This window comes from Neophocaena asiaeorientalis, unplaced genomic scaffold (genome assembly GCF_003031525.2).
Source record: "Neophocaena asiaeorientalis asiaeorientalis breed wild unplaced genomic scaffold, Neophocaena_asiaeorientalis_V1.1 scaffold250, whole genome shotgun sequence".
In the NCBI taxonomy this organism is placed as follows: domain Eukaryota; kingdom Metazoa; phylum Chordata; class Mammalia; order Artiodactyla; family Phocoenidae; genus Neophocaena; species Neophocaena asiaeorientalis.
Window position 1 is genome coordinate 783,808 of NW_020172476.1, and position 72,089 is coordinate 855,896.

The following is a 72,089-nucleotide window of genomic DNA, read 5'->3' on the forward strand; positions in this document are numbered from 1 at the left end:
TACAAATTTAATTACCTGTTTGTCAAGTTTGTGAAAAGAAATAAGGTTTTATTAAATCTTGCTGAAAAAGCCTGACCCAGGTATTTTCAAAACCTGTGTGTGTGTGTGTGTGTGTGTGTGTGTGAGAGAGAGAGAGAGACAGAGAGAGACAGAGAGACAGAGAGAGGGAGAGAGAGAGACTTAAGGTTATACATGACAGAAAATTATACTTTTGCTCTTAGACCTTTTCATTCATTCCAGAATTTGTGTTATAAAAATAAACCTGTATCAGTCAGGGTTCAATCACAGAAAGGGAACTACTATAATTAGCATGGAATGAGGGATTTATTTTAGGATAAGAAGATCTATAATTACTGAAGAAACTGCAGTAATAGGGGTCAGAACCTGGGGGAGCAGAGAAAAGTCATTGAACAGCCATCCTTGAGCACTGACACAAGTGGACAAGGGCACCTCAGCAGCCACTTGTAATCAGCTGCCAGAGTGCTTCTCAGGAGAGAGCTGGTGTAGGTGTCCTTGGACGATGTTGCCTCTTTGTTTGGTAGTGGGCCTGGGTTTGCTGTTGTCCAGAAAAGCCCTGGTTGGAAAGAAGAACTGAACACAGAGTAAAGGGGGGTGAGGATAAGTTGGAATTAGTCAGCCCTCTTCATCAGTCTCCCGTTACTTGTAATACATCAGATACACCTGAGGGCTCTGCTGGTCTTCCAGTTTGGACAAATATCCCAACAATTTCTCATTTGGATAACTCTACCTGAAACCATTCAGAAAAGATGGTTCTGGAAAACTTATTTCCAGCTTAGCCAAGTGGACACAATACAAAACTATCATAAAACATCATATAATAATTTGCTTCCTCAACTGTTCTCCGGTTTTCTTTTTTTTTTTTTTCTTTTTACTCTTCCTTAAAAATTAAAAAAAATACCCCATTTATTCAACACTTCCTAAATATGTCAATATGCTGGGTGCTAAGATACAATGGTAAGTCATATGTAGAGATAGTCTCTGACATCCTGTAACTTAGTGTATGGTTTCATAGCTTGCTTATTTGAGTCAAATCTACAGAGTGGGATGCCCTGCATGTGACAAATCTACCAAGAGAATGGAGCCAAGAGTCACATGTTCAAATACCTTCAGGGCCCAAGCATGTAATTAAACTATGCCAAGACTCTTGGCATAATGTAAGAAGAAGTAGAAGGTTTTGTAGGAACTCAAGAGTCTCCCTAAGCCTTCCAAGTATAAAACATAGCTTCTAAATCTGCTAAAGTATAGAATAAATTGCTTTTACTTTTGTGTGCTAAAGAAAAAGATAGATGCAAAAATCAGCAAATAAGATATGATTTCTTTGGACAGCATGATTGAGATTATCCATGAAGGTGTTACCGAGTCCAAGCTCATTCTGCTTGCCGCGCCACAGGCCAATGAATTGGAGATGAGGTGTTGAGGCAGGGAATACGACTTTATTTGGAAAGCTGGCAGACTGAGAAGATGGCAGACTAGTGTCTCTGAAAAACCATTTTGCCTGCTCTGGATGCCAGTTTCTTTTATAGAGTCAGAGAGAAAGTAAAGTAAAAGGACCATCAGTCTTGCAAAACATCTCCTAGAGTGACCAACCTAGGTGAGGGGATATGTTAGTTTCATTTTTCTTGCAGTCATTCACAGGTGGGCAGGTTTCCCTGAGGCAGGCTATTATGTATGATTATAATAACAAAAGCAATAAAAAGCAAAGGTTAAAGTCAAAGAAACAGATCCAACATGGAGTCTGATTTAGCTCTTCCCTGTTACAAAGGGAGTTTAAAAGTGCTGCAAAGAATAAATTGTGGCACTAGATTCATGATTGCTACGAGCCCACCAAAAGAGTATTTCTACAAAGTGGGAAGCCTTCCCTATGTACTTCAAAGATATTTGAGCATAAGTTAAATCAATTTAGCAAATTTAGGGTGGGAAGGTACAGCAGCACACTTACTTTATTATCCTTATTTGACTGAAAAAATCATTAACTGTCCCCATTACCAAAAGTGGTATTTCCTCTACCATATGTTGAAGCATGAAATTGAGATGTGAATCTCTCTCTTTGCTCTCTCTTGTACATTTACTTTCATTCTGCCTAGTGATCAGATCATCCCAAGGCTAAACAAGGGGCAATGTCATAGCTTTTAAATTCATAGGCCAGCTGACAGAAACAAAAATAATTTCAAAAAGCTTCGTTCATGGATTTGCATTTTTGCTATATCTTTGACAGTTATCCAGGGCCCTGAGAGTAATAACAAAGGGGAAAGAAAAGAAATTTAAAAGGTTCCAGTTTTTTGTATACTATGACAGGTTACTGAGTTAGGAAAATCTATTAGGATCCAAACAGGGAAGAATGGTGCCTCTTACTTATTCTATGGGGTCTTGACTAGATCTGATTCATATTCTAGTGGATTGGCCTTTTGTGGCCTGCTGAAAAGCCAAGAAAGCTTTGACAGCAAGAATGACTGTATCACAGATGACCCTTCCTCTGATTTCCATCTCTGTTCTCCCTTGGGACTGTCTTAATTATGAGAACATCAAATGCACTAGCTTCAGGTTCTTGTTTCTTCTTGATTCCATGGTGCATGCTTTGACTGCTTCATCCCTTCTACCTGGAGTCTCAAAGTTATCCAGAGAACACTCTTTGTTCCTTTTCTCACACTGATAGTCTTGAGAAATCTACTGGTTTTATCAAATGCTTGTGAAGGAAACCTTGATACTGATGTCATTTGTCCATCAGAATCCAAAACAATCTGCCAACAACTTAAATACACGCAGGCATACACACGCACACACACACACCATACACATCAGGGTGAGCATTTCTGAAGAGCTGTGGTTAATTTATATTTACAGATGAAATTAAGCTTGGACTCATGACTGGACTCTCTTCTCTGTTTTGAGAAAACATCCTTAAAAATTAATTTGGTTTGAGATAAATGTTATTTTTATAATTTTTAGGAGGTAATGAATTTTGTTACTGTTAAGAAATGCTACCTAGCCAATTTTTTAAAACTCAAGTCATGCATACAAACATAAAAATGAAAATTTACAAAATCCTGTCATTAATAACCATCATTATGACATTTGGTGAATGAGGTCTCAAACACTTGTCTATGCCTATAAACATGCACACAAAAGGTACAATGAGGTATCTATATTTTTAAAAGTTAGCACTCACAGTTTACTTTTACTTAACTTTAAACAAATGCAAAGAAACCACATGGAATAGAAGATGTATGCCTTACTGAGTCCAGAAAAATCTTTCTTTACAAGGCATATAATTTTTAGAAAACTCTTCCAAAGATAAGGGAAAATATCTTGACTTCTTTATGTAGTCGGATACCTTATAGTTTAACTTTATAGTGTCTATTGACTCTGTAGTATTGGAAGATGATACCCATATTCTTCCTATTGATCTATTATATTTTATTATGTCATTTTATACTGACTATGTCATTATCAAGTTTATTAGACAAAATTGTTTGAAAATTTGTTTAACTTGGTACATAAATCATTTCAATGTCTTTCTCTGTTTTTTTACCACAATTCCCATTTTCTAATCTCATTATATTTAATATATTTTCATCATTGTCTATATTTCATCACCTGGTAATTTTTCAGAAGACAAACGCATGGGTTTGCTTGTCTTAGTCCCCAAGATCTTACAAACTTGAAAGTATTTTTCTATTGCCCTTAGAATTTAAAACCAAATTGGCTGTATATAAAACCCTTGAATTATACTCTCTTTCCTTTGAAATTCCATCTATTATTGTATCTTCTGGCTTCAGAGAAACATGAGGAACACTCCAATCCATGCTGTCCAACCAAAATAATTTACAAAAGTTTTTTTTTTTTTCTGCTTATACATTTAAATGATATTTTCCTTCAGATTTTATTAATTTTACCAGGGTATATCTTGGTGTGATTGTTTCTACAAATTTCTATTAGGACACAATTGCCACATTTAACTTAATATATAGGTCTTTAAGTTAGAAACATTTTATTTTATATTTAACAGTTTTTGTTTTTCTCTTTTAGATATTATTTTCTCTTTCTTAGTAACAATGTTTATGTGAATGGAAAATCTCCTTTGTCCTCATGTAGCATCCTCCTGATCTTATCATTTGTATATCACTGTTCTTTTCAATTTTGTGTAATATATTGTCTTTAGGCTGTTATACATATTCAATTGATCCTTGAGTTTTGCTATTTCACTTTGCATTTCCTTTCACTGGCTTCTATTCTCTTCCTGAACTTTTATAATTGTTTAGCTCTTTTTGAACATAGCTCATGCTGTCTACAATTTTTGAGACTATGGATAATATTATGGGATGTGTGCTTTTCACTCATTTTTTGCTTATGCTTTTTCTCACTTAACTAAAGCTCCAGATTTTGTTCATGCAGATTTTATTTTATTCATGGGACTCATGTTGGTTCCTTTACACTTCTTAATACTCTTGTAAAGGACCAACTGCCTTCTAAGTAATAATACAGGGAGTGGCAAGCATGAGTGAGAAATCTTTACTTGGATTTGTTGTCTCAAACACCCTCTCATCCAATATGTTACTTTCTTCACTCCAGGGAAGAGAACATATTTCTCCTTGGTTTTTCCTGCTCAAGAGTTCAGTGTCATTATAACAAAGCCTTTCATGTTTCAGAATCTATGGATTTCAATGTGGTCCTTACAGCCTCCTCTTCCTTAGCACTTCACTTTATCTCCTGTAGTCACATTCAGCTAAAACACTTGGCCATAGACATAGGTTTTCATCTCTTCTCTGTCATCTCACTCCTCACCTGACATTTTGTAGTATTGAGCTGAGGGACATTTCTCACCTTCATAGAGGCTTCTCCGTGGCATTAGATCACCTGCTTTAAATCAAAGCATCATTGAATATGCCTTTCAGGATGGTGACACTTACTTTGCAGGAAATATGCATGCTGCTGGCCATCTGAGGTGGCCATGTGTAAACTCTCAGCATGCTCCTTTATCACAGACATTACAGTATTTGGCAGATGTACTTCAAGGTTACTGGCTTAGGGCTATGGCATTTCCCTTGCTTTGTCAATTTATCTCTTTCTATCTCTCAGACTTTTCCTTATTTATTATTTATTGTGGTATTCAAAGACACCAGTGGAGTAAAAAGTCATTACTTGATCATTAACATAAAATTACCCTAAATATTTTCAAATAGAAGACTATAATTTAAATACATATAAACTGATGAAACAAAGGCTTCTAATTCAAGTTAATTCAATCCACCTTTACTGGAACACACTGTGTTTCAGCTACTGGAGAAAGAAAACTATATTAAGGAATGAAATAAAGGGAAGGGCAGTTTTACAAAAGGCCAAGATGGTCAGTTGACAGGGATAGTGACGCTGGAAAAGGCAGAAAAGTTGCAGAAAAGAAATTAATATGATGGCACATACTGGCAAAACCAGTAGTATCTATTGCTTACTATATTATATTTATTGCCATGTATATCTCCAGGGAACACTGTGCTTGATAGGACCCAGCTAACATATGGCTTATAGGTTATGAAGTAACAAGACAACAACCTGGGAAGTGTGAATAGGAGAGATGATAACCTTTTGTCTGAGACTGTCCTACAGGATAATTACCAGCTATTTCCAAGCCTTTGCATATACTTAGGGGTCCAGTGCAAACTTGGAGGCTGATTATGAACAATTCCCTCTCATAAGGGTGAAGTCATCTACATCATCACAGAATGGAGTAAGCCATCAATGGTTGCAGGTAATAAAAAATAATCAACAATGGTCAAGTACTTCTAATATACAAGGCCTTGTTCAAAGCACTTAACTCATGTAATTCTCACAGCAGTCTTGTGAGAGGTCAACCCTTCTGTGGTCATCATTTTACAAATGAGGGAACTGAGAAAAGAGAGCATAATTAACTGTCAAAAGGATATTGAGTAAGAAAACAGCGAAGTTGAGATTGAAACCCAATTCTGACTAACCCCAAAGCCTTTCAATTCAGTCACCCTGTTAAGCAATTTCATCACATGTTTCCATGCTCTAGAGAAACCATCCCTTAAGCCCAGCTAGTTCCCTTTGTGGTGGGTACACGCACTTTTCAGAAAATGTAAAGTAATACATAAATAACTTTCATTCTCAACTACACCCTTAGAATACCTAGAAAGTAAATATCTGTTGCAGTATTTATATGTGGGGTGAGCTTGCAAGTCATTCGATAATTCCACATTCTGCTCTCGTTCCTTTGTTCTACATTTTGTCGTATATTGTGTGCACAATCTTTTATGTCACATCTCTTGATTCAGTTTGTCTCTGAGGCCCCTCAATGAGGTCTGCTACTGAAAGACCCCTTTCCAGGAGCAGCAAGAAGCTGAGCTGTACACAGGTATTCAAATTAAGTAAGCCTTTCTTTATAAGCCTCCAAATACCAACATAATATTATTACACTATTTTTCCTGCAATTGTATGACTAGCCAAAATTTTATCAGCCAGAAAAAGTGAGAATTTCATTACATCTTTTGCTCAAAAGTAACAGCATAAAGTTAATGCTGTGTTGAATGTTGGAAATTTGGGGAATGTAAGAGAATGTTGATAAGCTCCATAAGTAGAAAATTATAAACTCCATATGTAGGAAGTTATTTATTTATGAGGGAAAAAGAAAACATCTAGTTTGGAAGGACTTGAAAGTTTTGACAGGAAATGTTAGGAGGTAGAATTTTGTACATGACTAAAACAGGCTACGTGATTAAAAAGGGCAAGAAGGGCTCAGGAGCTCTGCAAGAATCACAATATTCTTAGAGTAGACCAGTGACCACAACGTGAGAAAGAGAGAAACAATCTTCTATTTTTTATTATTTGTATAATTAACATATGAATTGACATATTTGTATACACCTCTATGGCTTTTATCATGTATAGATTTGCATAAACACTGCTCTGATCAGATTATGGAACGGTTCTATCACCCCAAGAGATGCATTCTTGAAGCCCCTTTGTAATCAGACCTTTTCCCTCCTCCTAACTCCTGTGAATCATTGAGCTACTCTTTGTCATTATGGTTTTGTCTTTTGGGAACATCAGATAAATGAAATCATACAGTATGTGACCTTTTGAGACTGGATTTTTTTCACAACCATAATGCCTTTGAGATCCAACTAAGTTGCCTGTGTCAGTAGTTTCAATCCAGTTTATGGCAGAGCAATATTCTTTTGTATGGATGTATTGTACAACATTTTTATTATCTATTCTGTCAAAAAAAATTGGGGCTGTTTCAACTTGTTCTTTATATATGTATATATATATATATATATATAATGAACAGAATATATGTATTATGAACAGAGATGCTCAAACATATATTTTCACTTCTCTAGGGTAAATACCTTGAAGTGTTACAATGGCTCAGTTAAATGGTAAATAAATTTATGCTTAACTTTGTAAGAAATTATGAAACTAAAGTAACAATATTTTTCAAATAAAACCACCATGAGGGCCAAAAGTAGAGTGCAAAATATTAGACACCAGCACTTCTCTTGACCCAGATACCCATATGTCAGACTCTTGCCAATGGGAGACATCTGGTTGAGTGAATCTACAGGGTCACAATTTTGGGAGGTTCAGGTAATTTCTGCTTGGCTTATTCTTAGCAGAATATCTTTCAACTAAGTACAGTACTCCCTTACAGTTTGAAGAATTTGTCATTTTGACATAGCAACAAGTAGAAAAAGAGGTTCATTCCCAGCTTCATCATTTTGGAAAAGCAATAAATTATAACAGTAGCTTCAAGCACAGTATCTCCAAACATTGTCCAAATTTTGACTCTAACACTAAGCCTCTTACTTTTATTGGCAGCAACATTGGTTCTCATTCTAGAGCAATGTCCAGGCACATTTAGAGTACTGTAACATTTATCAAGGGAGCACATTGGAGATCCAGCTCTGGGGCATGGTAAAGAAAACACCTTGACATGTTCATGGACATATCAGTGAGGAGGAAACTGCATTTCCTGCTAATCTGGTTAGATTTTGTACTTTAGGATATTGGTAAGAAGCCACATAATTGAATTGCTCTTCAAGATGTAAATAATGAGTTGACATTAGGTGATAAGCATTAATGTAAATTTTGCTATATTTTGCATTTGCTCACAGTTTGGGGAGAATTATATTGCCAATAGAAAGAATGAGATACATACCTCTCACTATAACATGGAAAACTTCATCTTTTGTGTTATGAAGAAATAATTGTTAATAAGTGGGTGGATTATTGTTATTAATAATAGTCAATCCTTAAGGAGTGAAGACCACATATAGAATACACACACAAATGCATTTCGTTCTTTTGACAATCCATGACAGAGAATGCTTCTATCTTCATTTACAGCTTTTTCACAGTTTTTACATCCACTGATATAAAATCGGGAAAACAAGGCCCACAGAGATTATATAATTTGCTGAATATTGTAGAGCTAGCAAGTTGTCATATAGGAAGTTAAACCCAAACACCTTGATTCCAGAATCCAGATGTTGAACAATGATGTTATGTGACTTAAAATATGTCACTTTTTACAGACTAATCATTGTGGTAGGCAGACTCCAGATTGGCCTCCAATGATCTCTATGCCCTGTAGAGTTCCCACTGATGTTAAATCAGGACAGTCCTTTGTGATTAATAGAGTATGGCAATACTGAGAATCCATTATTTCCAAGCTAGATCACAGAAGGCATTCTGTTTTCTATTTTGGTCACCTAGATCAATTGCTCTGAGGAAAGCCAGGTACCATGTTGTGAAGACACCCAAAAACTGTGAAGAGAGTTCCCCATGAAGAGGAAACAACTTGCAACACCAACTCACCCACCTTTTGAGTGAACTACCTTGGAAAGGGATCCTCCAGCCCCAGACAAGCCTTCAGGTACCTACAGCTCCGGCTTCAGCCTCAGAAAAGATCTGGAGTCAGAACTGTCCAACCAAATTGCTCATGAATTCTTGACTCACAGAAGTTGTGATAGGTAAATAATTACTGTTGTAAGTCATACATTTTGGACTAGTTTGTTAACTGGCAATAGATAACTAATATAATGACATATTTATTGTTCATTAATTCAAAACAATTTTGTTGACAATAAGTAAAAGTGTACCAAAATTTTGTTCAATTATTTTACCTTCTTCCCTACCAGATTCTAAGACAAAGTAGGATTACAGACATTCTATGTTCATGTATAGCAATACTCAATATTGGCAAAGTGTCAATTCTTCCCAACTTTCTCCATAGTTTCAATGCAATCTCAATAAAAATCCCAGGAATTTATTTTATGGACATTGACAAACTTATTCTAAAGTTTACATGAAAAAGAAAATAATCCAGAATAACCAACACAGTATTAAAGAACAACAACAAAGTTGGAAGACTGATGCTACCCTATTTCAAGACTTACTATAAATATAAGCTTACAGTAATCAGGACAGTATAGTATTGGTGAAAGAATAAACAAATAGATCAATGGAATGGAATACACAGCCCAGAAATATATAGAGTCAACATATCTTTGACAAAGGACCAAAGGCAATACAATGGAGCACAGACTGTTTCTTCAACAAATATCCAACTGGGCATCCACATATAAAAAATTGAATCAAGACCCAGACTTAACAGCCTTCACAAAAATTAACTTAAATTGGATCACAGAACTGAATGTAAAATGCCAACTGATGAAACTCCTGGAAGATAAAATAGGAAAAGATCTAGAGGACCTTGAGTATGATGATGATTTTTTAGATATAACACCAAAGATACAATCCATGAAAAAAATAATTGATAAGCTAGACATCACTAAAATGAAAAACTTCTTCTCTGTGAAAGACAATATCAAGAGAATTAGAGGACAAGCCACATACTGGAAGAAAATACTTGCAAAACACACTTCTGATAAAGGACTGCTAACCAAAATATATAAAGAACACTGAAAACTCAACAGTAAAAAAACAAACAACTAGACTAAAAAATGGGCCAAAGACATTAACCGACACCTCACCAAAGAAGATATACAAATGAGAAATAAGCATATGAAAATATACTCCACATCATATTTGCTTTAAGGAAATACAAATTAAAACAACAATGAAATACTACTATACACCAATTAGAATGCCCGAAATCTAGAATACTGACTTCAAGTGCTGGTGAGGATGTGACACAACTGGAGCTCTCATTCAATGTTGGTAGGCATGCAAAATGGTAAAGACTTTCTTGAAGATGTTTGGCAGTTTCTTACAAAATTAAACATACTCTTACCTTACAGTCCAGCAATTGTGGTCCTTCGTATTTATCCAGAGGAGCTGAAAACATCTTTACACAAAAATCTGCCCATGAATGTTTATAACAGTCTTATTCATGACTGACAAAACTAAGAAGCAACCAATATTTCCTTTAGTGGGTGAATGGATACATAAACTGTGGTACATCCAAATGAACTATTACTCAGATTTAAAAACAAAAGAGCTATCAAGCCATTAAAGACACATAGGAAATTTAAATGTATATTAGTAAGTGAAAGAAGTAAATATGAAAAGGCTGAATACTGTATGATTCCACCTATATGACATTCTGATAAGGTTAAACTATGGAGACAATAAAAAGACCAGTAGTTGTTAGGGACAGGGGAGGTGGAAAGTTGAATAGCCAAAACATAGTATTTTCAGAGCAGTGAAAATGTTCTGTAGGATCTTGTAATGATAGATGTATTTGTTCAAGCCCATAAAATGTGCAAGGCCAAAGTGAACCATAAGGAAAATTATGGACTTGGGATAATTATAATTTGTTAATGTAGGTTCATCCTTGGTAAAAAAAAAAAAAAGCCATTCTGGTAAATGATATTGATAATGAGGGAGGCTATATATGTGTGATGCAGGGAGAATCAGGAAACCTTTGTACCTTCCCCTCAGTCTTGTTGCAAACCTGGAACTGCTCTTAAAAAATCAAATCTTTAAAATAAAAATTTACTTACAAAAAAGAAAAGACTACAACCCAGAACAAATCTTACATCATAAAGAATATAATTTAATTTTTCTCATATCACAAAATTACTAAAATTTCAATGCAAAGAGTTAAAAAAAATAGAAGCTCAAGCACTTTATGAAGAGTAAGTGAACATTCAGTCAGTCAGCAGAACTATATGTGTACCAAACCAGTGGGGAGGGTAGTATAAATATTTGAGTTTTGTATGTTAGAGAAACACAAGAATAACTGGAGGAGGAATCTCTGCCCTCTAAACTGAGGACAGTTGGCAGGTTCATATTCCCTTCTGTGTTTCCTTTGAATGTTATTCTTGTCTTTCCAATAAGATTTTGAACACACTCTACTATTAACTTTTTAGATCTAAGTTGGAGATTTTGTCTTCTTCTAGAATCTAACATAATATCTGGAACATAATAGAAATTCAATAAATATTGTTGAAAAATAGTGAGTGAACAAATGAGTGGAAAAAATGAATGCTTTCTTATAGAAAGGTTAAAAAAAAATTAACCCTCTATAGCAGATTGTGTTTATCAAGAAAACAATTGCAACAATTTTTCTAGTCTCACAAGCTCTTCTATAACCATGCCATGCCCCTCACAAGAGGCAGGGCTTGGATACCTTCCCCTTGGACAAGGGCAGGTCTTTGTGACTGCCTTGACTAATAAACTATAGAGAACATAATAAATGTGACTTCTGGAGTTATGTCATGAAAAGAGTTACAATATCTTCCTTTCTCTTGGAACACTAATCCTTGAAATCCAGCCACCATGCTGTGAGGAAGCTCAGACTACTTGGAAAGATCATGCATAAATGTTCAACGACCATTTAGGGTTGTCTTTTCATCTTGTTTATGGCTTCCTTTGTTGTGCAAAAGCTTTTAAGTTTACTTAGGTCCCATTTGTTTATTTTTGTTTTTATTTTCATTACTCTAGAAGATGAATCAAAAAAGATCTTGCTGTGATGTATGTCAAAGAGTGTTCTTTCTATGTTTTCCTTTAAGAGTTTTATAGTGTCCAGTCTTACATTTAGGTCTTTAATCAATTTTCAGTTTATTTTTGTGTATGGTGTTAGGAAGTGTTCTAATTTCATTCTTTTACATGTAGCTGTCCAGTTTTCCCAGCACCACTTATTGAAGAGGATGTCTTTTCTCCATTGTATGTTCTTGCCTCCTTTGTCAAAGATTAGGTGACCATAGGTGATATCTCTGGGCTTTCTATCCTGTACCATTGTTCTATCATTTTTTTTTGTCCCAATACCATACTGCCTTGATTACTGTAGCTTTGCAGTATAGTCTAGAGTCAGGGAGCCTGATTCCTCCAGCTCTGTTTTTCTTTCTCAAGATTACTTTGGCTATTCAGGGTCTTTTGTATTTCCATACAAATTGTAAAATCTTTTGCTCTAATTCTGTGAAAAATGTCATTGGTAATTTGATAGGGATTGCATTGAATATGTAGAGTGCTTTGGGTAGTATAGTCATTTTCACAATAGTGATTCTTCCAATCCAAGAACACAGTATATCTCTCCATCTGTTTGTGTCATCTTTGATTTCTTTCATCAGTATTTTATAGTTTTCTGAGTACAGGTCTTTTGAGTCCTTAGGTAAGTTTATTCCTAGGTTTTTATTCTTTTTGTTGTGATGATAAATGGGATTGTTTCCTTAATTTCTCTTTCTGATATTTTGTTGTTAGTGTATAAGAATGCAAGAGATTTCTGTACATTAATTTTGTATCCTTCAACTTTACCAAATCCATTGATTAGCTCTAGGAGTTTTCAAGAAGACAACCCTCAGAATGGGAGAAAATATTTGTAAATGAAGCAATGGACAAAGGATTAATCTCCAAAATATAAAAACAGCTCATGCAGCTTAATATCAAAAACACAGAAAACCCAATCAAAAAATGGGCGGAAGACCTAAATAGACATTTCTCCAAAGAAGACATACGGATGACCAAGAGGCACATGAAAAGATGCTCAACATCACTAATTATTAGAGAAATTCAAGTCAAAACTACAGTAAGGTATCACCTCACACCAGTCAGAATGGCCATCATCAAAAAAATCTACAAAAAATGAATGCTGGAGAGGGTGTGGAGAAAAGAGAATTCCCTGCACTGTTGGTGGGAATGTAAATTGATACAGCCACTATGGAAGACAGTGTGGAGTTTCCTTAAAAAGCTAAAAATAGAACTACCATATGACCCAGCAATACCACTACTGGGCATTTACCCTGAGAAAACTATAATTCAAAAAGACACATGTACCCCAATGTTCATTGCAGCACTATTTGCAATAGCCAGGACAGGAAAACAACCTAGGAGTCCATCAATAGATGAATGGATAAAGAAGATGTGGTACATATATACAATGGAATATTACTCAGCCATGAAAAGGAACAGAATTGAGTCATTTGTAGAGATGTGGATGCACCTAGAGTCTGTCATACAGAGTGAGGTAGGCCAGAGAGAGAAAAACAAATATCATATATTAATGCATGTATGTGGAATCTAGAAAAATGGTACAGATGAACCTAGCTCCAGGGCAGGAATAGAGATGTATATGTAGAGAACAAACGTGTGGACACAGGGAGCGAAAGGGAGGGTGGGATGAATTGGAAGATTAGGTTTGACATAATTACACTATCATGTATAAAATAGATAGCTACTGGGAACCTGTGGTATAACACAGGGAGCTCAGCTAGGTGCTCTGTGATGACCTAGATGGGTGGGATCGGGGTAGGGGGTGTGGGAGGGAGGTCCAAGGGAAAGGAGTATATGTATACATATAGCTGATTCACTTCGTTGTATAGCAGAAAATAACACAACATTATAAAGCAATTATACTCCAGCAAAGAAAAGAAATATTAAAAGATTAAAATAAAAATGAAGTGCATTTTAAAATAAAAACAAAAAACAAGCAACAACAACAACAACAAAAAAACACCCACTTAGGTCCTAAAGACCAATCACCACTAGCTGCCAGACATTAGAATAAGAAAGTCCGCATGCAAGAGAACACCAGCACTAGCTGTTTTTTGACAGCCACTGCATAAGATATCCTGAGAGAAAACAACCTAATTGAATGTAAATCCCCCAAATTTTAAGAAATAATAATGAACTCGAGAAGCTGACATAATCTCATTACCTGTTGAGGTTTTTTTGTTTTCTTTGTTTTTGCATACAACACTTGCCTCTACACTAGGGCTTTGAATAACTCTTGCTATTATTTTATTATATGATCATCTAAGTTGTGTCTTATTCTTCTATGGAGCTAATATGGTATCTGGATCATAGCAGAAGTTTAATAAATATTTGATGGATATAACTAAGGACTGACTATATGAATTAATAAAAATGAATATTTCTTTATGTTAAGATTGAAAAGTTTTTAAAAAAAAAAAAAAAGATTGAAAAGTTTTTGACAGGTTGTATTTTTTAAAAATTTACTGTAGCAAATTTTGAGGTAGTTTATTATGCAGTAATAAGTAACTGGAGCATCCTCCTATTAGTCCCAATTTGTAGTATCTCTTGAATCCCTTTAGTAAGAAATATTTTTTAAATTGCCTTTACCATAAATTCTTTCATGAAAAAGCAAGGAGAAATCAACCCTAAAGTATTTGGAGTTTGACATTGTCACTTCTTGACATTGTCACTTCTTAGTTGTGAAAATTTGGACTCTACCTAACCTCTGAAAGCCATAATTTCATGGTATAGAAAACTTTAAAAATTACTGAAGTACAGTTTACCCCAAAATATCACTGTGTACCCCAAGTTAAGTTTATTAGATAGATAGACAGATAGATGACATAGAGATATATAATTATTTGCCAACATTTAAACTTAAGAGATTTCACCTAGATATCTAGGTGTCTGGTTTCTTTTACATGAAATGAGTAGAATTTTTTCTTAATTTGGCACAGGCTTGTTACTGTTTAAAGTTTCTTATATCCACCCCCTTAAATTTATACCTTCCTGTCTATGTGGGCAATTGAGTTTATAACCACGTTTCCAAATCATTGAAGCCATGTTAGACATTATTTTTATTCCACTGGGAAAGTTCTCTCAACAGCTGCTACAAAAAAGAGTTATTTTTCTTTAAGTTGGTTTCCTCAGATTTGATAAAAATTACCAAACGTGGCTTTAAATTAATTAATTTTGTTATTCATTTAGTAAAAACTTTTTTCGAATATTATGTTAGGTACTCTACTGAGTATTAAGACATCACTTTGCAAATATTAGTTTGCTTCCGAAACACAAAGTCATTTTTTTAGTAGTTCATGAATGGGACAGAATTCTCATGACAAGACTGTTGTTTCTTTTTACTTAAAACTGAAAAATGCACTCCAGTGGTAGAAATAAGAATTGAGCCAGGTCCAGTAGAATGTTCTGCAATGATGGAAATAGTCTATATTTGTGTGGTTCAGTATGGCAGCTTTCAGCCACATGTGGCTACTGCAATTAAGGACATAAATTTTAAGTTAAGTTCAATTAAGTTCAATTTAATTTTGAATACTCACATGGCCAGACGCTATAGAATTGGACAGCACAGATCTACACTTTATTGACTTTTCTATGGACTTACATAAAAAAGCAAACCACAATGATGCTATTGCCAGTCTCAAGTGTTCTTTTAGGATCCGGACAAAATACCAGAGACAGACATCGATTAAAACAGATAATACGATCATAGACAAAAAATATTGGGCATTGGGTGATCATCAGTGGAAAATAAGACAATGAAATCAATCATTCATTGAGTAAAACCATCTTGCCTGACTTAATAGAGATGTTAAAAAGACCTTTTGCCAAGCAAGGGCTCGCTGCCCTATATAGAAGCCAGTACCGTTGCACAGGCTTTTGACAAAAGAAAAACTCGACTGCAAGGTCCACCAGCAAGCAGAGAGGAGGCAGGACTCAAATCTCTCTCTCTGATTTGGGGCTGGGCCAAGCCTTTCTGAGTTAGAGACGGACGGGTTTGTATGTGGAAGCCCTGGCAAGACAGATTTGGAATGGAAGGACTTTAAACCAGGCCATTTATGGTAAGGTATGAAAAAAGGCTTTAACACTGGATCTTTCTGCATAATGTACCCCTCGCATCTGAAGAAGTTTTGGCTTTCGAGTTCCAGTCGTGTCTTGATCTTTGGTTTTGTTGAGGGGAGACATTCTGGTTCTGGCAATACCGCGTCAAAATTTCCTCTTGTGCGCATGCTCCAGAAACGCGCCTTGCAGTTTTGGCTCACGGTCCTTACAAGAAAATTTTGACATTCTGTTATTAAGACAGGGCCAGTTTGAACTAATCTATGATGGAACTAGTCTAAGGCCGTTTTGACCTCATCTCCTTTAGCCTTACTTTCTAGATGAGAAATCTGAGTCCTGGCCGACCTGACTTGACCACTATTACACTAGTCTGTAGAAAAACCTGGACAGAAATTCACGCCTCCTGGTTCTTGATCACTTCTCGCCATGGATGTTTTCTGCAGCTTGTAAGCATAACCCAAATGCTTTGGCCAAGCTAAAATTTATCTATTTATTAATTTATTCAAACTGTGCACATAATACTTTTAAGTAGCATAATGATACTTTGGGTATCATAATTATTTGGAACATTTCACAAAAATTTTAAAAAATGATGTGGGTGTCTGATCATTAATAAGCAAATGGTATTCTATACATACTTTTCTTTTTGGCTAGAAAAATAATCTGAGAGAAATAGAGATATGGACAACTCTGTCATATTCCAACTTCTCAGGTAAATGCAACTTTCAAACACACTTCAACAGAATCCCAGTGATGCTGTTACCGTGGAGACAGCAAGCATTGGGAGAAGGCTTTAAGAGGAGAGTGCAGGAAGAGACACTCAGAGCCCTGTTTTACATGCAGAGCCATCATTTGACTCTATTTCATGCAGCACTGCGGCAATTTCTGATCATACAAGTGCAAAATGGTAACAGTCTTGACAACAGCTCTGTACAAAAGGTCAGCCAGCTTTTGACTGTGCTTCTTGTCTTTTTCTTTTCTTTTTTTTTAAGAAGATGTTGGGGGTAGGAGTTAATTAATTAATTTTTGCTGTGTTGGGTCTTCGTTTCTGTGAGAGGGCTTTCTCTAGTTGTGGCAAGCGGGGGCCACTCTTCATCGCGGTGCGCAGGCCTCTCGCCATCGCGGCCTCTCTTGTTGCGGAGCACAGGCTCCAGACGCGCAGGCTCAGTAGTTGTGGCTCACGGGCCTAGTTGCTCTGGGGCATGTGGGATCCTCCCAGACCAGGGCTCGAACCCGTGTCCCCTGCATTAGCAGGCAGATTCTCAACCACTGCGCCACCAGGGAAGCCCCTCTTTTTCTTTTCTTAATCAGAGGCTGTATAAGAGTAGGAGAGGTTTCCCTTTAGGTAGCCACAGAAAATACTTTAGGCACAAGGGTGTGTTGAATTTAATCAGTTCTGATACTGGTAGTTTCCAGTGTTAACCCTGAAACCCTATTACAATCATGAATGACATAATAAAACCATGGACATGTTTTGTATTTGTTAGTTTCCTCAAGGAAATTGGGAAAGAAGGAACTCAGGTAATTAATCTTTTTGTATTTGTAATGAACTTTATCTGTAAACACAATTCAGTCAATAAATATTTGTTAAGTACATTTTGTAAAATATAGGCAGAGCACCATTAGAGGAATTATGGAAGATATAAAGACGTATCCCACTTTGCTCTGAATTTTTTTTTGAAAATATCAACTTATGCATCTGACTACTCCAGACTGTGAGTCCTGATTGGAAATGATGACACTGATGTCTTCATCTTTGTAAATGCAAGGCTTGGCACAATGTCTGACACAGGGAAATCAGTCAGCGAATGTTTATCAAATGAAAGATCACTGAGATACAGTTCCTATTTTCAAGGTATTTACTATCTTGGTAAGCAATCTGTAACTGTGATTTTATCCCACTTGATGATTTTTTTTTTTTTTTTTTTTTTTTTTGTACTCCCAACCACTGCGCCACCAGGGAAGCCCCCCCACTTGATGATTTTTAAGTGTGAATGATTTATGTGTGAACGGATGAGTGAAATCACCATTCAACTTATTCACGGATCCATTCATTTATTTAGTGCCTAAACTTGAAAGCTGTGTGTTCAACAAACTTTTTTTGGTGTCCCTGATGTTCAACCAAAGTTGGCAGTGTAAAACCTCTCTTGTAAAGAAAATGCAAATAAATGGCAGCTCTAAGAGAAGAAATGAGACAAAGCCTAGGTTTTGAAATGCGCAGCACCAAGAAAATGGCACTTGGCTCATTTTTATTTCTTGCCCTGAGAAAGAATAGGCAGCTTAAATTTAGGTCTCCCAGGGCAACCAGGATATGAATTAACTCAGTACCACCTACTCAAGCTAATCTCTGCCATCAGAATCACGATGGCTTCTATGTAAGTATAATGCAATAAAAAGAAGATGGCTGCGGGGCATGGTTATAATCTGCTTTATAATTTGAAAACCTCATTTTAAAAGGTAAATTTAACTCCTGACTTGACTATTGCAGAAACTGACATCTTCTGGGAATAGGAAAAAAACCTCATCCTCACAGAGTAGTATTTCTTCATCTTGATTCTAAAAGAAACACACCTGCAAAGGAGACACTATTTTGGTTACAAAAGATCTTTAAACTTCTAATCTAATTTGTTGGTACACATCATGCATTTTAAAATAATAAGGACTATGCACACTCTGCATTTTGAGACCATATAATCTCCTTTCAAAAGTACAAAAGTTATGGAAGACACTGTCTTGAGTCAAACAAAATGCATTTCCATATAATTATAGTTCATCAATTAAAATATCAATGCTGGAAATTTTATTTATTGATTTATGTGTATTCGTTTGCAGTAAATTTTATTTGTTTACTTTTATTTATGACTCTGAAGAATTTCATAGACACTGGTGTTTAAATTTATTTTTAATTTATTAGAAAGACTGGAAGACATTTTCCTTTGAGTGATTGTAGATTGACAGGTTTATTTTGTTTTTTTTTTTGTTTTGGTAAAGCAGATGCCTGACTTCAGCTTTGATTGCAGAGGCATCCGTTTCAAAGAGGTATCCCCCTCAAAGACTACTATCTGGGATTAAACACATTGCCTGCCATAAGAACAGATAAGGAGCCAGACCACCTCCCCACACTGAAGCTGCTTTGTTTCAGAGATCTAGGTTAACTGGTTGGTTTCAATAACTGATCATTTGGGCTACTTGGTTTTTTATTTCTCTTTCTCCGCTTTAAATTCCTGCTCTTCTGTTTTAAATTCACCAATAAGGAGTGAGCCCAAAAATCCCTAGCTCCCACCCTACAAGCCCCAATAAAAGCAAGAACCCCAGGTCCTGGTATTCTTTCTCCCTTTACCTGTTGTGTGGCCTCAGGTGTGCTGTGTAATTTCCAGGTCTCTTAAGTAATAAACCTTTATTTTTTCAAAGTTTCCTGATGGTTATTGCAGAAGGGTGTCTTGCAGTCATAATAAGAACCACAAGCGCTGATTCAACCACAGTGTTGGTTATTGATATTCTGAGACCAGCACAAAAAAGTGATACATTCTAAATGAAGCTGGAGTTTCAAATTCCCATTATCCACTTTTGTTTACTCCTTTACCTCCGTGCCTCCCCTTGGATTTGAAATTATGTACATATATAGATATTTATGTAAAAACAAAAGATATAGGGCTTCCCTGGTGGCGCAGTGGTTGAGAGTCCGCCTGCCGATGCAGGGAACGCGGGTTCGTGCCCCGTCCCGGGAAGATACTTGTGTTTTTATAGGGTATGTTTTATACAAATTTGTTTTTTATAAATACAGATTCATTTGTATGACTATACTACATCTTGTTATACTTTTCCCAATTCATGGGAAAATGTATTTTCCCCATTTTTTACTATTACACAGTGTATTTATGGTCAGAATGTCTCAAGCTATGTGCTGTGCTATATTTTTTATTGACAGAGTATAAGGTGGCATACCTTTCTTTTTTCCTTCCTTTCCTTTCCTTTATGTATTTTTTCTCTTTTACATAAAATTGCTATCAGTGAAGGTTTTAGACTAAACACAGCAGAAGCTGACTCTGGCTGATTAAGCAGAAAGTTTTTTTAAAAAGGATATTGGGAAGCCTGGAAAATCTTCCTGAGTCAAGTCTGTGCTTCTGGGAACAATGTCCCAACCTGCATTGCAGAACCGGCTTTACAGAGGATCCATGATCACTGCATCTGCTTTCTTGACTGTTAGAGGGAATCCTACTGTGCCACTTGTACCAGTGGACCTTCTCCATGCGTCTCCTGTGTGTCTCTCCAGGCTGCCAAGATTTCCGTGGAAATGTGGCCTCTTCTGCCACCTGGGCCTGGAGCGGGTGAGAGAGTGAGAGCAAGAGAGAGAAAGAAAATGGAAAAATGGAAGCCCCACCCAGAGCCCATGTGCTTGCATTGCTCACTTCTCAATGGAAGTTCAGTACCGGTGATTTTGATTGTTGGTTTTGAGGCCACAAACCTGTCCTCTACATGCAAGAGGGCTGGAAGTTTGAGCTCTGACTTCTGTGTTAGTTCTATGTTAAGAAACATAAGTTGAAATATCCCTCAATGGGAAAAACTATTCAAACTTGACTGGTAGCCATGAATATGAGAGATGTTCACTCTACTGCCTAACTGACCTATAAAGAGCTAAGTCACCAGTAAATAATAGTGCAGGTTTCCTCATGACTTTGCTGAACTTTGATAGTGGAAAATATTTTGACTTTTGCCAATAGTGATGAAGAAAAGGGTTATTATTTTTTTAAACTTTGGTTAAAAACATTAGACATTATTTCGTATATTTACATGGCAATAATATAACTTTTTCTGTGAATCTTTCTGCCTTTAGCTTTTACCCATTTTTCTAAATAATAGTTTTTGTTTGTTTTGTTTTTAATGGCAGGTGTTCTTTATATAGTCTGGGTATAATTTTGTTATCAGTTATATATGTTGTAATCAATTTCTCCCAGGATACTGTCTGATTTAACTTTGTTTATAATAGCTTTTGTTAGACTTAAAATTTTGACGTTAAATTTATGATGCTTTTAATAATTTTTATTTTTGTGATTTTAAGATGTCTTTAATCAAGGTGATATATTGGCTCTGATATTTTTTAATCTAATAATTCAAAAAAGTCATTTTGATTTACATATTTGTTTTTAATTCAATTGGAATTAATGTTATTGTTAGTGTGAAGTAAGAAAATTAGTTTTTCCGCGTGGTTAACCATTTGTCCTAACGTCATATAATTAAATATTTCACCCTTTCATAACAGATTGGAAATGCCCACAATTCTTTTTCATTTTTCTTTTAGATTTTACTGAAAATCACTAGATGGTCCTTCCATCTCTTTTCAGTTGCCCAATTTAGCAATCCTTCAAGTTTCAACATGAACTGTACCTCCTTTGGGGAAACTTCCCTAAATATCCAAGCCAAACTGCTCTTTTCTACCTTTAGATTGTTTTAGAGTTTGACCCAGTATTGATTACCTCTTTCCATGCTATGGGAATATAAACACAAAGCATCTAACGTAGAGGGGGATGCCCAGTAAAACTTCTTGGAGGAGGTATCATTGAGGTGAAAATTCAAGGACATGGAAAACACACTTCAGGCAAAAGGAACAGCATTCTCAGACACTTACTATGTTTGTATATTTATCCTTTTAATTTTATGTAAAAGTTCTTGAGTGAAAGAGAAAAAAATCTATAATTTCAAATATCTCCATAGCATTACCCTTAACAACTATTTAATGAATTTTTGCTAATTGATGTTCTAATTAAAGCAGTCATTCCACACAACATTTTAAAGGTCATAATTCATCAGAGTACAATATCCAAAGAAAAATGTACTTAAATCCCTTTATACCAACTGGGTAATTGGACTCTGGCTAAACACAAAGCAGAACTTACCTTATTAACGAAAAAAGCGTTTTGCATATTTGTTAATTGAGAGACTTCTAAATGGCTACATCCTCAGATTAAAAAAGGAAGCAGTGTATATATGTCTCTATTACGTTACTTAATATTTACAAAACTTTTTTTCTTTTAGCTCTGAAAGTACCTGTTAAAATCATCTTCCCAGGAAACATCGTAGTGCAGGATACTGCAAAATTAAAATAGTTTAAATCATTTGCGTCCCATACTCTTGAACCAGCATACCAGTCTTGACAGGAGATGCCAAATGGACATTTCACTAAACCTTACCTCTTTCAGTTGTAGAATGTATTTATTATGAAAGCTGCACCAGTAATTGGATGGGAAGAAGGTAAGACAGTGGCTAGTGAGAGAAATAGAAAAAAATTTAAAGGGAGAATTCACAATTAGAACTATTTAAATTTATGCTTCTAATGGAAGATACAGCTACCATAAAAAGTGGAAATATGACAACGTTCTTATACTGAATCTCTAAGGAAGAAAGATTACCTTTCTTCTTATAACTTAATGTTGAAAAAGTATATTTAGCTTGGAAAGCATCAGAATTAACTTAAATGATAAAAATGTGTTCCACCACCAAGAAGAAAGAAAATGTACCCTCTCAGCCAATATAATTCATTCATTAGCCAGGAGAAAGGGGTGTGAAGATACCTACAGTCTACCTTAAATCTACTTTTCCTAAGCAGACACTGTAACAAGGTCACATTCATTATTGTGGGAATATTATAAGTCTGATTTTCACACATATTTTTTTTCTTAAAAAAAAAAAGCTATAGATTTTTAAAGTTAGGTATGTTCTTAAGACATGTGTAATTTTGGAACTCAAAATTATTGAATTCATTACAAAAATATAACAAATCACTTTCAGTCATTTTAAAGGTACATAAATGTGCCCACGATTATGGGTGTTTGCATGGTGGTTATTACAATGGTTTTTATCCTTTAAAAATTGTCCTTGGGGAAACAGCTTCTGAAAATGCAACATCTCATTTTCATAAGAGAATGAAGGGACAGAGTGCACACAACTACTTTTACAGCAAACCATCACCATTAGAACAAAGGAACATTGACTAACACTATAAATCAAGAGCAGTAGTGGAACAGGAACCACAGTCTGGAAGGTTAAAAGCAATTAGTAAATAACAAAGGTGGCTTGAGGCTATGAGGCTCACTTTTTGGCTCAGCTGGGTAATATCTGTCACCGCCTTAGTCACGCTTTCAGCTAGAGATATTTATAGGTTGTAAATACTGTTTGTAATGCTGAGTATTCTTTTCTGTGGTGTACTTGCATTTTCACTGATTAAAGAAGGGAAAAGTCTCCAAACTAAGATAAACCAGGAGCATGGTTATCTTTCAGTAATTCAAGAGCAAAAACTGCCTTATACATTGATATATTCTCCAGGTCTATTATAATCTCTGGACAGAGTAGATTTTCAAACACTATTTGCTAAATTAATACATCAGTGAGATATAAATAAACAAATGACCACATGGGATTGAAAACTTGCCTGGTACTACAGTTCAGGAATTTGATAACAGTCCCTCAACAATTTTAGATTTGTTCATTGGTTTATCTCATTACTCTTCATTCATCCACTCAGTAGCCATTCCTTGAGTACCTACTCTTTGCCAGATGCTGTGCTATGTACCATAGATACAATGAATAAAATAATCATTAAGGAATGTTTAAAGAATTTTTAAACTACAGTGTGTTGTGATAAGAATGGAATAGAGTTCAGTAGAAATGGTCCAGAAAATGGAACAACCAAATCAGTTAGATGAGGAAGGTTTGATATGGAAACCAGTATTTTTTTAAATTTACTTTTTATTTTATATTGGAGTATAGTTGACTTACAATGTTGTGTTAGTTTCAGGTATAGAGCAAAATGATTCAGTTATACATATACATATAGCAACTCTTTTTTAAAAATTCTTTTCCCATATTGGGCATTACAGAGTACTGAGTAGAGTTCCCTGTGCTATACAGTAGGTCCTTGTTGATCATCTATTTTTTTTTTTTTTTTTTTTTTAACTTTCCTGTTTGGTAACCATAAATTTGTTTTTGAAGTCTTTGAGTCTGTTTCTGTTTTGTAAATAAATTCATTTGTATCATTTTTTTTTAGATTCCACATATGTGATATCATATGATATTTGTCTTTGTCTGACTTACTTCACTTAGTCTGATTATCTCTAGGTCCATCTATGTTGCTGCAAATGGCATACTCTCATTCTTTTTTTTTAATGGCTGAGTAACATTCCATTGTATATATGTACCACATCTTTATCCATTCCTCTGTCAACGTACATTTAGGTTGCTTCCATGTCTTGGGTATTGTAAATAGTGCTGCTATAAACACAGGGGTGCATTATCTTTTTGAACTATAGTTTTGTCTGGATATATGCCCGGGAGTGGGATCGCTGGATCATATGGTAACTCTCTTTTTAGTTTTTAAAGGAACCTCCATACTGTTCTCCACAGTGGTTGTATCAATTTACATTCTCACCACCAATATAGGAGGATTCCCTTTTCTCCACACCCTCTTCAGCATTTGTTATTTGTGTTTTCCTAGAAACCAGTTTTGAGGATGGGTAAGTTTGCCATGTGCTTTAAAATAGTAGGATATTCTTCCCAGAAAGAATAGCATGTTTGGTGCCATGGGATCCTCTGAGACCATGATGCTTTGGAAGTACAAAATGCTAGGGACAAAGAAGTTTAGAGAGCAATGAAAATTTCAAAACATTTACAACATATCCATTCCCTTCATAACTATTCTCAACTCCCACAAAGTGCACATAAAGAATTAGTACAGGACCAACAAAAACAACAAAAGTATAAATTTCAATGGCTACTGGACAGGGATATGCTGAAGGAGTTTGTGAGATTGCTTAGAGGTTTATAAATCTCACAGAGGTGTATTTTTATGGTAGACAGCCTTATCTGAGTCTCAAAGAAAAGGTAACTCACTGAGTTCCGCACCAGGCTATTCTATCTCAGTGTGGATTCTTCATCTGGCAACATTTGGTTTCAACCAAGTACAACCTTTCTTTTTCCTGTTATGAGAAGAGGTTTCATGGTTTCTTTAAATCACAGAGAAGCATTCATTTCATGCTACAAGATAGACATTGTACTCTTTCACTCTCGGTGGTGATAAAAACCTCATGACATAGACTGTGTTGCCTGAGATGCCAATATCACAACTTCCACATCCTCCTATGGCCCACTGTGACTTTTTTTTAAGAGACAAATTTGAAAGTAAAACTCCAGTTCCTACAGCCTTCCTATGGAGCATTGAATTTAATCCTCATGGAAATGAAGAATTAACAGCCCTGAACCAACTAACTCCAAAGCTCGCTATACTGGCTTCGAAAAGAATGCAGACTCAGAACAGACCCAGGGCCTGATGTATATGAGAAAGAAGCACAGCAGGGAGAAAGGAAGGTGACCACAAGCACATTACAGTGTTCTTTCTGGTTGAGCCTGGGGTATCTTTTTTTGACATACACTCAAGTAATTTCTCTATTACGCATGGTTTCCAAGACTTTGTAGCTCTTGGAGAACCTGCTGACTAGTTACTGCAGAATGCTCTTATCTGATCAGCAGTGTGTTCCCTTAGTTAGGATTTGTTGTTCCATTGTCAAAACACAGGACTGTGCACGCCAGTAGGGCATGCATATGCTTGACACAATTGTCTTTTCCTTTTCTCTCTTATCAAAAATTTAATAAGGCAGACTAAATAAACCATAATGGGCCAGTACTCTGAGGACCATATGTGTTTATTGCCTTCTGTAGGAGCTGCAGAGACCTGGTCCCTTGCGCCGGTCAATCTGCTTTTATATGTTTCAAGGAAAAGAAGAAAAGAATGTGATAAGAGGAGCCAACATCTAAACCATGGTGATTAATAAGCTGACTCATTTACATTTTGACAAAACATACCAACAAAACATACCAGTAGGAGTTTTTAACATCAAATTTCATTCCATTAACGTATGCTCTTCAAGCTTTTTAGAAATTCTTTTCCATTATGGTTTATTACAGGATATGGAATATAGGTCCCCATGCTATGCAATAAGACCTTGTTGTTTATCCATCCTATATATAATTTGGTTTGCATCTGCTAACCCCAAACTCCCAAGCTATCCCTCCCCCACCCTTCTTGGCAACCACAAGTCTGTTCTCTATGTCTGTGAGTCTTTTTCTGTTTTGTAGGTAGGTTCATTTGTGTCATATTTTAGATTCCACATATAAATGATATCATATGGTATTTGTTTTTCTCTTTCTGACTTACTTTGCTTGGTATGATAATCTCTAGGTCAATCCATGTAGCTGCAAATGACATTATTTCATTCTTTTTTATGGCTTAGTAATTCCATTGTATATATATATATATTTATATATATATATATATATATATATATATATATATATATATATACCACATCTTCTTTAACCATTCATCTGTCAATAGACCTTTAGGTTGCTTCCATGTCTTAGCTATTGTAAACAGTGCTGCTTTGAACACTGGCATGCATGTATCTTTTGGAATTAGAGTTTTCATCTTTTCTGGTTATATGCCAAGGAGTGGGATTGCTGGATCATATGACAACTTTATTTTTAGTTTTTTGAGAAACCTCCATACTGTTCTCCATAGCGGCTGCCCCAGTTTATATTCCTACAAACAGTGTAGGAATGTTCCCTTTTCTCAACACCCCTCCAGCATTTGTTATTTTTAGACTTTTTAATGATGGACATTCTGACCAGTGTGAGGCAGTACCTCATTGTAGTTTTGATTTGCATTTCTCTAATAATTAGTGATGTTGAGCATCTTTTCATGTGCCTGTTGTCCATCTGTATGTCTTCTTTGGAGAAATGTCTATTTAGGTCTCTGCCCATTTTTTAATTGGCTTATTTTGTTGTTGTTGTTGTTACTGAGTTGCATCAGATATTTTTATCCATTTGGGGCTTTAAAAATAACATACAACTTTAAGAAAACATTCTTACAAGACACTGGTTTGTTGAAGAGTATATTTCTACTGTCTAGTCAATCAATCTGAATCCATCTGTGAAGTGAATTTTCATTTTCTTTGCTCTTTCAGATGTACAGCTTTCAGGAGATACATGAGAACCAAGAAGAAGAAAAAAAAACAAATAAATGAAGAGTAAAACCAGGCTCACAATGCAATTTAGGAATAAATTAATGTGAAAACGGAAATTTGTTAGCACTCATTCAGCATAATAATTTGGGGCATTTAGCAGGGGATGGAAGAAAAAAATTATTTTCCCTCTCCTCCCAGTCTTAACTGAACATATTTAGGAAGTGCATAGTTTTGGAGTTTCTCTTTTTTTTCTTTCTTTTTTTAGCGTTCTTGTCATGTTTTCACAATGCAACAGGAAATATAGTGAGGAGTTGTGAAGAGTTGTCCCTCCTCTCCCCTGATTCAACAGATTTCAAGTTTCTGTTCTGGTTGTCTTAGTTTCTATCTAAATTGGTAGTTATCCACTGTCCTAACACCCTCTACATCAGGAACTAAAAAACTTTTTTGGAAAAAAAGTTGATTAAACTCATTTATTCTTAGGGTATTAAAAAACCACACACAGTTCAAAGTATTATTCTGTCAAGGGATATTTGAATTTTAACAAACACAAAAAATTCATTCAAACGGAATATTTCTAGTGGTGTATTCAAGCAGTCAGTAAAGGAACTTTGGGTGGGAAGACTCTTAGGATTTGACTCATTTCCTGTCCCCTGCAGGTTGTTTTGTTTTCCAGGAAAGCCAGCCCTGAACCAGTTTTGTGGCCAACACCATCTTTGCTCGCCATTTACAACCCAATGTTTTCTCCAAAGAACCTACCTTAACCTATTAGAAACAATGAGTGCTACAGGCTGAATTGTATCTCTCAAAAAGATGTGTTCAAGTCCTAACCCCCTACTAGCTCAGAATGTGACCTTATTTTGAAATAAGATCATTATAGATAATGATTAGTTAATCTAAGCTAAGTACATACTGGAGTAGGATGGGTCCTTATTCCGATGTGACTGCTGTCCTTATAAGAAGAGGAATGATGCTGTAAAGGCAAATACACTGGGGGAATGCCTTGTGAAGAGAGAGGCAGAGTTTAGAATGAAGCATCTACAAGCCAGGGAACATCTGGGACTACCAGAAGCTGGCAGAGGTAAAGGAAGCATCCTCCCCTAGAGGCTCTGAAGGGAGCGTGATGCTGCCAAAAACTTGGTTTCAGATTTCTAGCTTCCAGAACTCTAAGAAAATAAACTTCTGTTCTTTTAAATCACCCAGTTTGTGGAACTTTGTTATGATAGCCCTAGAAAACTAATACAACTAGTGATTTCTTTTTGTTTGCTCTTTATCTTTTCTGTTTCTCTACTTCTATTTCCTTCTTTCCATTTATTTATTTATTTATCTATTTAGTTACATATTTAGCCAACATCTAAATACGATGTTGCTCATTGACAAGGAAAAGGAGTGAGACCATGAGAGAAACAAAGTCTCTTTTTCCTTTTACGTTAAAATATTGGGAGACCTGTTCAAAGTCGCATCCCTTCAGTGGGCTTCAACTATCTACAAAAACAGATTTTTAAAAACATTTACAGGTTTTAGCTTTAAAACTCTTTAAAAGAGTGCAATTCTTTAGTCAAATGAAATATTACATGGCTCCTCAAAATGTGAAATAGATTTTAAAACTGCACTTTTCTGTTTGAAGTCAGGAAATTACCCCGAATCAAATAGCACAGCTTCTCTTTGTCATCTTCCTTCCCTAGATGACTCACATGGTAACTCCATTGTTGCAGGTATTTTATTAGAATAATGTTTTCAATAAGAATATAGTTATATAGTTAAGAATATCTTAAGAAAACTCTATTAAGGATGAGAAAACAAAACAGTGGTTACTACTAGTCAGGGAGTATACCTGAAGACTGGAACTGTACATCATACATGGCTGTTCCAACACATATAACCTGACAAGGAGGGGAAAAAAATTGTTTTGAGTATTTGGCCATTTGGTATATCAGCTAATCTTCCTGCTGAGTAAATAGGGAAAGTCCAAATCATAAATTTACTGCTAAACAGAGAAACTGATGTTTGTGGAGTGCTGAAAGTATTAATGTATTACATGTTCATACTCAGTCCTCCAGAGGTAAACATTATTCTCCCACATTCCCGATTAAATCACTGAGGCTGTGACTCCAAATCTGTAATATGCCCACAGTCAATAGTGAGGCAGATACCAGGATTCAAAGCCAAGTCTGAAGTACACACATTGTCATGAACTGCGCTCTCACCCTGCGTGAAGAGTAGAAATCTTTTTTGTGTGTGTTATTTGCTTCCATCTCTTTTAACCAACATTTTGTCAGGGTTAAATCTCTCCTAACTCTGCTGGATGTGATGGACCCAGATAAGAGAAGAATGACAGCTCTTGTGAGCCATCTGCAGGAAACACCAAGCGTGGGTGGTAGATGTAAATGTCACAGCGGGTGGTAGATACAATACCTGTGTGGACAGGTGCAGATGAATTGACAACCAACTGTATTTTCTCCTCACTGCGCAGTGTTTTGTTTTCGCGTTTAGTCTATGAGGACAGGCATCATGTTCAGACCGTTTTGCCACTGCGGTGCTAAAGCAGCAAGCATTTCCTTCCCTCGTCCCATACTTTCACATTCTATATAAAGTTATGCTCACATGGCACTGAAATAGACATTTTTATGTTCTACAAAAATACCACTGCAAAATGGCAAAAATGCTATAACTTGAAATAGATTATATTCTAAGATTAACTTTGCCTAAAGAACAGATTTTCCCCACATATTCATTCTGAAATCTTTAAGTCCTAGAAAAACTGCCACTAATTCCCCACTCCTCTGTGATCTCAGCTGTACCCTCACCTTGACTGTCTTCTTTAGGAAAGATGTTGACCACAGGAATGCAAAGAAAATCACTTCCTACCTATGTGAACTTGGGCTATTCACCTAAACTTCCTAAATCGAGATTCCTTATATTTAAAATAGGAAAAACATTTTTAAAATTATTTTCACTTGTATGTATTTTGCTTTCTAAGTTTCCCCCTCTAAGATAAATTTCATGACAACAGGAACTTAAAAAATGACAATGGAATCATCTTGTGCATACTATTATGTCAATTGATTTTACATACACACAGAGTTTTTCATGTCGGAGAAACTGATATATCAATAACAAAACTTTTTTAAACACATTTCTGTCTGACTTGTTGCACTCCATAACTTTTGGTATGTTATGTTTATATTGTAATTCCTCCTAAATTATTTGCTGGTTTCCCTTGTGATTCTTCACAGCCATTTATTATTTATGAATGTGTTGTTTGATTTCCACATATTTGTATATCTCACCTATTTTTTTCTGTTATTGACTTCTAATTTCATTCCATCATGGTTAGAGGACATAATACATACAGCAAAAGTACAAGAACTGATTGGAGAAATATAGTTCTACAATAATCATTGAACATCAGTGCCTCACTTTCAACCAAGGATAGAACAATTAGACAGAAGATCAGCAAGAAAATAGAAGATTTGAATAATATTATAAACAAACTATTCTTTTTTTATTAAAGTATAGTTGATTTAAAATGTGTTAGTTTCAGGTGTACAAAAAAGTGGTTCATATACATATATATGAACATATAGATGTGAAACATATAAAAGAACATATATATATATGAACATATATATATATATGTTCTTTTTCAGATTCTTTTCCATTATGTGTTATTACAAAATATTGAGTATAGTTCTATCTATTTTATATATTGTAGTGTGTATAAACAAACTAGTATTAACAGACATCTATAGAATATTCCACCCAACAACAGCAGAATACACATATTTCTCAGTGTACAGGGAACATTCTATAAGTTAGGCCATAAAACAAGTCACAATACATTTAAAATGATTGAAATCAAATAAAGGAATAATAAATCTTAAGGGGCAGGGTCACTGAAAGGGTGAAGTATTTTTGCTGCTACTTCAAGTTAACATTAGTTGAACATTTACTGTACACTGACACTGCACTAGACACTGGAACAAAGATTACTAAGGCATATGCAAACCACAGGGACCTAACATTCTAGTGGGAAGGATGAACAGAGAAACAACGAGCTGCAATGCATCCTGATAACTGTGAAAAATGTCACTGCTCTGGGAGTTTAAAGTCAAAACTGGCCAACTGCTAGGAAAGGCAGGTCACGATGGCAGGGAGTGAGATGAGAAGGATCAGACATAGATTTATCGAGAAAATGAGAGTTGTGGAGTCTTGATCTCAAAAAGTATTTGTTTTCTAACAGGAGAAAAGAAATTGAAATCTCACAGTTTTGGGGAATAGGGGTGAATGGACCTGCAAAGCAGTTTGAAATAACCATAGAAGGTCTTTTATGGCATTCTCCAGATTCTAGCCTTGATTTATTCATATAGGTTTCAAGAAAAAAAAAAAAAGAAAATGAGGAAGCATAAGTGGCATAAATAGTAAACATTTTGAAAAGGCAAAACAAGTTTACACATTTAAAGTTCAAGGTTAGTCTGGTGTTTTTAGGGTCTGGCAATCACCAGAAACACTGAGCAGCTTGGATTCCAGGGCATATGTCAAGTGTTCAATTTGACTGAGCATGGTGTAATTTTAAGTCATAAATAATTAAGCCATGTCCTCAGCCTATGGAAGTGAGTAACATTGAACATTTCAAGGGGATTCTTTGCCATTTTCAAAGACTAAAGATACACTAATGATGATTATCAAGTGAGTTGCCACATTTCAAAATTACTCATGGAAGTGTTACTAATTACCTGTCTTAGTGTGCAGCAAATAACAGCCTTACTAAGTTAGTAATGCTCAGCATGATTTAACAACTAGCCTTGATATCGAAGTGCCTTATAACGTGTGGATGACATTTTTTGTCTTAAAACCAATGGCAGTCCACAACCCAAGCCTTTAGTTTACCAGCGACATACTCTTTTACATGAGCCTCTTGGTGATAAGTGATAAAGTTGACTCCCATGTGAAAGTCTGTTCTAAAATGACTTGGGAAACGAGTGGCATGTCAATTTTTCCTGTAGTTCAGAGTTGAGGCTTCAACTGTGGAAAGGTTAGAAAAAGAGAGGTCCCCTTCACTCAATGAAGAATTGCAATTACTATCTTTATATTAGCTGACAAATTAACATCCTAAATCCTCAATTTTGTGATAAACAAAAAGTAAGACACAAAGTAAAAAACAAAGTCTCCTTTAGTAGGAAGGAAAAACTAGGAGGCCCTAGAAAAGATTTCAAATTTAGGTTAGTTTTCCAGACAAAATGTGCTCTAGTAGAAAAGGACTGACTTTCTCGTCTTCTGAGCAGGGATGTTCTCATCTTTAGTATTTAGTCTCTGACCCCATTCCTATAATGTGCCTTTCACATTTTAGATTCCTCATCTTTAAAATAGGGGGATGATATTATCTAACTAACCATTTTATTGTCAGAATTAAATAATATTAGATGAAACAGCTGTAAATGTTCAGGTGCTCTAATATCAATATTTTGGCAATTAGGCTAAAAATTCAGAAATATCAAATAAGACTATTTTCACACATTCAGTGTGTATGGAATGTTTCTGAGTAAAAGCAGTCTTGGTACCAGAAGACTGAGCACTGCAAGATGTAATATAAAATACAACACAGAGTACACAAGACATAGATAAATAGATAATAGATAAGCTATAGTATAAGAGATTATTCTAAGATTATATATGGCTTTATAAATGTGTCTCATGTCTCTTCCTCAATTTCTCTACTCTATGTATAAGTTATATGAACATATATCTTAAAAGACCTTTTACTTGAATGTATTGAATATTTAGCTCTAGCTCTGGTTCTTTTACTACTTATCTCACCCCAGGGGAAAAACACACACGTACATGCACATAAACACACACAAAAATTATTTTCTCCAAACCTCGTTTTTATATTTACAAAATATGAGACTTTGAATAAATGATCTCTAAGATCTTTGGACACATTAGCTTTCTTTGATTTTAATTTTATCACCATCTCTTACCCTACCGCTGTCCAAATGCCTAATTATGTATTTAGATATCAATCAGGAAAAAAGGGGGAAAAAATGGAAAGAAGGGGCTCAGGAAGAAATGGCTACAGAAAAAGAACCAGAGTTAAAGTTGTGAGAGAAGAATTGAAGCTGAAAAAGACACGTTGTTCTTAATCTCTCCTGCATCAAACATTGAATCAAACTTCTTTATCATTAGATTAAAGAGACTATATTTTCTTATAATTCAGAATGAACTCAGTATCTACAGTAAAATTTTTTGGAAAAACATCAAAATTACTCTGAAAATTTAGATTGTAAAAGTCATAATTTTATTGATTTATTTTCTATTTTCAAAGTCCCCAATTATTCAAACTCTGCAAACTCAAAGATAGGAGCTTTCTTGAAAATGAAGCATTGCAATGAGTAAAGCTAAAAACACTAAAGTTTAAAATTTCCTGGAAGATACCTTTTTGGCGGAGCAGATCTTGCTTAGGAATCTTGCTATGACTCTTCTGGCAGTGTTTGTTGTGATATTTGTCAGTGGGGCTACGCTGGAAACTCTACTAACAGAGATGTAGCAACTCAAAGCACTGTTTTTGCCAATTCGAAGTTTTAAATAGTGCCAAGTGTAACACAGTGGTGCTATGACAGAGAGACTCCAAATCAGCATCACCCCATTGATGATGCTGAGCTCGAGAACTGTATGACATTTATTCTGATATGCATGGATTGTTTAGGCAATCTGTTTTGTGCATGCACAGGTATTATCTATTTTATCATCAGAATTAGCCCCTTTCTTTACTCTCTCAACACAGGTATTGAGCACAAGGGTATTGCTGAGTTTGATACGCCAAAAATCCCCTCGTAATGTGAGGGAAAGAAAAGCACAAGTTTGCATAATTTCTTCTTTATCCTTCTGCAAGGTCATACTGTAGGGAAAGAAAAGATATCTAGAGTAATTATACCCAGTAGAATATAGGACGTTCTGGAGGTGTTCAGGATCTATCATAGTTTGAGGGGGAAATATTAGGAATATTAAATATATGTGTTAACTTAAAGGTTTTATTTTTTATTTTGAATATATTTAATAATGTATTAGTACAATAATATATTTATGTGATTTATGATTAAGTATAGAAATAGCCAGCAAATATAAAAAGGTGCTTCACATCACTAACCATCAGGGAATACAAATTAAAACCACAGTGAAATACCACCTCACTCCTGTCAGAATGGCTGTGATCAAAAAGAAAAAACAACAAATGTTGGTGAGGATGTGGAAAAGGGAACCCTCATGCACTGTTGGTGGGAATGTAAATTTGCACATCCACTATGGAAAACAGTATGGAGGTTCTTCAGAAAATTAAAAAGAGAGTAGAATAATGGTTGCCAGGAGCTGGGAGGTAGGGTAAATGGGCAGATGTTGGTCAAAGGGCTTAAACTTTCATTTATAAGATGAATCAGTTTTGGTGATCCAATGTGCAGCATGGTAACTATGGTTGATAATACTATATTGCATACTTGAAAATTGCTAATAGAGTAGATCTTATGTGTTGTTACTACATACACACACACACACAAGGATAACTGTGAGGTGATGGATGCGTTAACTTCATTGCTGTAATCATATTACTGTGTACACAAATATCAAATCATCATGTTGTACACTTTAAATACATAAAATTTTAGTTGTATATCAATACATCAATAAAGTTGGGGAAAAATAAAATATTTGTAACATATGACAAAAGGTTAAAATATTTGTTTTATAATGAGTATTTATATATCAGCAGTAAATTTATTATCTCAATAATATAAATTGTATAAACACCTCAACAGAAAGTTATCAAAGGGAATAAACAGTTTCTAGCATAAATGCAATTGATTAGTTTATTTACTAAAATTTGATTACCCTCATTAATTAAATATTGCAAATTTAAACAAAAACGTGACATCCTCTCTCATATAGCAAAGATTATATTACCAACGCTCAATACAGGCAATGTTGTTGGGAAATGGCCACCCTCACAGTTTGCTGTCAGCAGTGTAACTCTGGCCATTTTTTACATTTTATGTCTTACTGTAATACATAAATGTGCATGTCCATTAGTCATAAAATTCCACTTATAGAAATTTATCTTAAAGGAATAATTAGACAAATTTGCAAAGATGCCCATAAAATGATAACAATAGCTAACACTTTTTGTGTATTATATATGAATTATCTAATTTAATCACCATAAAACACTATGAATGATTTTTACCTATTACTATCCCAGTTTTATAGCTGAAGGATCTCAGGATAATAGAAGTTAAATAACTTGGTCAATGTCACAACAGTTGTGACTGAAATAGGGCTGCCTGTCTCCTAAGCAGATCTTCACAACCAGGTAATCTTAGTAAATAAAGTGGATTGAACTTCAGCCTCCATTCCACCTTTTTCTGGGTATTCCTTTACTGAAGAATCGGGAAAGCTAACACACACATTTCACAGACTCACTTGAAGCTAGGGTTCCTGATGTGTTTTAGGTTCATTTATGCAGGTGCACTCCCATGAGATTTGGCAGACAGGATTAATGTGGAGGTCATTTAGCAGTTCTTTCCATTTTCTGCTGGCAAATACAGTGTGGAAGCATTTGGGTTTCTTGTGGCAGCAGCCAAGGACCAATCACTAGCTTCATGGGTGTCAAATCTCATGACATACACTTTGTCAGTGCAATTCTTACAGTGTGGCAAAGCTCTGGGTCCACATATCCTGTGCCAGAGCTTCCTGATACCTGGGTCACAGCTCAGCAGAATTTTCCTGGGACCAGCTGTTGAGATGGCAGCAGCACCTTTCTGACTCTGGAGATGATAGGTTTTCTTTTATTTCTTGGGTCAAAAGTTTCATGATCTGTGCATCGTAAGTAAGGCCTTGTTCTCTTGGAGTTAAGAGTTTCAAGGACTGCTACCTGATGGCCAAGCTTCCAGATTGTAGGAAAAATAGCCATTCTCCTGGTGGCCCTGTTCCATGGAATTGTCCTGGAAATCACTCCCGCAAGCCCAGTCTAGAACTCAGTCTTTCAGCCATGCTAACAATTTTTATAAAAGCTCAGACCTTTCTCATTTCTGCAATTAAACATTGACTATATGGCTAGCCTAGGATATATACTGAGTTTGATTTATTATTTGTTAATTGATAACAATTTAAATTATTATAATGGAGAACTGGATATATAGCTATGTAATACATTTGCACAATGAACTAGAATGCAGTAATTAAAATCTATATTTATTTATTAATATGAAACCTATTACTTACAACATAGTATTGAGTAAAAAAGAAGGCTATAAAATAGCATGCTGTGTGTGTATGTGTGTGTGTGTGTGTGCTTAGAAAAGTGTGTCCAGATAGAAAATAAAATGTGGATCATCATTTTAATATTATTTAATACTTAATAATCTTTTAGCATTACTCTTTTGGATAATTCTCACTTTCTTCCTTAGAGCTTTTTATATTACAGGAAATTTTAATGATTACCGTTGCTTTAATAATAACAACAAAAAATAAAAGCTATTTACATTTTGGGCCAAAAAAAAAAAAAACACCACCATTATCTTACCTTGGGTGCGTGGAATAGGTTATTTTCACTACTCTTCTTTGATTATCTCTAAACTTTCTTATGTATAATTTTATATTAGTTTAATTTTATAAGTCACCTTCAATTCTTTGGAAAGAATATGAAGTTTCTTTGGAAAGAATATGACTAAAAATGAATACTTGCTATGTACTTATTTAAAAACTACCTCTTACTGTGTGGCTTCTACTTGTTGCAATATATTTATTTCATATGGTGATCTTATCAGCTTGTTCCACACACACTTAATGTAGAATGCCTTTTTACTTCATTGCACAATTATATGCTCTTGGTATCAGAGTCAGGGTGAGGAGACATTTATAAGCCTTTAAGACGTCTTCCTCCAATTCTCTCATGTATCTGTTCACTTTTTTTTTCACCTTTTACCTACACAGTAAGCTGAGTGAAATAAATGTTAAGACCTAAGCCCTGCTGTGGGCAGAGATAGGAGAGGGAACCTGTGTGCTGACACGAAAACTTCAAGGTTTGGGTGACGTGACTTGCTAAACATGAGAATCGTTGTTTTGTACAGAGATGTAAGTTATTTCTGGGCACTACAGATGCTAAGAGTATAAAAAGGCAATGATGCTCACTTTGTAAATATACCATCTCATGTGAACTGCCAAGATCACCAAATTTGGAGGTTCTGTGTGAGCTGCTAGTAGGAATCAGTGGGGAGTTATGTAGCCCAATTTTAGCCATCCCCATACACATACTTTACACTGTCTATTGGTATTTCAGAAAACAAAAACAAAGTACAAAGATAGCCTTGCTCCAAGTCTCAACAATTCTCAAATTTGTGATCTGGCCTAGTTCACCTAAACTATATCCATTATGCCCAAGACCCTCTCTGCCTTTCTACTATGATAAATATTCCAAGGCAGTGCTTTCAGTTCAGCTAGGTGGAAATGCAAAAATATCTGCTCCAAAGTACTATCATAAATGGCTATAACTACTAACTGTTTAAGAAAATAGGGAAAATATTCTTAGGTCTTTGAGCTCTCAACTTTATCACAGACACTCTACCTCCATGCCCTTGAAGCTTTTTAAAGTACAGCACTTACAACCTTTCACTTTATTTTTTTGTAAACTTATTCATATCCATCACTGGCCTGCATACTCCTTGAGTTCATGGAACACTTTTTATGCATCTTTAGTTCTCTCCTTTTAACCCAGTCCCTGAACAATAGTTCCTAAAGCTGCAGCTGCAGTTTCAAAGATCATTTAAACTCAAGAGAATGGACACCTAACAGGGAACATCACCTGTGTTCTGATGGTGGCTAATGGTGAAATGTTAGAAGAAATGGTGGTAAGCAGAAATAGACAGTCTTTGAATCAAGAGCCTTCTTTCACCTCTCAAATCACATTACTATGTAAAAATGAGTAAAAGACTGGCTAAGGCTTAGAGCTAAATGGGATCTTTCAGTGCACGTAATTTGTATGTCCTTCAAGAAGATCACACAAATCGTCAGAGAATAATAAGTTAAAGGATGTCCAGAAGCAGGTAAAATTGAAGCAGCCCCAATTTTTTCTTTCCTCCATTTTTCTTTTCCCTCTACACTTTGGATATATTCTTTCATATTATCTCAAGACAGCTGACAGTTTCCTCAAGGACTTACATTCACACTATTTAGGTATGAATGTGGCAGATGCCATGGTACCCTATCCAATATCTATTTTTCTTTCTTTTTTTAACCAATACAAGACAAATATTGCTATAAAAGACATATAACTGCCTGAAAAAGGGGAGTCTTCTAAATATAAGCAAAAAAAATGGAGTAAAATTTCCAGAAATATACTTTTTTAGCCTTTTCCTCCTTACTTCTCATTTTTTGACCTAATATACAGTCTAGATAGCTATAGTCTAGCAGTTATTTTGTACCATAAGATGACCTTCAGTATGAAAAGAGCACACAAAGCATTCTGGAGCAGAAAGATAGACAGAAACTTTGTCCCTGTTGAGTCATTATAGAGGCACCAGAAATATTTGGGAGTGAGAAAAAACAAAGAGTAAAAGCTATAATTTGTTTAAACCCGCATTTTTTTTTGTTCAAGGTTGTGGTCTCAGTTACAGTCAAACATAGAACCTACTCAATAGTTTCAATTTCTCTTTATCTATCCTTATTGAAAGCTAAACATAGCTACTCCCCATCATCTAGATTTTATAGCCAACATGCGTTTGAATACTATTAAATTTCATCTGTTTTTCTCATTTTATTCTTATACTTCAACTATTTTATTTTATTTTTTCTACCATGACCCAACTTAGTGATTCTTCTTGGAATCAAACTCCTCCAGTGTATTTGTAGTGTTCATGGTAATATGCCAAACCTCTCTGATGAAAGAAAAAGTGTGCTTATTACCCGCTGCCATCTACTTAAACTTTGTCTTACAGTGAAAAGATCATCTGTGTGATAGAAAAAGAAAATCCTTTCCCTTTAACTTAACTTTGTCTTTTTTCCTTCCACATAAAGCAGCCTTTTTATTCCTCTAGAGGTGTTCCTGCAAAGGCCCAGAATCAGTGAAAATATTAATTAAGACAAGTTTGAAAACTTCAACTCACCAATCCATTAATCGATGTATGGAATTGTAAAATGATTTGCCCAAGGTTCCAAAACAGCCTCAACTCCCGGCTCTATGCAAGTACACAGGCACAAGCAATGTTCACAATTTCACGTTCTGTCTGAATGCTAAAAGCTTTGTTTCTGCCAGTCATTTCCTTGCTAGTATTTAACTCATCACTTTGAAAACCACTTTGATAAGCAGATAGCTTGAGCACAGAGAGAACTATAAAAAAGGCCTAAATTTCTGTTTCAGCTTTTTAAAATTCTATTACAGAACAGTTACTGAAATGGAGAACCTACCAACTGCTTATATGGGAATTTTCTTAGAGAAATAGGAGAATAAAATTGCATTTTTCATTTAGATTACTCAGACAAATACATGGTTATCTGTGTTCCTCTTCAAGAAAGGCAGGAAGAAAACTAACATTGTGGCTATCTGAGGATTCATTGCTTCTTAATCCTTTGTTAATTGCCCAATATATATCTTAGTAAGAGTTTATGTACATGTCAAAACCATTTATATGATGGTTAAGTTGATTTGGAGACATCTAGCTATTAAAATAAGAACACCTCACAACATGGACGGACCTAGAGATTGTTATACTGAGTGAGGTAAGTCAGACAGAGAAAGAGAAATATTGTATGATATTGCTTATATGTGGAATCTAAAAAGAAATGATACAAATGAACTTATTTACAAAACAGAAACAGACTCACAGACTTAGAGAATGAATTTACGAATTTATGGTTACCAAAGAGGAAAGGTGGGGGACAGGGATAAATTAAGAGGTTGAGATTAACATATACACACTACTATACATAAAATATCAATAGATAACCAACAAGGACCTACTGTATAGCACAGGGAACTCTGCTCAGTATTATGTAACAAGCTAAATGGGCAAAGAATACAAAAAAGAATAGATACATGTATATGTATGACTGAATCACTTTGCTGTACGCCTGAAACTATCACAACATCGTTAATCAACTACACTCCAATATAAAATAAAAAGTTAAAAAAAAAGAATATACAGTGGAGAAAAGACAGTCTCTTCAATAGTGGTGCTGGGAAAACTGGACAGCTACATGTAAAAGAATGAGATTAGAATATCTCCTCATACCATATACAAAAAAAAACACCCAAATATGTATCTTTTAAATTATGTGATTCAGAGTAATGCTGTGCTTTAATGTTTCTTGTGGTGCATGTTTGATGGAAGTAAATCCTTTCAGATTTTGTATGTCCAAAAAAAAATAATAAAGGGTGTTGATATATGAAGTGGAAAAAAATAAAATAAGAACATTTCAGGAAGCTGTCTGTATATACACAGGAAATGCACATTCTCTTTATATTCACAGAAGGTCACGTGCCCACACATTTTAAGGGTTCATCAAAGAGATGTGGCTATGTTTTTCTGTTTAAACCCATATTGCTTCAAATTATCTCGATCTTTTTTCCCCCAATTTTTCAGTCATTTTGCTATGTTTACAAACTGGAAATAAAAGAATCTCCACTACCTTCTTCCATGTATGATCTGTTAGCAAATACACCTGGTTGGCCCACTTATGGAGAAGCTAAAAACAAAGTTTACATGTTTTTATCTAAATTCCTAGAGCATTGTGGCAGAAGAACCTGGGTTAAGATATGCAGCCTGAAATTCCTATCCCCTTGATTTTACTTAGGCCCAAATACCATTTTTTCTCTTTTCTAAATGTCTAAATCACAGTCATGAACACCAAGGATCCTTTAGTAGTGACTATGGATGGAAAGGTCAAGCCTTCTATTAACCTGGTGTCACAATGTTGCCTGTACAGTTTATTCCATAGATTTGGATACAGTATTATAAGATTCTACTGCCTCAAAATACTTATTCAAGGAAGGGAAAACAATCTACCATTTACCAGTAACTGATGTTGCCAATTCTCCACATTGTCCCTACCAGCATTGATCCATCTATTCATTTTTCAGCAGGTGAATTTTGAACATCTCTTATTTCCCAGACACCATTCAAAGCTCTGAAGATACAAACATGCAAAACATGTTATCTAAGCTCAACATTTTAAGGAGCTCCTTCTATCTTAAAAAATTCTATTACTATAATTATTCTACCTCAAGTATTGGTCACGGTACTGTCCTTAGAAGAAACTTGTTTCTTTCTAAAAGAAGCAAATGCTAGAAGGTTTCCAATGTACAAAAAAGTTGCAAGTGTAAAAGGAACACCCACATGTTCTTTATCTTTTATCTTTAAAAATAAAGTACCACGTACACCAATTAGCAATATTTCCCTGCTTTTCTTTGTTTCTGTATGTATTCATATAATGCTTATTTCTCTGAAGCTTTTGAGATTGAGATGTATACATCATGTTCTTTTACCTCTAAATACTTCAGTGTATATTTCGTTAGAATAGGATATTCTCTTCCATAAATACAACACCGTTGTCATCTTAATTAAATTTAAATGTGATATAATCTATTTTCCTAGTCTATCATCAATATTTTTTTTCAGTTGAACCACTAGTACTCTTTCTATAACTGTTTTCCTTCCAATAAAGAATCCAGTCTAAGAAGCCGTATTGCATTTCATTGTTGTGCCTTTTAATCTCCTTTAATATGGAACACTCTCTTATCATTTCTTTGTCTTGTATGACACTGACAGTGTCAGACATAATCAGTCAGACAGCTCTGAATAATGCAGTATGTTGTGTTTTAATCAAGTGCCTTGCATTTTGTGTTTGTCTGATGTTTCTTTATGTTTAGTTCAGGTTATGCAGTCCCAGCTGGAATGCTACATAAATGATATGGTGTCCTTCTCAGGCTATCACATCTGAAGGCTCGCAATGTCTATCTGCTCTCCTCCTCCCCCATTCCTAATAAGCTTTTAATTTGGAATAATTCTAGCCATACAGAAAGGTTTCAAAGATGGTACAAAGACTTCCCATATACTCTTCTCCCAGAACTAAGAAATTAATGTTGGTTCTTTACTGTCAAAATAAACTACAGGCTTCTTTTAGATTTCACCAGATTTTCTACTAATATCTTTTCTGTTCTAGGAGCTCATCCTGGACAATGCATTTAGTTTGCATGTCACCTTAACCTACACTGATGTATCAGTTTTTCAGTCTTTCCTGGATTTTCATGACTTGGACAGTTTTGAAGAGTGACCATCAGGTATGTTGCAAAACATATCTCAATTTGGGTTTTGCCTTTTATTTTTTATGTTAATTTTAATCACCCTAAGTGTCTGATTTTTCCACTATAATGTTACTATTTTTTTCTTGCTACTAATAAAGAGTTTATAGGAAAACACTTCAAAACCTTGCAAATATCCTGCTTCTTCTCAAACCCCCTCTCTCCTAAATTGATGATTCTTGACTGAACCAATCTTTACATGATGGTTGGAAATAAAAACTACTATCCTCTCCAAATTTACCAGTTTGCACTTGGCATTCTACTGTAAGCAAGAGCCCTCCCTCCTCTTCCATTTTTTTCTTTATCTATTTATTATTGTTATGAACTAATGGATTCACATTCTATGATGATTTTTAATTTGTTATTGTCCTTAATTATTTTGGTGCTCAAAGAATTTAAGATTTATCCAGAAGCAACCCTTTCATGCTGACTCCACAATCTTGTGGCCCACCCCCACCCACCTTAAGAATACTTCCTTACTTTGTGGCATAACAAAAGAGTCCAAGCTCATTGTACCCCATTCCTGCCCAGCCCTGAAGTTAGTCATTCTCCACGGAAAAGTCCTTTCTTAAATCTTTCTTGTAACCAGCAAAGCCATGCTTCATAGTAGAAAACAAAATAGTGATGTCAAATGCATTTTTAGTGGTAATCCTTCTGTTAAGTTCAACTTGACCTACTAAATATTAATTACTAATTACATGAACATTTCAAATTCAGACAGCAGTCAGGACCTTCACTTATTTCCAGTACATTAAAACAACATTATATAAAATTAACATTTAGAAACTTGAGAATAATTATGCATATTCCTGCATCCTTTCAACACCCAAATCAACTGAACATACAGATCTCCCAGGTCAACTGTATTCTTTCTTTTACAACCATTCCTGTATGCTCTCCATTACATTTCCCCATTTTTTCTCATTATTCACTTTGACCCTGCCCCAAGCTTTCAGTTGCCTATGTCTAAAGCATTCTTTACTTCTTCATAGAGTACCTGGCTTCCACCTACCTTAACAAAAACCATTTCCTTTTCTTTCCCCCATTCCGCAAAACCTTTCTGCAAATAAAAGACACAGTAATATCATGGCTCCCCATTTCCACCTCTTAACAATTACTCTTCCTCCTTTGTACATGAATCCTCCTTCTTTAAAACGTAAAATTCACTTTTCACATCACATTGTCATTGTCTCCTATTATTTACTGGTGAATGTGAACTCACGTTCATCGAGTTATGCTGACACTTAAATTGTGTTTTTCTTTCATCCCCAATTCTGTCACTATCCTATACGAGTCCATTAGGAGTCATTCCAAACTCTAAGTACAGTATTACTTATAGTCTCAAGTACAATTATCAATTCCTCTTCAATTTACTAATTCTTAAAAAAAATAAACCTATGATCTTCTCATATTTAAATTGATTCACCTATGAAATAAACTCTCAAGCATCATTTTTTCATCACTAGTTATTTATCCTTCCAGACCTCTCCCCCTTCTCTCTCTTTCTCTTCCTCTCTCTTTCTCTCTACTGTTCCCCCCTTCCCTTTTAAACTGCTCTTCATCATTTGACACTCTCGTTTGCTTTCTCTTCCTTAGCACTCTATTATCTATTTTTTTTTTTTTTTTTTTTTTTGGGGATGCTGTGGCCTCTCCCGTTGCAGAGCACAGGCTCCGGACCTGCAGGCTCAGCGGCCATGGCTCATGGGCCCAGCCGCTCCGTGGCATGTGGGATCTTCCCGGACCAGGGCACGAACCCGTGTCCCCTGCATCGGCAGGCGGACTCTCAACCACTGCACCACCAGGGAAGCCTGCACTCTATTATCTTGTTCTTCATCCATTAGCACTATTTTTGTCTTGCTTCTTCATCTATCCAGACTTGATTTGAAATTCTATCATTTCATTACTTTCTTACTAGCACAGTAGTCACTGAATGCTGCTGCCTTTTCACCACACCTGCCCTGAAAATTTCAAACTCTGATTAAACTCAACAATCTCCATCACACCTTTCCACTATGATAGATAACGTAAAATGGCAAAACCATATAGATTGATGCCACAAGTACACTACCAATCTCAGATGTGACTCAGTCCCACTTGGAAATCCTTTTACATGTTGCCATTCCACTCCTTCTCCCAGTTCCTTCAACACCTATTCCAATTTTTACTAAACTAACTTTGTCCACCACTTTGGAGCATACAGATTGTCCTTGAAATTCAGAATGGAAATAGACATTGTGAAACATTAATGTAATTAACTTTCCCCTAAACCTACAAATGTATCTTCACAAATCCTAAAGGTCTTCATCCTCTTATCTCACCTCATTCCTCTTCCTGGGCTGTTGGTCATTCCCAGGAATGCTGCCTCATCTCTCTTCTACATTTTCAGCTTCTTTCGCTTGGTTGGCTCCAAACTTTCAGCCTCTAAACTTGCTGAAAGCTCTTTCATTCTAAGAACATTCTCAAGAAACTTCTGTTCTAAAAGCAGTATTCTCAGGTTTTCATCTCTTCGTAACCAAGCTTTCTAATAAATAAATTTTAATTTCCTTTTCCTGAACTTTAATTTACAGACTTGGCTGCTGCTTTCTAAAGTCTGTGCCTAATTCTGTGCTGCAACAGCTCCTTCTATAGTAACCATTGACCACCTGATTGGAAATGTATTGATTCTTGTCCTTTTTTTTTAAAACCTTGGACCCTTTTTTGAGATTTGTTGCTGTTGATTGCTCTGTCTCTGTTTTCCCTTGGTTTCTACTGCCTTTGTATTTTGTGGTTCTTCTCTACCTTTCTGATCACTTTTTGTTTTTCCAATGAATTGTCAACTTAATTCTGTAAAAATTGCTGTTCCACACTGATCAGTTATTAACCTTTACTTCCTTTCTTAATTTATATCTTCTTGAGTATTTTATCCAGACACTTCTATACTTCTAACTACCACACTATATTGTTGACCAAAAAGTACTTATTTTTAACCTTAATCCCTGATCCAATATTCAAAAAATTGCACCTTCTGTCTAAAAGCTATATCTACTTAACTAATCTGATAGTACATTGACTCAATATTCCCAAACCAAATTGTTTCCCCCTCTTATTTCCTCTATTTCTACTCTTTTGAATACTCTATTCTTGATAATAGAAAGTTCATGGTGACAAAAGATAATCTTTATTCTTCTTCTTGTTCCCAAAGTTCAGTACTGAATCTTTCATCCATTCCTGGTATCTCTACTTCTATATACTCCTAGCATAGCTTCCGCTGCCTTAGTTTATAGGCTTGTCTCTTTACTTGTTGATAACTCAAACTTGTTATTCTAAACCAAAAATGTTATAATTTTTCTCCTTTTAAAACATTGTTTAACTCTATCACATATTGATATACATTAATATACCTTGGGCTGACCACTTAGCTTACTGAAACCAATGTAGACCTGACTGGGTGTCATCACTTTGACCCAGGCTCATCACTTTCGTCCTAGAAGTAGCAGAGTACCACAATCTTGGAATGGATGCCCCATGTATGCAGAAGACCACCTCTAGTCAGCCGAGTACTTACCTAACCAGCAAGCCAAGATACCTTCAGCCAATTACCAACTGTAAGAGACTTTGCTTTCTTATAATGGGGGAGCGGGAAGGTTGTAGTCCTCTGAACCTTATATCAATAGTTCAGTGCCTACCTAGACTGTTTGATGGATTGGGTTGACTGCTTAGTAGTAAAACTTTTCATTCTGGGCTTAATCAGTATCCTATTATTTTATAGGTTTCTATGTAGCAGGACATTTAAGATTTGACCTTTGTTTCTCTCCTGAGCTGTATTTCCCAAAATCACTTTTTAAAAAAAATGTATTTATTTATTTACTTATTTTATTTTTGGCTGCGTTGGGTTTTCGTTGCTGCACATGGGCTTTTTCTAGTTGTGGTGAGCCGGGGATTTTTCATCATTAGTGTATAGGAATGCTAGAGATTTCTGTGCGTTAATTTTGTATCCTGGTACTTTACCAAATTCATTGATTAGCTCTAGTAGTTTTCTGGTATCATCTTTAGGATTCTCTATGTATAGTGTCATGTCATCTGCAAACAGTGACAGCTTTACTTCTTCTTTTCCGATTTGGATTCCTTTTATTTCTTCTTCTTCTCTGATTGCTGTGGCTAAAACTTCCAAAACTATGTTGAATAATAGTAGTGAGAGTGGGCAGCCTTGTCTTGTTCCTGATGTTAGTGGAAATGCTTTCAGTTTTTCACCATTGAGGAGGATGTTGCCTGTGGATTTGTCACATATTATTATGTTGAGGCAAGTTCACTCTACGCGTACTTTCTGGAGGGTTTTTATCATAAATGGGTGTTGAATTTTGTCGAAAGCTTTCTCTGCATCTATTGAGATGATCATATGGTTTTTCTCCTTTAATTTGTTAATATGGTGTATCACATTGATTGATTTGTGTATATTGAAGAATCCTTGCATTCCTGGAACAAACCCCACTTGATCATGGTGTGTGATCCTTTTAATGTGCTGTTGGATTCTGTTTGCTAGTATTTTGTTGAGGATTTTTGCATCTATTTTGATCAGTGATATTGGCCTGTAGTTTTCTTTCTTTGTGACATCTTTGTCTGGTTTTGGTATCAGGGTGTTGGTGGCCTCGTAGAATGAGTTTGGGAGTGTTCCTTCCTCTGTTATATTTTGGAAGAGTTTGAGAAGGATAGGTGTTAGCTCTTCTCTAAACGTTTGATAGAATTCACCTGTGAAGCCATCTGGTCCTGGGCTTTTGTTTGTTGGAAGATTTTTAATCACAGTCTCAATTTCAGTGCTTTTGATTGGTCTGTTCATATTTTCTATTTCTTTCTGGTTTAGTCTCAGAAGGTTGTGCATTTCTAAGAATGTTTCCATTTCTTCCAGGTTGTCCATTTTATTGGCAAAGAGTTGCTTGTAGTAAACTCTCATGATCCTTTGTATTTCTGCAGTGTCAGTTGTTACATCTCCTTTTTCATTTCTAATTCTATTGATTAGTCTTCTCCCTTTTTTTCTTGATGAGTCTGGTTAATGGTTTATCAAGTTACTTTACCTTCTCAAAGAACCAGCTTTTAGTTTTATTGATCTTTGCTATCATTTCCTTCATTTCTTTTTCATTTATTTCTGATCTGATCTTGATGATTTCTTTCCTCCTGCTAACTTTGGGGATTTTTTGTTCTTTTTGCTCTAATTGCTTTAGGTGTAAGGTTAGGTTGTTTATTTGAGATGTTTCTTGTTTCTTAAGGTAGGACTTTACTGCTATAAACTTCCCTCTTAGAACTGCTTTTGCTGCATCCCATAGGTTCTGGGTCTTCGTGTTTTCATTGTCATTTGTTTCTAGCTATTTTTTGATTTCCTCTTTGATTTCTTCAGTGATCCCTTGGTTATTAAGTAGTGTATTGTTTAGCTTCAATGTGTTTGTGTTTTTTACAGATTTTTCCTGTAATTGGCATCTAGTCTCATAGCGTTGTGGTTGGAAAAGATACTTGATATGATTTTAATTTTCTTAAATATACCAAGGCTTGATTTGTGACCCAAGATATGATCTACCCTGGAGAATGTTCCATGAGCACTTGAGAATGTGTATTCTGTTGTTTTTGGATGGAATGTCCTATAAATATCAATTAAGTCCATCTTGTTTAATGTATCATTTAAAGCTTGTGTTTCCTTATTTATTTTCATTTTGGATGATCTGTCCATGGGTGAAAGTGGGGTGTTAAAGTCCCCTACTATGATTATGTTACTGTCGATTTCCCCTTTTATGGCTGTTAGCAGTTGCCTCTGTTGGGTGCATAAATATTTACAATTGTTATATCTTCTTCTTGGATTGATCCCTTGATCATTATGTAGTGTCCTTCTTTGTCTCTTGTAATAGTCTATTTTAAAGTCTATTTTGTCTGATATGAGAATTGCTACTCCAACTTTCTTTTGATTTCCATTTGCAAGGAATATCTTTTTCCATCCCCTCACTTTCAGTCTGTATGTGTCCCTAGGTCTGAAGTGGGTCTCTTGTAGACAGCATATAGATGGGTCTTGTTTTTGTATCCATTAAGCAAGACTCTGTCTTTTGGTTGGAGCATTTAATCCATTCAAGTTTAAGGTAATTATCGATACGTATGTTCCTATGACCATTTTCTTAATTGTTTTGGGTTTGTTTTTGTAGGTCCTTTTCTTCTATTGTGTTTCCCACTTAGAGAAGTTCCTTTAGCATTTGTTTGCTGGTGCTGAATTCTCTTAGCTATTGCTTGTCTGCAAAACTTTTGATTTCTCCATCGAATCTGAATGAGATCCTTGCTGTGTAGAGTAATCTTGGCTGTAGGTTTTTCTCCTTCATCACTTTCAATATGTCCTGCCTCTCCCATCTGGCTTCCAGAGTTTCTGCTCAAAGATCAGCTGTTAACCTTATGGGGTTTCCCTTGTGTGTTATTTGTTTTTCCCTTGATACTTTTAATATTTTTTCTTTGTATTTAATTTTTGATAGTTTGATTAATATGTGTCTTGGCATGTTTCTCCTTGGATTTACCCTGTATGGGACTCTCTGTGCTCTCTGGACTTGATCAACTATTTCCTTTCCCATATTAGGGAAGTTTCCAACTATAATCTCTTCAAATATTTTCTCAGTCCCTTTCTATTCCTCTTCTTCTGGGACCCCTATAATTCAAATGTTGTTGCATTTAATGTTGTCCCAGAGGTCTCTGAGTCTCTTCTCAATTTTTTTCCTTCTTTTTTATTCATTCTGCTGTGCAGTTGTTACTTCCACTATTTTATCTTCCAGGTCACTCCTCCGTCTTTCTGCCTCAGTTATTCTGCTATTGATGCCTTCTAGAGAATTTTTAATTTCATTTATTGTGTTGTTCATCACTGTTTGTTTGCTCTTTAGTTCTTCTAGGTCCTTGTTAAACATTTCTTGTATTTTATTCTATTTCCAAGATTTTTGATCATTTTTACTATCATTATTCTGAATTCTTTTTCAGGTAGACTGCCTATTTCCTCTTCATTTGTTAGGTCCTTGGTGGGTTTTTTCCTTGCTCCTTCATCTGCTGTGTGTTTTTCTGTCTTCTCATTTTGCTTAACTTACTGTGTTTGGGAGCTCCTTTTCCCAGGATGCAGGTTCATAGTTCCCATTGTTTTTGATGTCTGTCCCAAGGGCTAAATTTGGTTCAGTGGGTTGTGTAGCCTTCCTGGTGGAGGGGACTAGTGCCTGTGTTCTGGTGAATGAGGCTGGATCTTGGCTGTCTGGAGGGCAGAGCCACGTCTGGTGGTGTATTTTGGAGTGTCTGTGGCCTTATTATGATTTTAGGCAGCCTCTCTTCTAACGGATGGGGTTGTGTTCCTGTCTTGCTAGTTGTTTGGCATAGGGTGTCCAGCACTGTAGCTTGGTGGTCGTTGAGTGAAGCTGGGTCTTGGCGTTGAGATGGGTATCTCTGAGAGATTTCGCCGTTTGATATTACATGGAGCTGGGAGGTCTCTAGTGGACCAGTGGAGGTGGTTCTATAGGAGTTTTTCTACATATAGGTGTATTTCTGATGTATTTGTGGAGAAGAAGGTGATCTCAGCATCTTACTCTTCTGCCATCTTGAAGCTCCTGCCTCTGTTTAGTTTTATTTGGCCCTTTACTCTTTCATTTATTCCAAAATAGTATGATTATAAATAATCCTATTGCTACAATGACATTCTTTGCATACATCACTTCACACTTGCCTGATTGCTTCCATATAGTAAATCCGTAGAACCAGAGTTGTTTAAACAGATGATTCTGCAGAAAATTTTTATCTTTTGTATATATTATACTATTTAAGACAATGCCTATGTGTCTACAATGCCTTTTTAACAGAGTATTTTCAACTATTTTAATTGTAATTAATCTGAGAGATGAAAATGATATTTTAATACTAATTAGTATGACCATAATTTTATGTCTAGAGATTAGTTGAAATTTTTATTCATATGTCTGTCAACTTTGGTTATCATATATTTGTCTCTCAATTTCTTACTCATTTATTTGTTAAACTGTACTTTCTTTTTCTGTCAGCTTTTGTGTTTGTTCCTCTTCCGGCTTAGAAAAATCTTTCCAAACCCATCAGTATGATTATAAAATTATTCTTCTTAATTTTTTCTATAATTACTTGCATAACTAAGCTCTCTAACTCATAATTCAAGCAAATAATGTACAGTTTCTTAGAAAAATATGTATTTCATCCAGATTTTCAAATTTATTACTATATGTGGATTTTGGGTATATATATATATACATATATATATACGTTTTTTAATTTCTTCTGGAATATTCAACTATTCTGTTTGTTTCCAGAGTAGTTTAATATTCTAGAAGAAATTCATAAATTCTCTGAGGAATAAACCATTGATATTTGACCCACTGAGACCTTGGATTGCTTTTCACTACAACCTATACTGCCATATAGAAGTTAGTACTGGAGATGAAAAGCTGCCAAAACAAAAACACCAAAAATAGGTGATAGTAACTTAAGGGGCAGAAAGGAGACACTAAAGAAATAGTTATTGGAAGCTGAAAGGATGATAATGCAGGTTATCTAATGGATAGTAGTAAAACATGACTTGCAATAACTTGAAAGGAAATTTCAAGTTACAAACTTTAGCCAGAAGGTAAAATGGTGGGAAAAAGAACTTTGATACCTTGTGGCGACTGATGCTACTTGCAGTTAGTAAGGTATTAAATGAATGAGATGAACTCAGAAAAGAATGGGTCAATTTGCAAGGAGAAATAGAAGAGAGAAGATTCAGACATAGAGGGACTTCAGAGAGTTGAAGAAGTAATTTCTGAATCCCAAATGACAAAACCTGATAAAAATACAACTTTGACTGGAAGGATCCAATCTATGATATCGGCTTTACACCCAACCTCTGAATGGATTAAAATTCTTCACCTGTACAAAATAGCTCAAGAAAAGGGAAACAAAGTATGGTTCTTCCATCAAAGCCAAAAGAGCTAAGTTGAGAAAGAAAGAAAAAAAAAGAAAATACAAGTAGAAAATTCTATATTGAACACATACACACACAGAGTCTAAAATATTTGTCTATAAAAAACTGTTGGCATGACTATAGGCACATGGAGATAACTGGACTCTGCTGAGAAATTTATGTTGCTAAAAGTACTGCCAACCTGGATTAAAAGATAGTGCAATTGTCTGAGAAGAATTACAACCACAGTTTGGTCAACCAACATTCATGCCACCAGTGAGCTAAGGAATTGCTTAACCCTCAAAGAGGTCATCGTCTCTGACGCCCAGTCGAGATGTAGCTTACAGAATCAAGAAAAAAGAAGAAATTCTCTGAGTTAAGAGGAGCCAAAGTCCAGAAGAATGGGTTGGTGAACTTCTTCCAAGGAAGAAATGGACCCAAGTAAAGGATAATTCTCTACAGTAGCATAAGCCACTCTGGAAATATCTGCCCAGGATTTAAGACTTAATACAGATCAATGACTGCTCTATCACCCTTTATTCTTGTTTATAAATGCTAGGTGTTCTCTCTTCCACAGTCTATTTTAGTTGTATGGGTTTCAATTAACTTTCCTTTTTAGTTTGCCAATTTGTACATCAAGATGATTCACATGTGGAAGTACTACACATCACCCCCTATTATTGTGATTACTGTGTACCACCTAGAGATATTGAATTAATTGATTCTAACATTGGATGGAATATTGTTCTGTCTACTTTGGCAAGTAGGAGAGTTTTGTGGGTAGGAGACGGAACCAAATCTGTGATTATTAGAATTGTGAATTCTGATAGCCATGAGTGGTGTTCAACAAATATTTTCCATTTTCCTCCTTCTAAGTACCTTCAGAAGTTAAGTGGGGTCCTGTTTTGTTTACTGCAACATGAACAGTAATAATACATAGCACTGTGGTTTAAAGTCAGTAAAACCAATATGCATGTCCACATAGCTCTATTTATTGCTTTCGTGATTGAGAAAACATGTGTTCAGAAAAAGCTTCTACAGCCTGGTTCCCTTTGTGACAATGATATGCAGATGCTTTGTACCCTCTTCCATTGACCCAAATTGGACATGTATCATGAGCAAGAAAATGAGCTCTTTTTTTGCCTTAATCCACTGAGATTTGGGTGTTTGTTTTTATTGCTACAACATAAATTTCTATTCTAAGTAAGACTGTATACAGTACAAAGCATTTTAAAAAATTATTTTAGACTGTCCTCTTAACCTGGGTTTACTTCTATCTATGGGGGTATTCTAAAATTGCACCCAAGTATTCACATTCCTGTATATGAATGTCCTAGAACAGTGTCTGTCAAAAATAATATTGATTGCATACAGATTGATCTAAACTGAGAATGAAATCATAATGAACACTTCAGCAAAATCTACCCCTATCTCTAAGACCCTCACTTTGTACACCTTTCTTTCATCTATGTTTTAGAAAATTTTGCAGACTTGTTCAACAAGACAGAAAAGAAAATCTTAATTATTTTACTAAGCATGAGGCAATATATACTAATATTGGTCTCTTTTTAAATATATCACACCATAAATTTTTGTTATGACCCAAATAATATGCTTTGGTAGCCTGCAGTTCAAGTCTACAGAAAAGAATCAAATTTATATATCTTTGTTTACATTGATACTTCTGTCATTCCATTCACAATGATTCTTGCTGCCTCTCCGCTTTTTATTTTATTCTAATTTCCTTTTTACTTTTACTACTTTATTTTTAAAGTAACTTTTAAATTTACCAATACTTTTAGTTAAATTGCTCCCAAGTTTCTTGTTTCAATTAATTCATTAGTATATTTATGTTATTCAAGATGTTGACCTAAAGTTATCAAGAGATTTAAACATACAGAATATTTCTCACTGAGGGTGGAAAATATAATAACAACAAACTGGGCCGATGTGACTGATATAATGTGTTATCACTAGTCTAGAGTAAGAAAAATGAAAAAGATGGTGTATTTTGCTGTTTTTAAATTTTAAATTATTTTCATATATCTATGAAGTGAATCAGGATGGTTCAGCCAACAAAACATATTGCCATATGTTTTAAGTGTCAAGACATATTACCATATGTCTTAAATTTGAATCAATTGAGCTTATGATGGTCAGGGTGTTTTTAGTTACAAGTAACCAAAAAATTCGATTCAAACTAGCTTTAGCTGAAAAGATTTATATATTTATTTATATCATTGAAAAGATTCAAGGGTACAAAAATATGTTGACAGGAATCAGTCTCTATCTCTTGCTATGCTTTACTCTGTATAAGCATCATTTTCAGGTAAACTCTTTAGATATCATGGCAAAAATAGCTACCAGCACATCTAAGCTTACATTCTAATAGCTCAGCAGACACTACAATAAGACAAAGTTCCAGCAACTGCCTGGACCAGCCCTCATGGACCCAGCTTGGCTTATGTTCATATTCTAGAACCAGCCACCAAAACCAAGGTGGTCTCCAGAACTTAGTGACCACCTTCAGCTAGGTGTTCTCTAGCTGAACTTTGTTCATGACATCCCTCCTGGAGTGGTTTGGCCTTAATTTCAGTATATTGCCAAAGGAAAACTGGGGTCCTCTACACAAAAAAACTAGGTGAGAGATTTTGGGAAGGTAAAGATAACCCCTTACTGCAGAAACTTAGAGAATAAGTTAACCACTGCAAATTCACAGAGTTCTTTAATGGTAGAGCAAAGATAAATATAGCCTCTGACCCAAACACTTTCTTCTTTAGGACACAATGGTAAAACTACTTTGTATTTCTTGTATGAATTCCTTATGATTATTGCTGTTGCTATAGATTTTAAATGTTTTTAATCATTCTGTTTTGGTATAAACTGATATGTAGATAAAAATATAAATATATATACATTTTTTTAGTACAAACTTTTTGTTTGCAAAATGCTCACATGTCGTGTAGTAAATTTAGGTATTTTTATGGTGATAATTGAATATAAATATCATTTAAAACAATATCTGTCAAAATGATTGGTGGGTGTTGATGGCACAAAAATAAAGCACGGCTATTAGTGTGTTATAGGTTGTTAATTAAACTAAGGGACTTTGATTTGGTTAGGATAAAAGGTAATACTAACTGTTGTCACTGGAAAGAGAAGTGTCAGGCTACTGTATAAGCATCCTAGCTCCAGCATCAAGAGAGTTACAGGAAATCAGGAGCAGTGGACCAAAGGGAAGACTTTGCTTCTTTCATACTAATTAAGAAAAGAAGCTATATAATATGTAAAATGACACCTTCCACATGATCCATTGTTAAATTCCTCACTGCAATTCCAGATCAAACACATGGCTTAAAACATGAAAACATTTAAATCATCCTTATGTCTTAGGAAAGCTTAGGCTTCAAGTTTAAACTCAAGGTCAGTTGAAAGGACATGGTCTACTAAAGTCAAGGGTAATGCTGGAGCTAGAAGAATTAGTGCTTTTAAGGATTAATAAATAAGATTATTTATAAGAAATCCAACTAAACCTAAAAGTTGACATTTTCTTGAAAACCTTATTCTCTGGGATTAAAAGAGAGAATTTCTAACCAATTTTTAATATTTCACCTATTGTTCAAAGAAAATTTCTTTTTTTTCTCTTTCAAAGTTATCAAGAGTGAGTACAAATGTATCTCTCTTATCCATGGCTGTGAAAATTGGATGTGTGGAATTGACACATTATTTTTCACCTGGAGCAGTATATTCTAATAATCAGTGAGGTACCTAGAAGATAATAAATGACATAGTGACAGCTCACCATACCGTGGACAGTAAATATCGGAGAAACCATGATCCTAGTGTTGGCATTCACTTGGTACTGATAAAGATTTATTGCCAATCAAGAGGATTACTAAGTGCATTTTGTAAACAAGATGCTAGGTGCTGCAGCAGGAAATACAAAATAAATAAATAAAAGCCAGCTTACCCTGTTCTTTCATGCCGTGTCTAATCTGGTAGACAAGATAAGCTAAACTCCACATGGTAAGGACTCTTAAAGCAACATTCTGACTAGCAAAGAAAGAAAAGAGTGTGGCCTTACTGGAGTCAGATATTGGTAATGAGGAACTCCTTGGTGAGAAAAGCTGAATTTTTTCATTTTTCTTTTTCTTTGTTTTGTTTTTAGTGGAAACATAGGTCATGTATTAATTGAGTAGAAGAAGGAAGGGAGGTTTAGTTTTTGCAGTTGTTATCACCATGAAACACTGCTCTCTTGCTTCCTTTTTTTGTGGGATCCTCCCAGACTGGGACATGAACCCGTGTCCCCTGCATCGGCAGGCGGACTCTCTACCACTGCACCACCAGGGAAGACCTTCTCTCCTGTTTTTTTTTTTTTTTCACTACTTCAGCTCCCCTAAACTCAATCTTGTAGCTAATCTAACTTCACTGTTCCTGTACAGAGAAAGAAAATTTTAAAAATTTACTGGGGCACCACTGCCTCTATCCCTTTCTATGGTAAATTTCCCACAGTCAACATGCACAGTATCCCTGAAGGGAGGATAGCATTTTGACTTGTGCCCAGAGTTAATCAAGCTGCACATTTTCAGTCTCCCTAAATGGTGGAAATATTTTTTCCAAACTAAAGTTTAGTAGTTTGGGAATCAAGACCCATAGTCCTTTCTGTGTGATCTTGAGAAACATAGTTCCTTTGTCATGTTTGGTTTTCTCAATTTTAAATTTTAAAAAATTGTCGAAGATTAACTTTAAGGGTTTTTTTCCCCCCATTTGTTGTCATTCATCTATTTATTCAATGAATGCTTATTGATTACCTGGTAAGGGCTATAAACAGTGTTCCAGGTTCTGCGGATACAAAACTAGTAAAGGTCTGAATGGCCATGCTCATGCTATTCATAGCCTTGTGTCAATAAAATAAATAAATAAATATCATTTTTAGTGCTGTAATGAGAAGAAATGGCATAATGAGTGCTTAAACTAGGGGGATACTTTCTCTAGGATATTCAGAGAAGGTCTATCTGAGGAAGTATCTTTTGGGTTGAAACCTGAATAAAAATAAAGGATTCAGCTGTGCATTAGAATATTATTTGAGCAGTTTCATGTTTCATCTGCAAGCATTCAAATTTTATTTCCCAAACCCCTCACCCTTTCATCCAGATGATGTCACTCAAATATCTGAGAACAGATAGTTTTTCTCCTTGCAGTTTTTCCATTATTATTCTTCACACACAGGGTTATGATTGCAACTCATTGTCTGTTGGACAGACTTCATACTGCAGAGAGAACAATAAAATTATGACTTGGTGACAGATCTATTTTATTGCCAAGGTATGTTGTAGCTCTCCATTAATTTCATTGTTTCTCTTCTTTCTGTCTGTCATGTTACAGACAGGTGCTTTCAATGCCAAGCAGACACAATGAAAAGACACCAACTTAAAAACAAAAACAAAACAGCTTCTCAAAGATCTTTCAGATCCTGGCAGTTCAAATTTCAAAAATGTTTAAAGAACTGCCACTCGTTATGAAATTAAGGATGGGGGAATATTAATAATGATTTCTAATGTTTGTGAAATCTTCTAAAATCTGTCCCTCCAGTCATTTTTCTTACAGCATACAACCTAATAACCAGACAGACTGTGTCAATAACCATACATCTCTGAATGAATAAATGAGAAAACTGTGCATGAAGAAAATCAAACGTAGTTTTTGTTTGTGATATCTGCACAGAATATTTGAAGGACACAGGATCAAATAATTCCATTGTGTTGGTAATTAAATAGCTCTAACAAGACAAATTTTTGGTTCCTACACAGTATGCATTATACCTTATAATGAACAACCTGATATGCTTTTGGAAGTCCTAACCCAGAAAAACAGAAAAGCTCAAACTAAATTAAAATTAAAAAAAGGAATAATTAGGAGAAGCAAAACAGAATGAGAGAAGTTACACACAGGAAAAAGGTGAAAGAAAAGGCACATTTGGAAATCTATTCTCTGAAGCATCTAAAAGAGCAATAAAATAATTAAAATCAAGAATGAAAGGAAATATGGGCTATTTGAAGTCCGCACAATCAAAATAGGAACTAAGGGTGAGTGAATGTATATGCACAATGCTGACTGAAACTCATATTAATAAATACTTATTATGTGCCAAATAAGATGCTAAGAACATCCAAATGCCTATTTTTTTAATCCTTACAAATCTTTCAAATATGAATTACGACTGTGTCTCAGAGAATTTAGGTGACTTTCTCAAGTACTCATAGGTGGTAAAAGAAAAATTTGAGAGCATGTTCTTTATCTCTAGAGATCAGGCTTTTTCCTGTTATACACTGTTGTCTTTCAGTGAAAAATCCCTCATGTCTAAGACATGTCCAGGACAACCCAACTCCATTTAATCCTGTCACCATTTTAGAGTCAGTCAATTACTAAGTTTCTTGTGTCAGACCTAATGGCCTCCAGGAAAGCAATTAAGAATTTGACTATAAAGTTAGTAACCCTCCTAGAGCTCATATCTAGTAGATTTACCTAGAGGTCCTATCACACTTCAAGATCCTTTGGGTAACTTCAGAGGGGTGGTAAGGTGATGGTGGGGGAATAACTTAAGCTAATGTAATATATTATCTGAACAAATTATTCACTGAGAAACCAATCAGGGTTTAAAGTTATATAGAATCTGATTGATAAAATTATTTTAAAGACTTATGCTAAATATATATGGTAGAAAAAAAAATAGTTTAAATGATGACATGAGTTTAGGTTCTCTTAAACCCTTAAATCCTTCCTAGGATAAGAATAAGTTATTTGGAGAGAAGTGCACTTAAATATTTTTTAAAAGTCTTTGCAGTAGGGAAAACAAATGGTGTTGAGTTTTCACTTAAATATGCAACAGTCTGGAGATCTGATTAAATATAAAAGAAACACTCTAATAAACAATTACTCAAAACCCACATCTAACATTATATTCAATGGTGAAAATCTGAAAGTTTCTCCTCTAAGATCAAGAACAAGACAAGGATGCCCACTGTTGCCACTTCTATTTAACATAGTGTTGGAAGTCCCAGGCACAGCAATCAGACAAGAAAAAATAAATAAAAGGTATCTGAATTGGAAGGGAAGAAATAAAACTGTAACTATCTGCAGATGACAGGATACTATATGTAGAAAACCCTAAAGACTCTACCAAAAAATCTATTAGAACTAATAAATAACTTCAGTGAGGTTGCAGGATACAAGATTAATTTACATAAATCTATATGCCTTTCTATACAGTAAAGAGAAATCAAGGAAAGAATCCCATTTACAATCATGTAAAAAAGAATAAAATACCTAAAAATAAAGTTAATCAAGTAGGTGAAAGACATGTACTCTAGAAACTATAAGACATTGATGAAGGAAATTGAAGACAAAACAAAAAAATGGAAAGATATCCTGTGTTTGTGGATTGGAAGAATTACTATTGTTAAAATGACCAAACTACCTAAAGCAATCTACAGATTTAATGTGACCCCTATCAAAATGCCCATGACATTTTCCATAGGATTAGAAAAAATATCCTAAAATTTGAATGGAACCACAGAAGTCCCCAAATAGCCAAAGCAGAGAAAAACGAATAAAGCTGGAGGCATCACAATCCATGACTTCAGCCTATACTACAAAGCTACAATAATCAAAACAGTATGGTACTGGCAAAAAACATATATACAGAAAAATGGAACAGAATAGACAGCTCAGAAATGAATCCACACTTATGTGGTCAATAAACCTATGACAAAGAAGGAAAGTATATACAGTAGTAAAAAGACAATCTCTTCAAAAAGTGATGTTGGGGAAACAGGACAACCACATGTAATAAAATAAAACTAGAATGTTTTCTCACACCATAGACAAAAAGTAATCTCAAAGTAGATTAAAGTCCTAAATTGTGAGATTTGAAACCATAAAACTCCTAGAAGAAAACATAGGCAGTACAATCTTTGACATTGGTCTTAGCAGTATTTTTTTGGCTATATCTCTTCAGACAAGGGAAACAAAAACAAAAGTAACCAAATGGAACCTAATTAAACTTAAAAGCTTTTGCACCATGAAGGAAACCATCAACGAAACGAAAAGGCAACCTACCAAATGAGAGAAGATATTTTCAAACAAGATGTCCCATTAGGGGTTAATATGCAAAATATGTAAAGAACTCATTGAACTTAATATCAAAAATAAACAAACAAGCAAAAAACAAGCAACCCAATTGAAAAATGGGCAGAGAGCCTGAATAGGCATTTTTCCAAAGAAGACATACTGATGGCCAACAGGCAACAGGAAAATGCAAACCAAAACCACAATGAAATACCAATTCACAACTGTCAGAAGGGCTATCATTAAAAAGAAATACAAGTGCTGGCCAGGGTGTAGAAAGAAAAGGAGCCCTCCTGCACTGTTGATGGAGACGTAAATTGGTACAACCACTATGGAAAACAGTATGGAGTTTCCTCAAAAATTAAAAATAGAACTACCATATGATCCAGCAATTCCACTCCTGGGTATTTATCCAAAGAAGACAAAAACACTGATTCAAAAAGACATATGTACTCCAATGGTAATAGCAGCTCTACATCTTACAGATGTAGAGAACAAACTAGTGATTACCAGAGGGGAGAGAGTTGAGGGGGAAGGACAAGACAGTTGAATGGGATTAAGAGGTACATACTACTAGATATAAAATATATAAATTACAAGGATGTAATGTATAGCACAGGGATAATAGTCAATATTTTATAACAACTTTGTATGAATTATAACCTATAAAAATATCAAATTGCTACATTGTACGCCTGAAACTAAAATAATGTAAGTCACCTATACTTCAATAAAATATTTTAAATAGTTATTTAGATCTAGCCTGTGTTTGTATGAATGTGTGTGTGTATGGCAGTAGCAAGTAGTACTTGTAATTAGGCTTATGAATAAGCACAGAATCCTTATTTAATTATTGTTTAGTTAAAAAGAATCATCTTTTTCTTTAAATTCAACTCTCATTTTTTTAAGCACAAATAAATCTGCTTTCATTTACACTTTTATTTATAATATATTCCATTTAAATATTCTCACATAGAAGAAGTCTTTTGAGAAAGAAAATGTGGCAGTATCTAAAGACCTTTTGTAGATCAGACTGTGTCCTTGCTAATATGTGATAAACGATAATATCTAATAACTGCACATTAAAGCATAACGCTTTAAGGCATGATAGGACTGAAAATAAACTCTTCACAACATCATAGTATTTCCTGGTAATTATTTGGTAAATAATTAGGCCAAATACTTGGCAGGAGCAATAAAAGAAGATTAATCATTCATTTGGGTTACATAGTCCTGCCATATAGTTTTACAGGCTTATTACATAATCCAATGAAAACAGTGAATTGATCCATCCTTCAATTTCCCAGGGAACCTCATCTTTATTTATTTATTTATTCAGCTTTCTAATAAAGGAATGTTTTTTTTTTTTTAATAGAGCTCCTGGGGTAAATACATTACGGTCTAGGTATTACAGAATTTTAAAAATCTACATATTCTCATCCTACCGGAACAAACTGAGTTTCTTACTCATTTATGAACTCACTTGCAAGGTGAACCTCTGACTGGGGTAGTGGAGGACAATGACTGGAAAAATACTGAGGTTTGTGGGAACCCTGACCAGGGACTAATGGACCCACACTTAGGTCTACACTGAATTTTTGCACTAGTCAAAGTGAAGTTTCTGCCTCACAGGGCTATAAACACACTGTTAATTTTACTGCAAACTGTAAATGGTGGCCAAATGGTGTGTTAAAAAAAGGAAATGTTATGGAAAACAGAAAGAGGTCTTTGGGATACATTTCACTTTAGCTTTATAACAAAATTCTGAATTTTATATATTTATTTCTTTATTTATTCTTCTAGAGCTGAGTGGTTAAACCTGGCTATAAATCTAATTGTCTAATTACCTTTGCAAACATCTCTAGTTGCATGAAGAATAACAATTCCTGCTGGATAAAAGACGAGAATGTAAATTTTAATTTGCCATCTCTATATTGCCTGAGAAGGGGTGGTGGAGTTATAAACTTTTGTGGGCTGATACATTATAATTATTTGTGAAATTTCTGCATATTTTTTTCTCTTCTACCTGGGAAATACGTGTTCTTCAAACTCGAACACGTTTGTGTTGGTGGCAGATACTTCTCCCAATACTCTTCTCACTTTGTCTCAGATTGTGAGGAGGATAACAATGTCCTACAGACCCTGGATGTAGATGACAAGTTATCAATACTTGCTTAGAAATGCACTTAGATATAAAACCTTGTATAATCATAGAAAACAAACTTGTGGTTACCAAAGGGGAGAGGGAGTGGGGGAGGGACAAATTAGGGGTATGAAGTTAACAGATACAAACTACTACACATAAAATAGATAAGCAACAAGGATTTAGCACAGGGAATTACACCCAATATCTTGTAATAACCTATAATCGAATATAATCAGCAAAAATACTGAATCACTGTGTTGTACAGCTGAAAGTAACACAATATTGTAAATCAACTATACTTCAGTTAAAAAAAAACTTGTAGGATCATTAAACATTTTTAGTCTTAGAGAGAATGTATGTCAAGCTAGTATCAAAAATCTTAGTACTGAATACATGCTGATTTGCTTTCCTTAGTACTGAATACATGCTAGTTTGCAAAATACATGTAATTTGCTTTCAATTACACATTAAACCCCTTAAATACAGACATTTCTTTAGTTTGTGTGACCAGTATTTAGTGCCTTCTTTCAAGACCTAATATTACTAGAATATAAGGTCTAGGAAAGAAGGATTTTTTTTTTTCCATTTTGTTAAGTTTTTATTCGCAATACCTAGAATAGAGACATGTTAGGTATATAATAAATATTTTGTGACTCAACGAATAATAAAAACTGCTACTATATATTGAACACTTACTATGTGCCTAAATAGTCTAAATATTTTACATAATAGTGTTTATTATGGTGTAAGAACAGCAATCCAATGCAGTAAGAAACTAATGCTTGGAGAAGATAAACAGCTTGTCCAAAGTCACATGGTTTGAAAATTCCAAAGCCAGATTTTAGCCCTAGTTCTGTTTGATTATGAACCCAGTGATCTTAAACAATATGATGCTGCCTCAAGTATTCTATGTGCTTAATATTTATTCCCCTATTACACACCCACACTCAGCATTGTGAATAAGATGCAAATAATTGTTTATAAAATTGCATTTATATTATACACTGGTATATTTTTATTAAAAGATTTGAGATTTTGTAGATTATCCCAGAACAGTGCTTTTCAATAGAGTAGGTATTTTAAAAACGTATTTGCTCAATAAATGAATATAAAGAAAATAATTAAATGCTTAAAATGTTTGTGTCATTTTCTCGGCAGCCTTGTTCTTCTCTAGCATTGGCTGTCAGTTCCCTTCTTTCAGTGGTTAGTTTTACCAATCTGGGTACATATAGCTGCAAGGAGCATAGTGGCCAAATAAAATGACTTAATTAATGAAAACATAGGCTTCATGTAAGCACTCAAACATATATTCAAATATTTGCAATCTTTTTATCTCTGCCATTATCAATGTATTAGCAAGTGTTGTTGTTTATAAGTTTGTTATTGCTTGGTTAGAATATGACTGAGGAAACTCCATCTATCATTAAACTTACTGAACCATGTTGAGTATAGGATGAAGACTGATTTTTTTCTGATTTTTTTTTTTTTTTTTTTTTTTGGGAGTTGTGGCCTCTCCCGTTGCGAAGCGCAGGCTCAGTGGCCATGGCTCACGGGCCCAGCCGCTCCGCGGCATGTGGCATCTTCCCGGACCGGGGCACGAACCCGTGTCCCCTGCATCGGCAGGTGGACTCTCAACCACTGCGCCACCAGGGAAGCCCTTTTCTGATTTTTTAATAACTATGTTTTAAATCCATCACAGAAGTTTGTATTTACCACTGGATGCCAAAGATTCACCTTTACATCAATTGACTAAAAGTGGACTACATAAGTACTCTAAGCCATATACTAGCTAAGAGGGTTGAAATCACTGTTCAAGACCAACTGTTTATCTTCCATGGCTGGTGGAAGAGATTATTTTCCCTGAGCTTTTTTTCCTGCCAGAACAAAAGTAGGGTAGAAAGGATGAATGGCTTTTGGTAGTTAGTCATCACTGTCTATTTCATTCAAAGTCAACTTGCCAGTTACATTCCCATCATTTTTTTAACAAAAGAGTTGCCCTTGTTGTGTTAAGCTCATTCAGGTAGGATGAGGAAGCCCACTTTCAATTCCTTTCAAGAAATCATATCTTATAGGAGAATACAGGCTAAAATTATGTTTGCCACACTACATTTTACTCATTATCTACCTTTAACATAATTTGTAGAAACTATTATTTTAAAAAGTTAACTTGTAGATAAGGCATCTAGACTGAATGAAATCACCAAATATAACTTCCTAAGGAAAATAGACACCCACTACTTTGAATGCACTAGATGCTTTTTCTATAACACTGTTCTTAATCCACAAGGTACTTGACAAGGAAAGTATTATTATCTAAAATTTCTACTTGGCAAGTTTTAGAAAGGTTAGCTAAGTAAAGATCACTTAACTGGTTAGTGTTCATCAGTTACTCCATTTCCTTTCCAACTGAATCTAAAGCCCATACTTCCTCTATTCTTCCACTCAACCTGCACAGGGAACAAAAATCACTCACATTGTTAGCCACCATGGACAACTACACTGAAGTCTCGTTCATTAGCAAACTTTCTAATTGTACCTGCTTCTGAAATAGTTATGACAGAAATTGGCTTATCCATGGTGCAGTTGAAGACTCCAAAGTCTTCCCAACTTGTGCCAAGGACAGTAGTAGGGTAGTATGGAAGGGTGTGGAAAATTAATCATTTTCATCAGCACAACAGTGAGGTGACTTAAGTGTTGGCTACACAAAACAATTGTATTTCCACAGCCAGAGTCCTTGGCAGCATTATTCCAAACAGAGTTTCATGTCACAGCAGTTTCTCAAGATTGTTCAAATGCATTTACTTTTGCCTTAGGCTTATATGCAATCTTTCTGCTAGCTGGTTCTTCACTCACCTTTGTTTTCTCTGAGGGAGACAAGGAAAGATTATTCAAGAGGCTGGACTCAAGCTAAGTTGGGCAAAATCTATTGGGTATATGGTGAAGAAATGATTCATCAGGCCATTTTCTTTAATCAAAAAGATCATATCACACCTGCATCCTCATTTTGTAATACTATTAAACAGTGTTTGGGGTTTTCTCTGATTTAGGCCACACCTTTGCTGATTCACTATTACAAATCTCTTCAACTGAAAATATATAGAAGGAAATGAGGGACAATAAATACACATATAAACAAGGTGAGATTAATCATTCCCACACAAGAAAGGGTTTTAGAATTCTTCTTAACTGACTTGCACTTTTCTGAATTCCCCTTGGCTCAGAGGAAGAAAAAAATGGGTCAATGGACAAAACTCATCTTTGAAACTGACCCAAAAAGTGCCACTCTTTCTTTCTTTTTTTCTTTTATCTTTTTTTTTTTTGAGATTACTTTGGAAAGGTATACTGATGACTAAATGTGATGTTTAAAGTGTTATCACGTTCTCCCTGCCATAAAGCCTGTTGTATTAATGACAATGTGCAACTTCAAATAAAGTACAAATTCTTGAAAAAGACACACACAAAGACACAAAAATCTCTTGGTGATCTGGATTCAGCTTCATATACTTTCAACGTAGTCACCATGTGTTTTCACCAGTCCAAACTCATCCCTTTGGAAAGAAGCAGCATTTGTACAGTCCCAAGCTTCTGTATGTACCCTTCCCCATCAGCCCCTTTCTGTAGCTAACTCTATTTCACATGAAGACTCTGCTCAAAGATAATCCCAGCCAGAAAGTCTTCCTCAATGCCCTTCAGTGAGGAGTGGACATACCACGTTTGTATTTCTGTAATACTCAAATATGGTGTTATCTTCTGTTACTGTGGGGTTTTTTTGTTTTTTGTTTTTTACTATTTGTATGTTTATCTTCCTCAGATTCCTAATTATCTTGAAGATAAAATTATTTATTGCTTTTTGTGTGTACTCATAGTTTGAGTCTAGAAAATTGCATGGCCCAAATTTTGCCTGAATAAATAAAAGGTCAAACAGATTCTTGCATTTCCTAACACAAGAGAAGCAACTGGGGGAGGAAATGCTTATTCCCAACAATATACATTTTTCTGTGTTTCCTGTAATGAAGACCCTCTATAATTTGGTGGGGCCATTAGACTAAGGTCAAGCAACAGAACTTCCAGGCTGACCTATAAAACCTCTAGCATAATTCTTCTCTTCTCTCTATGCTTATCAGCCGGCTGGAGGCAAATGATCCAGTCAAAAGATGGCAGACCAACATGACTGAAGGATCCTGGCTCTCTGAATGAGTCAGTGGAAGGAGTGTGGATCCCTAAGTGACATAATGGAAGAAGCCTGGGCTTCTTTTTTTTTTCTTTATTGGAGTATAATTGCTTTACAATGGTGTGTTAGTTTCTGCTGTATAACAAAGTGAATCAGCTATACATATACATATATCCCCATATCCCCTCCCTCCCACCCTCCCTATCCCACCCATTTAGGTGGTCACAAAGCACTGTGCTCATCTCCCTGTGCCGTGCAGCTGCTTCCCACTAGCTATTTCACATTTGGTTGTGTATATATGTCCCTGCCACTCTCTCACTTTGTCCCAGCTTACCCTTCCCCCTCTGAAGCCTGGGTTTCTTAATGACCCAATAGAATAGATCCCCACTGAGTTGAGCCATGATATGATAAAAACAAATGCTCATTGTATAAAGTATTAAAACTTGAGGGTTGTTTCAGAAATTAGACTAGCCGTAATAAATTAAAAGATTTTGGGGACACTGCAACAAGATAGACAAGTGAATTTTTTATCAAACAGAAAATAATATTTTTTGCATTTCAACTTTATCTATGACATTTTCCTTGATCATTTATTCTCACTTTAAATTTTTATCTCAGGCTTATTTGTTACACTAATGACCTGTATGTGAAAAGTCTGATATATTGAACGAAACCAGGAAATCTGTTCAGCACAGATCCAATATTCTGTTTTAACAATCTTTGACCTCACATATACTTTCAAGTGGGCCAGGGAGGCAGAAAAGGGGGCTTGTAGATCATTATTTAATGACAGTGTCAGATTTTTTTCTACCCTGGGGTAGAAGATTCATTAGATCAAAAGAAGACGACCAAATATTATCTTCTTCATACCTGTAAACTATCCACTTGCAGTACTGTACCAGAGTCACATTGTTTTTCAATATGTTATTATTCACCTAGTTTTCTGTTTACATGTGCTTCATGTGGCTTTCTTTCAGTATGCAGGATGTGGGGCTATAGAAAAATCTACTTTTTAAACTCTCAGCAACCTAATTGTGTAAGTTTCCTTCAGATATCTCTTTTCCCTTCCTTAAAGGCACACATGTTCACTTAGCTTAAAAAAAATCTGAATTCAAGGGTTGGACTGGGAGTTTGGGGTTGGTAGATGCAAACTATTACATTTAGAATGGATAAATAACGAGATCCTACTGCATAGCACAGGGAACTATATTGAATATCTTGTGATAAACCATAAAGGAAAAGAATATAAAAAAAGAATGTATATGTGTGTATAACTGAGTCACTTTGCTGTACAGCAGAGATTGACACAGCATTGTAAATCAACTATATTTCAATAAAAAATTTTTTTTAAACCTGGGTTCAGTTCCTTCATTTACAAAAAAGACCTAGTTGATTATTAATAGCTTAAAACCCTCTATACAGTTTTCTCCTCATCTTGGAATAGTAGGATATATCCCTCTATAAAAGGAGGTCCCCCCTCAAACACCTCATTAGCCATCACCTCATCTTTCTCACAATGGGTGAAGATGCTACTGTTAGGACTGTGTCACTGAAACAAACAGCATGAAGGTAATAAACACTGAGAATGACTGTATTGGCCAGTAACATTTCAGCACCATATGTGAGTGGGAAGGGATTTGGGTGGGTCACCCAATCAACCCAGTGCCCTACAAATACTGTTAACAGAGGCTTGTTTACTCAATCTACACACAGCACTGACCTATTTCAGACTAGAATACAGGCTCTTCTAGAAATAGATTTTAAGAAGCTACTTGGCTAAAGCAGTCTGTATCCAAAGTAGGCAGTAAAATCTGTTTTAAAAGTCCAGATTGCTAAAAGCAGAACTAGTTGCTAAGGGAAACGGCAAGGCGTATTTAAATAGATGATATATGATAGATAGATGATAGACAGATAGATAGGAGAGACAGAGAGAGAGAAAGAAGGAAGGAAGGAAAGAAGGATGAAAGGAAGGAAGGAAGGAAGGAAGGAAGGAAGGAAGGAAGGAAGGAAGGAAGGAAGCAAGGAAGGAAGGAGGGAAGGAGGGAAGGAGGGAAGGAAGAGAAAGATGATGGGGGGGAGAATCTCTGTGTTTAAATGAAGTACATCGTTAGACAATTTTGAGTTGCTTAATCTAAACTCTTAGAGTTGACTTTGACCTTATTTTCTTCACAGATCAATGCTAATCTACCCAAAACCCTGAGAAGCTTGCCTTTAGAATATTTCCACATATAGCCACTTACCACCTCTACCATTTTACCCTCGTCTAATCCTCCACTGTAGTTTCCCTCCATTGTAACAATAATCCCTAACTGGTAGATTTACCTCCACCCTAGACCCGTGCATTCTGTTTCAATTTAGCAGCCAGAGTGCTCTTGTTAAAATGTAGGTTAAATCACATAATTCCTCTGTGTAAAACTCTCCAAGGACCCCCTCTATTTGTTTCCTATTGCTACTGTAACAACTCAAAGCAATACAAATTTATCTTAATTTCTGTATGTCAGAAGTCTGACATGAGTTCTACAGAGGTTAAAATCAACGTTTCAGCTGCATTCCTTCTGGAGGCTCCAGGGAGAATCATTTTCCTTGCCTTTGCCAGTTTGTAAAGGTTGCCTGCGTTCCTTGGTTTATGTTCCCTTCTTTCATCTTCAAAACACATCATCTAACACCTGCTTCCTTAGTCAAATCTCCTTACTGACTGACTCTCTTGTCCACTTATAATAGCCCTTGTAATTATACTAGGCCCACCTGGATAACCCAGGATAATTTCCCCATCTCCAGACCCTTAACTTAATCACATCTGCACATTTCCTTTTGTTATATAAGGTAACATATTCACAGCTTCCAGCAATTGGCTGTGGAAATCTTTGGGGGCCATTATTCTCTTTATGGTATTTCCCTATCTCAGTCAGATTAAAAACTTGAAATCCTTACTGTAGTTCAATGGATTTGAGCCTAAAATAGTCCTGGCCTATATATGACTTGAAATATGGCAGAGGTGACATTCTAAAATGAAAAAAGGATAAACTACTCAATGCATGGTGCTAAACAAAATATGAAATTAGTGCCTATCTCATGTCAGACAAAACTGTCAATTTCAGATGTTATAAAGATTCTCTTAATAATCTTGGGAGAGGGAAGTTTAAAAAAAAAGACACAGCAAGTAATAACTACAATATGAAAGAAGGATAAATACAACCATTTTAACTTAAAAAGTTGTGTTTCTTAAAAAGCACATAAAAAAATGAAGACAAACCGCAAGTTAGGAAAAGATATTTGCAACCCATATATCTGATAATTAGTATCTAGAATAAATAGAAATATCCCTATAAATCAATAGGAAAAATGGACAAAAGACATGAACACGCATTTCAGAGGAAAAAACTTCTACATGGAGACATTCACCATAGATTCATAGATTCCAGGTGTATGTACCATAAACTATTCCATACAGAGACAGTACATCCTGTTAAAATAATTCCATAGGTAAGGATTCTCCTGGCAAATATTTTTGGTGTGTTTTCCAGGAGGTCTGTCATTATTATCTGTACTAATAACATATTCTTTCTTTCCATGAGTAGAAGGACCATGGATCACAAAACTGTTTTAAACTATTTCCTTCCCAGTCCACCCTCTGACTTTGGTCAAATTTCTACTTTCCACATATGTGTCACATGAATTTCCATTGTTCAACAATATATTACACAAAAGACAGAAGTCCCCTAACACCATAACAATGACCAGAATTTGAACCATTCAAATGGGATTAGGGATTTATTTTTTATAAAGTATTAAGTAGAATCATATTGTTTCACAGGTTTTTTTTAATTATTCTCTTACTAGATCAGTCAGGTTTTTCCCCCTCTATTATCAAAATATACATGAATTATTTATACTTGAATCTTTTTATATGTGCTGATGGAGACATCTTTCTGTGTCATTTTTCTAAGGCCAAATTCACTTCTTATTTTGTCCCTCTGGTTTCCACAGGTATTATATTAATAATATAATATATTATATATATTATAATATATTATATATTACATAATATAATATAATTATATTATATTGAGAGATTGAGATCAGACTCTCACTATCTTTTCTAACCTGATGGTGTAAATATACTAGCCCTTTGTTGTACTACATAATTGTGATGGAGAGATTAAAGTAATGTTTGTTATACCATATATCAATTAAAATGACAGTAAAACTCTATTTCTTCCAAACAGGAAAGGCTTTCCCTATGGGTCACACATTCTGAGTTACTGGATCATGATTAGATAACCTTTTGCATATGAAATTCTGTATTCAATACTAAATGTTTTACAAACACCAGCTGCCAGATCTTACAGCACAAAGTTTTTGCCCCCCAGAACAATGACAAGGTGTTGCTTTCTTTCCCCTGTGAAATTTCAAGCAGTTGCACCACAAGGAAAGCAATTTCCCTTTTAATCTGTAGCACCAGGACATTAGAGAATAATGACAAAGCTACACTGCTCAGTGATCCTGCCACAACTAGGCTTCACATTATGCTCCCTCCCAGGCACCCTATAGCCTTGATCTTTAGCACTGTAGGTGGTTACCGATCTATGAAGACATTTGATCCCACAGTGATTAGAATATCTAATAGTCTTCCCTCTATGGGATTACAAGCTTTCTCTCAGGTCATTGATGGGTATGATTTCATTAGTCATTATTTGATTAGCCCTTTCGCTTTTAGCCTGCAAATTGCAACTGAATGATAACTGAAGTCATCTACATACCAGCTGAGCAATCACATTTTTTCCTCCAAAGTATCCAGAGAAAGTATTTATGCACAGTTTAGAAGCCAGTAGGACCCCAGTTTCCTTTGTCCAGAAAGAACAGGTCTGAAGGTTCCTCCCAGCATCAACTTTTTTTCAATGCTTGATCTGAGAGGTATAATTAAGAGTATTATTGTCTTAGAGAACAGACTTGTGGTTGCCACGAGGGAGGGGGTGGGGGAGGGATGATTGGGAGTTTGGAATTAGCAGATGCAAACTATTATATATAGGATCGATAAACAACAAGGTCCTACTGTAGAGCACAGGGAACTATATTCAATATCCTGTGATAAACCATAATGGAAAGGAATATGAAAAAGAATGTATACATATGTATAACTGAATCACTTTGCTGTACAGCAGAAATGAACACAACATTGTAAATCAACTATACTTCAATAAAATAAAATTTTTAAAAAGAGGTATGATTATCTTACTCTGTGGTGCCCTCCTGGACCTAGTATGGCTGTATTCTTCATTGGGATCATGGCCCGTTTATGAGTACTCTTTCTATTTACTATGATCTCTTCCACTTTCAATCTATTTTGGGTTTGGACCCAAACCACCCTCCAGGCAGACAATAACAGCAGAGATGCTAAAACTTCTCAGCTTCATCCCTAGGCTTATGTTCTAGAATTTTACAAAGCTGAGTGGGCTGCCTGTGACAGAGACTTCAGTAAATCCTGTAATAATTATTTTTGCTCAGAGTCCCATTTCAATTAAAGCTTCTTTTTGGAGATTATGAAGAGGAGCCAATAGGATTCTTCAGTTGGAAATATGATTTTTACCAAAACTCAAATATCCATCTCTGAGTTTCTTGCTTATGAGCAGGTTCTGTGAGAGATTTTTAACTTATTTTTTACAGTGATAAAGAATGTATTTGGGTTGTTCCAGCTTCTGTAAATCCCAGGAATTTTGTAAACTGGCCAGCTCTAAAACTTTAGCCAGATGTATCAACTACTCTCCATTAGCTATATTGATACAAATAATCCTTAAGTCCCTCAGAAAAGACAATGATCATGACTGCATCAATGTGGAGCATGAACTTGCACTTAATGAGTAGCAAGTTCAAGTCCAGACTCACTAGATAAGGCAATTTCCTTGACAAATAAAATAGCACTGTGGCAAAACGGTGTATGTCTACTATGTCCATAAGAATGTAAACTATGACTGGCTGAACTCCAAAATTCAAATAGAAAAGAAGGCATCCATTAGCCTACTGGTCCTCCTTAATCTGCTGTACTCTGTGTATTCTCTAGCATATCAGATGTAGCTAAAACATTTGGAGGAACCACCCAGTTTAATTCTTGATCATCCCTTATTGACTCCATGAACCATCTGCCTTATGCCTTATGGCTAGACAGGACTATTAAATAAGGGGTTAGTGGGATTCAAAACTCCTGACTCAACAATTTTCCTAGCCAGAGTAATGACCTAATCACTTCCCGAGGGCTCCACCTACTAAATACCATCACATTGGGCATTAGGATTTCAACATTCAGACCTTAGCAG